Here is a 72,089-nt window from a genome sequence, read left to right on the forward strand (position 1 = left end):
ATGGCTAGATATATCCTACCTTTAGCAACTCATTCAATTACATTCGTAATTTAGCCAACTCCAAAGGTGTCATTCGATAAGGTGCGTAAGTTAGAGGTCTGGCCCTAGGCTCCAACTGTATATTATGGTTAATGTTCTGTCGTGGAGGAAACACCTTAGGTAATTATGGTGGCATGACATCCTTGAATTTGTCTAGTACTTCTAATATACAATCAGGGACTTCAAACGACATGGTCAAGCTTAATTTCCACCAATGTTGCTAGCATGACTTCCTCCATGTGTTTAAGACCTGTTCGCACCTATACATAGATTGTAACATTAGTTTTTTTTTGTAGCTTGTTTACCACAATCAGCCTAGACTAAAGATGGGTGCTTCTCATCTATGACAAACAGTCCCTGTAAGTGTGGTACAACAACAACCCATGCTTTAACAAAAAACTCAAGCCAAGGATTAGATCAAAATCATCTAGTGTTACCACCATGAAGTTGCATTCATCCTCTCATTCCCTCATTTTAAGCCGTGATGTGGTGGTGCCTTGGATTGGTTGCGCCTCAAAGTTTACAGCCTTGATTCAGCTTGAGAATATTGAAACTGTCAGCCCAAGCCCTCCTATAACCCCTATGCCATGACATTTGCCAAGCTGTCAGCTGGGTTGCTCCAAAAGCGGGATCAACAATTAACCTTACAGAGAAAGTTCATTCTTTGATATATAGCATCACTTCCAGGGCGGCCTTTGGCAACAAATTCGAAGATCAAGAATTGTTCATATCAATTGTAGATGAAGTTACGAAAGTTGCAGCAGGACTTACTGTCCCAGATTTGTATCCTTCCATTGAGTTTCTCCAATCGGTCACAGGAATAAGACGTCATATAGAGAAGTTGCATCGTGAAACTGACAGAATAATGGAAAGAATTATCAATGAACACAAGAAGAACAAGGAAAGTTTAAACATGGGCAAGCATGAAGAAGAAGTTGAGGATCTGGTTGATTTTCTTTTGAGAGTTCAAGAGTAGGGTGAACTTGAATTTCCCTTGACTACTGACAGTATCAAAGCAATCATCTTGGTTAGTACTTTTACATGTTTTGACAAGTTCTCTGCAAACTAGCAAGGGAAATTCATCAATTTAATAGTATATATAATGAAAGTTTAATTCTGGAAAACTTGAATGTTGGTATGTTGAGTAGAAAAATTTAAATGAAAATAAATGTAATACCCCAGATAAAATCTATAAATAGGGGATACATAAGTTGAGACATTCCCATTCTGTACATCGATTATCACTTCCAGCTCTAATGGAGCTCCAAAAACCCCATTTTCTGATCCCACTTGCCATTTTCTTCTTCACCTTCATTGCATTAAATAATTCTGCAACCAAGAAATCAAGATTACCACCGGGGCCATGGAAGCTGCTGATTATCGGAAGCATGCACCACTTCATTGACTATGAACAAGCCAAAGGATCTGGCAAAGAAACATGGTCCTCTCATGCACTTACAGCTCGGCCAAATTCCAACTCTGTTTTTTTTTTTTTTTAATGTTGTCGACAATTTTTTCAACCATTAGCCATTAGCCTGAATTAGATTTTTTGAATTCTAATCGAATTCAAATAAACTCTTATTCAAGTTTGATTATGCTCCACTCCACAACACAACAGTCATATAAAAGAAACTATTTTGCAATGATCATTATTATTTTTATAATAATAGATGTTAAAAAATATTGTCCAGCCATTCTCATGTCAAAAACAGGAAGGAAATAAGTAACAGAAAATTTTAATTTGATTTATCTTCTCTGTTTTCTAGTATGGCGTGCCGCCGTTTGATGAAAATCAAAATGCACAGGTGATGCAAGTGTTTGACAATAATGTTATCTTGGATTTCTAAACAACAATCAAGCGAAAGAGTGTAAATTCCAAATTTGCTGAACGCATACATAATCAAATTCTTGATACACCTAGAGTAATTATTGAGCTGGTCACTAGATATTATCATCCGTAATCCAAAATTTAATTTCATATCTCATTAATAAAACGATATTAGATGGACGAGGAGCGACTATATTTGTTAGTGGGTTGCCAACTGTAGTCACTTGTGTACAAGACGTAACAGTAGATGCTTGATGCTTCCACCTATTTCTTGACTCGAAAATAGCATAAAATTGTCAAGAATTCTCACAGGCCAATCCTCACTAGTACCGCATTGTCTTCCCATGGAGCTCCCGTTGCGTTTCTTCTCAATCCTCTTGACTTTCCTTCTCTTTCTCTACATGGTGATGAAGATTCTGAAGAGAACCAAAACCAGTGATACAACTTTTCATCTCCCTCCAGGGCCATGGAAATTACCTCTCATCGGAAACTTGCACCAGCTGCTGGTAGGCTCTCCACAACATCACATACTCAGAGACTTGGCCAAGAAATATGGACCCCTTATACATCTTCAGCTCGGGGAAGTTTCAACTGTCGTTGTTTCTTCGCCTGAATTCGCCAAAGAAATAATGAAAACTCATGACCTTGTCTTTGCATCAAGGCCTCGGACTCTTGTATCAGAAATCATGTCTCATGGTTGCACTGGTGCTGTCTTTACACCATACGGGGATTATTGGAGACAAGTCAGGAAAATTTGTACTTTGGAGGCTTTCAGCACGAAGAGAGTCATGTCTTTCCGATCCATCAGAGAGGAAGAAGTGGGTTGCTTCAAAAGCGGGATCAACAATTAACCTTACAGAGAAAGTTCATTCTTTGATATATGGCATCGCTTCCAGGGCGGCCTTTGGCAACAAATTCGAAGATCAAGAATTGTTCATATCAATTATAGATGAAGTTACGAAAGTTGCAGCAGGGCTTACTGTCGCAGATTTGTATCCTTCCATTGAGTTTCTCCAATCGGTCACAGGAATCAGACGTCAAATAGAGAAGTTGCATCGTAAAACTGATAGAATAATGGAAAGAATTATCAATGAACACAAGAAGAACAAGGAAAGTTTAAACATGGGCAAGAATGAAGAAGAAGCTGAGGATCTGGTTGATGCTCTTTTGAGAGTTCAAGGGCAGGGTGAACTTGAATTTCCCTTGACTACTGACAATATCAAAGCAATTATCTTGGTAAGTACATTTACCATGTTTTGCCAAGTTCAAGGTCCTATTGGGTCTCTCTTATCCAAAAACAAGTTTGAGTTTTTTACTTGCACTTGTGTACCCATACCCAGCTTAATTTTTAATTGACGTAGGATACTCAACGATTCTCGACTTATAATTTAGGCCAAAAGACTATTTTCCACCTAAGGTTTAATATAAATCTAACTTTTCATATGTTAATTATCAAAAATTCAAAAATTCATTTATCTTTTAAATTTTACAGTTATTATCAAGGATAAAATCATTATTTAAAAATTTTATGTAATCTCATATTTTGAATAACCCTCAAATTAAAATTTTTTTTTCTGCCCCTTATTCTCATATTTTTCAGATTTAAAAACTAACTTTTTTCTCCTAAATCTATAGTTGCAAAACTCTCATTTTTTGCAAAAAACAACTACCCCCAGAGTTTTAAAAAATCTCAGTTTAACTCCTATTCAACTTCGATTTCTAGATCTTCATATTTGATGACCAACCACCTTCAATAGTCGTCTGCTCTCTCCCTCTCGTCTTCTTGGTTGATTGGTCTTTCCTCTCCAACCGTCTTCATCTCAAACGAAGACAACCAATCTTCGTTTGATGAAGACTTTGACAACGAGTTTTTGTCTCAGATGAAGATGATCAGAGAGGAAAGATCAGTTAACAGGAAAGATGAGAGAGAAAAAGTCGATTGTCAGTGATGGCGGTTGGTTGCTGGAGATGAAGATTTAGAAATCAAAGTTGAATAAGGGTTAAACTAAGATTTTTTAAAACTCTGGGGTGGCGACAATTTGTTGAAAAAAATGAGGGTTTTGCAACCCTAAATTTGGGAGGAAAAAGTTAGTTTTTATACTTGAAAAATATGAGGGTAGAGAATAGAAATAAAAATTTCAAAACTTAAGGGTTATTCAAAATATAAGTTTAAACAAAATTTCTAGATAACAATTTTATCCGTAACAATAACAGTAAAATTTAACAGATAGATAGATATTTGAATTTTTTATAGTTAATGAGTGGAAAATTAGGATTTTATCAAATCTTGGGTGGAAAATAGTTATTTGGCCTATAATTTATTCACTGTCGCTCTAACACCACTTAAAAAAAACCTAACAACCTCCTCTCAATAAAATCAACCAAAGAGTAAAGAGAGATGAAAACCTCCCTCAAACCAACCGGGGATGGTATTGTACCAATAAAGAAGATGAAAACCTTTCCTCATCTGAGTCAAGTGAGGATTGAATTTTACCAAAATTAAAGTTAGAATCACACCCACTGATATCTTGATAGATTTTAGACGGAATTGTTCTTAAATCTTAAGTTTTGTTATCACTTAATGGGCCTTGATCTATTGAGCCTTCCCACCTCAAAAGTCAGTTTAAACAGTGAAGCTTTTTCTCACCGCGTCCAACTTGGTTCCCAATTACTCAACAATGGCTGAACTAAAATCAGTTCTAATCACTATTTAAAATCTTCACTTGCATGCTTGTTTTTTTATTTACTTCGTTTAATACTTGGTCCTTACATTCCTTAATCTACTGTTTTAACAAAGATATGTACAAAAATCCACTGTTCAGGACATTTTTGGTGCTGGTGGCGAGACAGCTGCAACAACTATAGATTGGACGATGAGCGAACTGATGAAAAATCCAAGACTGCTAGAGAAGGCACAGGCTGAAGTGAGGCAAGTTTTCAACTCTAAAAGCAAGGTCGATGAAACAAGCATCGATGAAATGAAGTTCCTGAAGCTAGTCATAAAAGAGATCTTGAGACTACACCCTCCTGCTCCATTGTTAGTTCCAAGAGAATGTAGAGAAAAATGTGTCATCAATGGATTCGAATTACCCATGAAAACAAGAATAATTGTGAACGCATGGGCGATCGGGAGGGATCCTGAGTACTGGAATGAGCCTGAGATATTCAATCCAGAGAGGTTTCTGGATCGGCCTGTCGACTATAAGGGAACTAATTTTGAATTTGTCCCATTTGGATCTGGCAGGAGAATATTGTTAGGGATTATGTTTATATGAAGAAAAGAAGAAACACAAGTGGCAATGCTAGGAGGATAACACGTAGTAGTCAACTAGCAAGTCAACTTGTACTAAAACATACTCAACCTGCAGGGGAACATGCAGCACAGCAGAAGCCTCCAGATTAGGATACGCAATCAGAATGTGGGACCACCAAGATATCCCAAGATCAAGTGGCAATGCTAGATTGGGAATGCAGGAAAAAGGAGGTGGAGCAGAAGAGAAAATGGGGGAAAAATTTGAGTAGAGTGAGCAGGAGAGAGTCAGCCTCTTGAAAGCTAAACAAGGGAGCCTTTGGCTATGGTTTTTGGAGTTGTTTTGTGAATACTTTTGGAACTCAGTTCAGTGTTACTGAGTTGTGCCTTGCTGGAAATCTGTATTTGTTCTGTAAATTTGTGTTAATCAATTGTAACAGCTGAGAGATAGTCATTGTATTGGTAGAAAACTGCTGTAATCAAGTTTATAACTCCATCAATACAACACATATTTTTCTGCACTATTTACATTTGCGTGTTCTGTCTTGGCTGGAATTTACGCAGTTCAGCAGTTGCTTTAGTTGGGTGATTAAGCTTTGGGTGAGATATCTTCAGAAGTGCAGTGGCAGTGAAGGGTTACCCAGGTTCCTATCAATTGGTATCAGAGCACTGATTCTAGGGATGGAGAAAGTCGACTTCATCGAAGATAATAGGCGTTGGTGGATGGTTCGACGACTAACTCAATGGGAACTTCGAGAATCGATGACGAACAGAATTTGTCCTCGCTGTGACAACAAGGAAGAGTCTAAGCATGACTGTAAGCGCAAATCATGGGCCATTCTTGTGGTAGAAGAAGACGATCGGGATGATGAAGGTGTCCTAATCGTATTTGACAGTGAAAAAAGGAGGAAAGAAGCTGAGATTGAGAATTTTGGCGAGAAAATAGTCGATTTGGGTGATTGGGAGAAGAAATCGACAATATACAGTGAAAAAGTGAACGATGCCAACGAGATCCAGCTGTCGGAGTTCACTCTCTCACTTGGTTGCAGCGTTCCTGAGAGGAAGATGCTGAATTCTGGAGAAGGAGGCGCCCATGAAGAAAGAAGAGGAGGAGGAAGAAGGGTTTATAACCCTACCCGGCCCAATAAACCATTTACCCAGCCCAAACCCAACTCATTAAACCAAAATCCATCACTATTAAACCTAGCCCAATACCCAACCCAATTTTTCATTAACCCTTCCACTAATCCAACCAAAATATATGACCCAGGCCCAAATAACCCTTTAACATTTACCCACCCCATTTCCAATCACTCATCAACAAGGCCAACACCTATTTCATATTTAAAAAACCACATTCCAGCCCAAAATCTTATTTTACAAAAACTCAAATTCAAAAACCCAAAACCCAGAAAATATTCCACTCAACACCACCCAGTTGGGTTAACTCCATTGCCAAAAAGCTTTGGCAGCACTAATACAACATATTCCCCAAACCCAATTCAATTCACAATTCCTAATAACCTTTTTCCCGATCTAAACTCTAGCCACTTCTTATTTGTAGGCTATGGAGGTGAACAAGCTACTGAAGATTCACTTGAAGCAGATGATCTAAGGAAGCATTGTGAGGTTAACTGTATTCGCAACCTTGACTATATTTTGACAGTCTCATCACATGCTTCTTCTAGTGCATCTCTGGATATTTTAGCTAACCTTGAGAAGCTGTTAGACCTGAGGTCATCAGAACCTTGGTGTTATCGTCGGCTCCCAACACCAACTACTACTTTTCCTGTCGTCATCAACAGTGAAGAGAAGGGTAGTGAGGATGAGGTTATGAGGACTCGTAAAAACAATATGAAAAAATCCACTATCAAGAAGGAAGGAAACACAAAATTAGAATCCTTTTTGCAACCCAAAGACGATCTCAATCAAGGCATAAGCAAGGAAATTCGAGCTTTACAGAAAAAGCTGCAGCAGATTGAGATTCTTGAAATGAAGCAGGATAAAGGGTGTCCTCTTGATGACCAGCAAATTGCAAAGCTTTTAACAAAGTCAGCTCTTGAGAATTCTCTAGCTCTGCTTGGTGTTCCAGTTGAGTTACCACAGTCAATAGCATCATCTGCAGCCTTGTCAGATGGGAAAGGGTTTTCGGATTGCCAGTGGACTTGGGAATCATGCAACAACCTTCAATATCTTTTTCCCCAATCACACCTTGAGGACAAAGTGCCTCTCCATGGGAGGGGTAATGTTAGGGATTATGTTTATATGAAGAAAAGAAGAAACACAAGTGGCAATGCTAGGAGGATAACACGTAGCAGTCAACTAGCAAGTCAACTTGTACTAAAACATACTCAACCTGCAGGGGAACATGCAGCACAGCAGAAGCCTCCAGATCAGGATACACAATCAGAATATGGGACCACCAAGATATCCCAAGATCAAGTGGCAATGCTAGATTGGGAATGCAGGAAAAAGGAGAGATAAAAAAGAGACCTGGAGCAGAAGAGAAAAGGGGGGAAAAATTTGAGTAGAGTGAGCAGGAGAGAGTTAGCCTCTCGAAAGCTGAACAAGGGAGCCTTTGGCTATGGTTTTTGGAGTTGTTTTGTGAATACTTTTGGAACTCAGTTCAGTGTTACTGAGTTGTGCCTTGCTGGAAATCTGTATTTGTTCTGTAAATTTGTGTTAATCAATTGTAACAGCTGAGAGATAGTCATTTTATTGGTAGAAAACTGTTGTAATCAAGTTTATAACTCTATCAATACAACACATATTTTTCTGCACTATTTACATTTGCGTGTTCTGTCTTGGCTGGAATTTACGCAGTTCAGCAGTTGCTTTAGTTGGGTGATTAAGCTTTGGGTGAGATATCTTCAGAAGTGCAGTGGCAGTGAGGGGTTACCCAGGTTCCTATCAAATATGCCTGGAATGTCATTTGGACTGATGAATGTTGAGCTTGCACTGGCAATGTTGCTGTACCATTTTGATTGGAAGCTTCCCCGTGGAATGAAGATTGAAGATTTGGACATGACCGAGGTCGTTGGTATTACAGTAAGAAGAAAAGATGATCTGCAGCTTATTGCTACTCCTTATCATCCTTCTACTGCTGCATAAGCCCGAAAGGAACAATTAGCTGTTTTCTTTAAATGGGATTTTAATGATGAATATTGAATAAATAAGTCTATATGTATTAGACAATATTACGGGGAAGTCTTGTGCTTCTCGCGGTGCAGCTTGGTGATTGTTGACTTGAGTTTAAGCTCGAGTAGCTCAAATATTTACTCTGGAGTCAAGTTTGAGTAGGTTGATATTGGATTTGATGAGCCCACTAAGCTTGAGAAAAATGAATTGACCTATAATTCATTTTACTCATTTTATGCAATCCTGGCCAAATTCATTGAGCTTGTGCCAAACTTAAACTTGACTTTATTTGATGGCCTTTCCAGAGTTAAGCTCAAATTAACAATTCTTATTTTGAGCATGTGACTCTTGAACTCATTAAGTTAGAGTTTATCAATTTTGAACACAACAATACTTGGTTCAACTTGATTGTGGCCTTAATCTCACAACGTCACCTCATTAGTGAAATTAAAAGAAATTAAAAACATTTACAATAGTTATTTGTGTTGCCTTGCCATTTTGGGAATGCCTCAACATATTTCATAGAGATTATTAAAGCAATATATTTATTATTTATCATGAAAAAACAAGTCTAATCTCTAACCATATTAAAAATTAATGTCTTGAATTTTTTTTTGGTTTTTTTAATTAATAATGATTGAGATAATTTTTTACTGACGTAAATAATTTTTAGATGACTGAACTTTATTATTTTATTGAAAAGATTGAATTTTTTAAAACCAAACTTTTTTTATCACATAAAAACAGGTCTAACATATAAATGTGTGTTATATCTTTTCTACAACTTATCTATTAAGTATTCCATATAATTAAAATTATTTTAATCACGGTGATGTATACTGATGTAGTGTATTTTGTTCACTTATACAAAATAATATTATCTTGAAATCTAAATAAATTATTTTTTTACCTCTTTTTAAGAGTGTTTTTATTGACATAAAATTATAAAAGGAACCTCAAACTCTTTTTAAGAGTTTCTTTTATATAAAAACTAATATAATAAATTAATCATTGTCTATGTTTACAAAAATGAAAAATCATATTGGTAATATAGGTGATAGAACGGTTGTAATGGTGGTAGTGTGATAATGGTGTTGTCGGTAGGTGATGGATTGGGTAGCTTGTAATATTAATTGAATACAAAAATATATTTATCCTAAAAAAATATGAGTACCTTGAAATAGTTACAATAGGGGATTGGGTTGACTTGTCATTTTCATTAAATACAAAGCCATATATATTAAAAATTATAATTAAATAAAAATAAAAATATAATAAAATTAAGATTAATATTTTTAATATCGATCATGATAATTAATTTATTTTCTTTAATAATTAACTTTCAACATTATCTATGGTATATTTATATAAATATTTTATTACGTGACTAATCCACAGTCAGTGATTAGTTCGACTACTGATTATGAGGATACATCGGTAAATCCAAATGAATGGGTAATTCCAAAACTCTCACCTAAAGAGGTGATTGGAAAAAGTTCACGATGGATATTTCAGGCTCAAGGCTTGGAAGATGTACACGAAAAGCCCATTGGAGTCGCATTAACCCAATCAAATGAAGGGGAAATCATTTTATCAAATGATGAATGGTTGTTAAAACTACGTGAACTTGTGAAACAGGCAAATAACAAGTATCACTATGTACAACTAGGAGCTGTACAAGTAAGAGTACAGGGTTTATTCTGTGGTGGTATGAATGTTCCTATCCCGGTTGTATTACTAGATAAGAGATGGACTGCTTTTACTAAAGCTTTGGTAGGAGGATTTCATGCCAACCTAGCTTTAGGAGACTTTTATGGAACGATTCGACCAGGATATATGGTCAGTCTTAAAGACCCAAACCTTAAGAGGATTATGGTTTTAAGAATTCATACCTCTAGATTGGAAGACTTACTACAATCCAGTAACGACATAGCAATTCAATATAAGATGATTTACTGATTGGTAAATTTTGTCAATCCTATGTCAATGCACTCTCATTCAAATACTGAAGTGCATGGTCCCGGTCCTACCTCTATTATTCCTATAAATCCCACCATAGTCAATCCTCGACAATTGACATGGCCCCAAAATTGGGTTATAACCTTTACATCGCAGCCCAGCGTGGTGGACATGGAAATAAACCTAGGAATAAAAATAGAGGAGATTGGTGACAAGGTCGATATTACCCTTCTTATTCCAAGGAACTTAGTTTCAAGGAATACCATATTTTCACCAAGAAATTCAATTTCTGAGAGAAGAGAAGATGTTGGCCTAAGTGCACCAAGGATCAATATGCTAGAAAAGGACAAGATAGACAACTCAGATGTCGAAAGCCATATTTCAAGAAATTCTTCTACAAGAAGAATAGTTGGCTATAAATATGTTCAGATTCCAGTATATGAAGAAGAAGATACTTCATCAATGCGAATGATAATGAATCATAAAATTCATTGTCATGCATTAGTATAAGGAACAATCGATACTTGTATTACAACAAAACTTTGTTTTCCAGAATATGAGCCTTATACCCTCGAAATTCTGGTAGACATAGAAGCAACAAAATGTATAACGTGAAGGTTTTGCTTTCCGCCCGAAATATGGAAAGAACTTGAAAAGCCTATCATGAACACTGTAGCAAATGGAGGACAAAATATGATCACGGAATTTGTCCAGGACGTGACCATATTTTTAAACAAGAAAAAATTCGTTCTAAGGGAAATTCTTTTGTTAGATTACTTAGAAGTGGATTTTATTCTTGGAAACTCATTTATGCGTGGACAAGCAGAGGTGAGGCCCTTCATCCAAGATAATAATTATATTATTCTTGGAGGACACACAATTCCTATATTAGCACGACTAGATCTCTCTAAAGTTTGAAATGGCTTTAGGCCCAAGAGACTGCAACTTGAAAAAGAGCACATTATATTCTCTGTTAAAACAAAAGAGAAATGGTGGATAAATGCTTTTGAAACAAATAGGAATGAAATGACATGTCAAATAAAGTCTGATACTCTAGATCGAGTATATCAGATCACTAGAGGAAAAATACAAAAAATTCAAACCTCAATGATATACCCTGAAAAGAGTAATAAGATTTTAAAAAATGACAATCATGAAAATACTTGGATTCTTGAAAAGATTATAGAATTCAAAGAGGAACTTTCTCCATGTTTTGATGATTTACCATTAAAATTATGGGAAACGAATAAAGTATTTGCTGAAATAAAATTATGAGATCCAAATGAGAGAGTAAAATCAGAATCTTGTAGATACTCCCCTGACATAGAGGAGGAATTCACTAAGCAAATCCCGAAATTATTATCAAAGGGATTGATTCGAGAAAGTCATAGCCCTCACTTTTCGTTGGCTTTCATGGTAATGAATAGGGCTGATCAAATGAGAGGAAAAGCTAGAATGGTAATCGACTATAGGCAACTAAATAGTAAAACTATAGACTATGCATACAAAATGCCTAACAAATCAACTTTATTAAATAAGGCTAAATTTGGAAAAATATTTTCACGCTTTGATATAAAGTCAGGATTTTGGCAAATCAAGATGGCGGAACAAAGCATTCCTTTAACAACATTTATATGCCCAAAAGGATTGTTTGAATGGCTAGTGTTACCATTTGGGTTAAAACAGGAACCTGTTATATTTCAAAGGAAAATGGATAAGGTTTTTTTCGACTTATCTGATTTCTGTGTTGTCTATGTAGATGATGTGTTAGTCTTTAGTAAAACTAAAGAAGAACATAAAAATCATCTAGAACAGGTAATCAGAAAATTCCTTGAACATGGAATGGTCTTATTCGAAAGGAAAATAAACTAGTTCCAAACTAAGATTAAATTCTTAGTAGTTGAATTTGGAGAAGGAGGAATCTAACTCCAAGATCATATAGCAAAGAAACTGCTGGAATTCCCAGATATGCTTGAAGATAAGCATATGCTACAACAATTTCTTGGACTTACTAATCAAATAAGGGAATATGTCCCAAATTTGGCCAAGGTAATAAACGGATTAACGAAAAAAGTTAGTTCTAAGGTACAATGGACATGGTCCTTAAACGATACTAACTGTGTTATCCAAACTAAAAACTTGACTAAGAACCTTCAAACATTAACTCTCCCATTAGATTCTAACTCTCTAATCATCGAGAGTGATGCATCCAACTATTATTGGGGAGGAGATCTAAAAACTAAGGGTACTAATAATATCGAAAAAATAGTTCGATATGCATCAGGAAAATTCTCACCTACTGAAATAAACTATCTTGTATATGAAAAGGAAGTTTTAGCAACCAAAGAATGTATTGACAGATTTCGATTATTCGTTATCAGTCAGGAATTTACTTTAAGAACTGATTCCAAACATTTAACATCATTTATGAAATTAGTCTTAAAGGATGATAAAACTAGACTAATAAGATGGCAAATCTGGTTTGCGGAATATCACTGCAAGATTGAATTTATATCTAGAAAGTCTAATGTTATCACTGACTTTTTTTCTAAGCCATTGTAGGAAAATGGACAAAAAGGAACAAATGTCGGTCAACAACCCATCTGAGGCGGAACTGTCCTCCCAGGAAAACTCAAGCCCTCGAATGAACAAAGATAAACAATCGATCGCAAAGCCGATCAACTTAAAAAGGCCAGACGATACTCTTATTGAAGACGTAAATACTGTGTTTAAACAAGTTCTTACAACATTACAAAATACTACTGTGCATCAATCACAAGAATCTCTCGATAGTGCACCTAGCTTGATACGTTCCAGATCTCAACAATCTTTGGACACAGACACTTCTGATCATCAAAATCTAAAATATCAAAAGGGCACTGCAACCAGCATGGTGACACCGAAGAAAACTTTTGAAATTGGAAGTTCTAGCAAAACAAAAGGAAATTCTGAATATTCCAACAAAAAGAATTTTCAAATAAAAGGAGAAACTATTACAAAACAGGAAACTACTAAAAAACAAGAAAAAGGGATGAAAAATCTACAAGAGAAATCAAGCTATGTAGAAAGATTCGACATTCCTAAAAACTTAAAGCTTACTGAAGCCAGTAGAGCAATATTAGAATACCTAAACGTTCAATGTCGTATAGCTCGAGCTATGGGACAAGGTGAAGTAGAACTTGGATAGATATTGCTAAAACTAGCCAACAGACTAGTATGGCTTGAAGCAAATATGATTTATTACGAAGAGGAAGAACTCTCAAGAGGATTTGTTCTTCGGAAATAACTACTTTTAAAGTCTAGACTACTTAGAGATATAACAGACTTCGAAATGTCTTATCTCGAAGGATTAATAACATTCTTAAAGGAAAAAGACAAAAAAGATCTTCAAGAAGGACTTTTTGTGTTTTCGGATGGATTTATAGAATTACATGTTCCATGGAAGCTTTTTCGGAAAGGATTTCACAGATCATTTCTAAAGAAAGGATGGATAGATGTAATTGAAATTGATGAAGAAGTGATGGTGAACCCTGAAATACCAGATGCTGTTAAACAAACACTCTGCGTTTTTGACAGAAGAATTCATACATTCACTTATGTGATAACTTCATCAGTTCAAGAAGATGATAACATACAAACTATACAGATATGGGAATTTGTTGTAGGAGAACCATGGTATAATGTAATGGTTCGTGAAGACGGTTTAATTGGATAAATGACACTACAACAACTTCAAGAACTTAACAAAGTAGAAGGATACTGGACGAGACTACATATAGTAAAATTACTAATGGTTCAATCCAGGTTAGAAGAGCTCTCCAGCAAGAATGAGATAGTTCACATTGACAAGGGAATAATAGTTATCTTGTCGAAGAAATACGCAAGAGTTCCAGATACTTTGTTTAAGGAAAATCGAGCCCAAATTCAAGATATGGTTGAAGGTTTTAAACCTCATAATATATCTAATCAGACTCTGGTTGAAAATACAAAGGATATACTTCGACGCATCATCACTCATAAGGTTGAAGCTCAGGCCCAAATTGTAAAAGCTCAACTAGAGGAAGAAGGAACCTTTGGAGACTTCATGGACTCATTAGATCAGCCCATAGAATGAGCCCAAGGAGAAGGAGATCTGCTCAACCCAAAAGCAAAAGAGTAGCACGTGTAAACGCAACGTGTATCAAATATATGGAAAACAAGTGGAAAGTAAAATCAGAAGATTAACGGAGGAAACTTTGCCGACACTCTGAATATTAAAGACTGAAGCAACACCATTTGGATTTTAACTTTATAAAGTATGTAAAACGTGACTGACATATGAGAGACTTAGACCCCGGTGTTTGGAACACGTGGTTGTCGTTTTGCGTCGGTAGGAGACAACTTATAATTAATAAGTTATTGTTTACTGTTTACTTTTACTATATTATCGATGGATTCAAAATTGTTTGAAATTCGGAAGCTTTTTCTCTTCTATAAATAGGAGAGACTAGTCTAAATATTTGTAAGAGTAAAATAATGAGTGAATATAGATATCTTTAAAGCTTGCTCAAGATTTCAAAAGCAAGGTACTTTAAGATTCAATTTCTACTCTTCCTACTTATATTATGTTTATGCATTTAATAATATAAGTAGCTTGTTTTATGTTTAGTGAATGCATATAATTAATATAACTTGACTAATATGTTGTAATTGAGACTTGTTATTTGAAATTACAACATATGAAAAATAGTGAAATCGGTGAAGGGATCATTATGGTATATTTATTTTCTTCTGTCAAACTTGCATGATGATTTTCTTTGGGCTCTTGGAATTTGTTAACATATAGTCAAAATTTGGTATATTTATCATTTGAATTTTCTTCTCCACAAGTTCAATCATTTCTATCACAATTTGACCAGAAATAATACATCCCAAGGAATAAAGCATTCCTTATACAAGACAAAAATTTCACTATAACAAGTAAATAAATATCCTAAATCTTAAATGGTTCGAATATCTAAGTTTTCCACAAACTGTCACCAGCTCCAACATTTGTCAACCTAATCATATTCGATACCCAATAAGTGTTAAATAGTAATGATTTGAATTCTTAAATGAATTGTTTGAATTTAAAATAGTGTAGATTCGAAATATATTTTTGTTAAAAGATTTATGATAACGATATAATCTCGTAGTGTGACACCAATTTTGTATAGATCACATGACTAAACGAAGAGAGCCAACTGCAAAACAAAGAGAGCAAAATTAATATTTCCGTTATAAAATTTATATAACTAAAGAGAGAATTGGAAAAAAAATAAAAAGGAAAGATGAAAGGCGGGAGACAAATTAATAATCAATGTATGCATAGCACTTACAAATGAAGAGAGGAGGTGATACTTATACTGGTTTTCCTCCAGTACATGAGATAAAGCAATTTTCTAAGGCCATTTAATGCAGGTCACCCAAAGTCAATATTGCCTATCCAAATGGCTCATGTCTTTGCTAGGTGGGAAAATTATATTCACGTATGGGAAGCCAACAAATTGTTTAATGCATTTCCACATCAAGCATGACTATGTGGTGGAAAATCTATTGTATATTTAACACTTTTTTTATTTTATTTTTATCACTTATAAATAATTATATTAACCTTGCTAAAAAAAACCCAATAAGATAAAAACCAAAGCAAAGAAACGTAATTATTTAATGCCCTGTAAAGTGAGGTTAGATGTACTTAAAACTGTTTCATTAACAACCTTACTAGAAAAATCTAATGGGACAAAATCTAGTAAAGAAAAAAGGAGTACAGTGCACATTTTATCTAATATATGATAAACTTTAAAAATTTTATTTCCTTGATGAATGTTCAACCTCTTTGTAATGGGCTTAATTCGGTGACCTATTGAGTTATCGTATACCGATATTATACACTAACTTTTCAAATATTGATGTTGGTAATATTTTAGTGAACAAATTTACAAGGTTGTCACTAGATCGTATTTTGTTGACATCAATTTTTTTTGCCTCTATTGGAGCTTATGAGTGTAAAAGAACTTTGGTAAGATATGTTTAATTCTGTCTCTTTTAATGTATCCACTTCTAATTTGGGCAATAGATGTTGTATTATCTTCATTTAATACAAAATGAGTATCTATTGTAGAAGGAAGACTACATGTATTCCAAATATGATGAATGACAGACCGTAACCATATGCATTCTTAATTGGCCTCATGGAAAGTTATAATCTCTGAATGATTTGAAGAAGTTACAATCAAAGTCTGTTTGGTGGAACGCCAAAATATCATTGTGTCATTATAAGTAAAAATATATCTCATCTACGAGTAGACCTTATGAGGGTAAGAAAGATGACCAACACCTGCATATCTAACCAAACTAGAATCTTTAGGGAATTTGAAAGAATAGAATAATCTCAAATCTTTAGTCCCATATAGATAACAAAGTATATGTTTGATTTCATTTCAATGGAAACGGGTTGGTGTAGGGCTAAATCAAGCCAATAAATTGATTGAAAAGGATATATTCGGTCTAGTACATTAGGCTAGACATAATAGAGTTTTAAAGACATTAAAATACGATACTTTAGGATCGAGTATTTTTCATCTTTTTCTTTTTTAGGATGAAGCAGGTCTTTTTTTGGATCAAGAGACCGAACAACTATTGGGGTGATCAAATGATAAGTTTTATCTATATTAAAACGTTTTAATAATTTTTTAATATATGTGGATTGATGGATAAATATTTCATTTGAATTATGCTCGATCTGCATTCTAAGACAATATTTTGTTTTTTGCAAATCCTTCATCTCAAATTATTTTTTCAGATATTTAGTAGTGTTTGAGAGCTCTTTAGGAGTTTTTAATTAAATTCATATCATCAACATAAACTATTATAATGGTAAATCTTGATTTTGACATTTTAATAAAGACACATGCGCATATAGGGTCATTCATATAACTTTTTTTTTTAAATATTCATTGAGGTGAGTGTACCGCATTTTTCAAATTGTTTTAATTCGTAAAATGATCTTTGTAATTTAATCGAGTACATGCCTTTTGAATTGACCTTTTTCACTTTAGACAATTTATATCATTCAGGGAGTTTCATATAAATTTTAGTATCTAAGTTTTCATACAAATAAACAGTAACTACGTCTATTAGACGTATATCTAGTCTTTTAGAGACTATTAAATTGATTAAATATCTGAATGTGATTATATCCATCACATGTGCATATGTTTCATCAAACTCTATATTTGGCCTTTAGGAAAAGCCTTGGGTTACAAACTTGACTTTATAGCTAGCAATCTCATTTTTCTCATTTCTTTTTCTCACAAATACTCATTTATATCCAATGGGTTGTGTAATAACCTTAGGTATGTTCCAGGGGTATTTATGTCTTTTGATCTTGTTTTGAGATATTTCCAATTTTAAATATATATATATATATATTTATTCACATGGATGTGTGTTTTGTTTTTTGTTTATATATATATATATAATATGGACAGAAAATAAAATAAAAATAAGTTGTATATACATATAAATGGATATATATCCATATCTAAAGAGAGAAAAAGTCGAAAAAAGACAACTTCTACCTTTTTCTATCACCTTCTCTGTCCCTTCCAGAAAAGGCAGCCTTCTTCATGCTTTTTCTTTGTTTTTTTGAAGAAAAAGGAATGATTTGAAGAAGTTTTGGAAGACAAGTAAGGAAAGAAAAGAAAAGGAAACATTTTGGAAGCTTTGGTAACCAAAAGATCTCTTCCTTTTCCCTTTACCTATGTTTATATATGTATTGGATGCATGTTATATGAATATGTTAGTATGTTTTGGTGTTGATTTAAGGTGATTTTGGTGATAAAGGAAGCAAGACAAGGAAAAGGAAGCCAACTTGCAAAAAATTGGCTTGAAATAAGGTAAGGGGTATCATTCTTGATATGTTGCATGTTTTAGGCTTTTGGTTCCTTGGATCTATATTATAAATGATGATTTTGAAGTTGAGAAATGTTGTTTTGCCATTTGGGGTGTCTATGTGTGTGATTTTGTTGATGGCAGAGAGTTGGATAATATTTACAGTTTTACCACTGAGTTTATCCCATGTTTTGACTGCCTTATCTAAGGAATTATGAGTGCTATTATAGCTTGTTGGAAAGTTCTTTGAATTCTCTTTTCAATGATATATATCTTGTATGAATTAGAAATCATGTTGATGGATAAATATTATATGTACCATAGGGACTGCTTTACCAAATAAACAGAGGAGACAGTTTTTGCCACTGATTTCATCTGACGTTTGGACTGTCTTATCTAATGAGTTATGAGTGTTATTATATCTTGTTGGAAAGCTCTTTGAATACTCTTTTTAGGGATATGTATCTTGTGTGAATTGGGGATCATTTGGACTGTTAAATATTGTATGAACCACAAGGACTGCTTTAACAAATAAACATAGGAGACAGTTTTTACCACTGATTTCATCTCACATTTTGACTGCCTTATTTAATGAATTATGAGTGCTATTATAACTTGTTGGAAAGCTCTTTGAATCCTCTTTTCAACGATATATATATTGTATGAATTAGAAATGTTTGGACTATGAAATTGTATGAAAAAGAAGGCTGCCCTGTCAAATGAACAGGTTTGTAAACAGTATTTCACAGTTTTGGAAAGGAAAAGAAAGAAAAGAAAGGAAAGAAAAAGAAAAGAAAGAAAAACAAGAAAAGGAATTTAGGGCTCAAGATTCAGGGGTCATCCCAAGAGTATGGTCTAGTGAGTTATGAATAGATTTAGATGGAAGCAAGATTAGTAAGATATAAGGCACACATGCATGCTATGAACGATAAGGGGGCACTTTATACTACACCGCCCACAGTAGGGCACGTCCGTTGTAGGACACGTTCGTAGTAGGACATAGACCCACAGTAGGGTTCGCTCGCAGTAGAGCTCAATTTAAATTCAGAAATGGTGTAGTGAGAGAAATGAAGAGAGCTTGAGCTTAAAAAAGTGTCAAATCCTTATAGTCAACTTTCAGAAAGTATCAAATAGATACCATATGGGACAAAGTATGACCCAAATAGTAAAGAATGAACTAGATTATCTCCTCGCTTGATTATAGAGGTTATGATGTGAGATTGAGTCCCGATAATGAGTTAGAACAAGAAAGGAGATAGTTTACTTAATTCTTTCCCCATACTGAGTGTTTTTATCTCTCACTTCCTTTTCTTTCATGATTACAGGTACAGGTGATCGAGGCAGCTGCGAGACAGGGTCAGGTCAGCGTAGGTAGATCTGGGTGGAGCAGGTTATCTCTGGTTTATATTACATGCATACAGTGGCATGTTCTTGTCGACTTTTGACCTTTTTGAGATGATGGTATAGTTGTCTATGATTACTCCACGTATTCAAATGCTTTTAGATGAATTTTCATATGAGTATATGCATCTTTTGTTCGCTTCCAGATTTTCAGTTTTCTTAGAATAATTTCTAAACACTTTTAGTGATGCGTTCATGTTAAAGTATTTTAAAAAAAAAAATACTTTGTCTGGATATTAATTCGTAACATTTCTCCTTCGGTGGGTAGTACTTCTAAGGAGGGGTGTTACAGGTTGTACGTCCTCAGGTGTTGGAGCTACAGACCCAAACTTTTGATGTTTTGTTAGAAATGCTAATTCTCCTTGAATTGCTTCTTCCCATTTAGACCAATCATATCTTTGTCTAGACTTAACCATAGTACGTGGTTCAAAGTCATCATCATTCATAATTTCAGTAGCTATTACAAATAAGAATATATCATCAATGTTAACCGTTTCATGATTCCATATCTTTCGTGTTTAAACATAATTTAAAAACATTTCAGTATTCTCATTTTTCTGTTCTTCAGGATTTTTGTACCACTTCAGGGGTTTGTATCATTTCAAGGGCTTAAGTCTCTTTAGGGATCATAACCTTTTTTAGGGAAATATTAGAAAATGGGGATCATTATGATTGATATCTATTTAATTATTTGCTTTTCTTTTTCGAGGAACAATGTCCTTCGATCCAACAAGTCTACCATTCTTCTAGTTGTAGTAGATTGATCAGTCAAAGCTTGAATATACTATTCAATAGTCACATTAATTCTTGTTGGTGCATTGGTAGCTAGTACATGTGATCTTGTCACTTTTGTCGTATATATAAATACATCAAACATTTAATTGACAATAATTTATAAACGCATTATCCTTTACACTTTAGTTTCACTTTGAAATGTGTGAGGATCTAGATAAGACATGGTAGTTACGTACCAAGTAAGTTTATGTCTATCTTCAAAAGACATTTTCTTTTCCCCTAAAGGTGGGAATGTTGTCTCATCAAAGTGATAACCTATAAATCGTGTAATAAAAGGATCACTTGTTAATGGTTTTAGATACTTGACAATGGATGGTGAATTATATCTAATATAAATTCTCAAACGACATTGGAGTCTTATTTTTATGCATTGAAAGGATGCAATAGGGACATATACAACATAACCAAATATCCTCAAATGAGATATATTAGGTTGGTGACAAAAAATTAATTGTAGGGGATAATATTAATGATAAGAGGAAGGTTGCAAGTGAATTAATGTTGCAGCATGTAATATAACATATCTCCACATAGAAGTTGGTAATAAAGTTCTTAGTAATAAGGAACGTGCAATTACTTGAAGTTGTTTGATAAGAGACTCAGCTAATTCATTCTAAGTGTGGACATATGAGACTGAATGTTCAATATCAATCCCTATAAACATGGAATAATCATCAAATATTTTAGATGTAAATTCACCAGTATTATCTAGTTGTATCAATTGTGAAATATGTCTTTAATTTGATAATTTGTGTTAATAGTTTAGCAAAGGTAATATTTCGAGTTGAACAAAAAACAACCATGGGACCATCGTGCAAATACATCAATTAAGATCATAAATAACAAAATGGCCCACTTGGTGGATGAATGAGTCCACATATGTCCTTTTGAATTCTTTGTAGGAATAATGAGGATTCAACTCTAATTTTAGAGAAAGATGGTCTGATTACTAATTTGCCTTGTATACAGGTGGTGCAGAATTTTTCACTAGACAATAAAATTTTATGATTCTTTAATGTATATCCATATGAATTTGCAATAATTTTACGCATCATTGTAGATTCTAGGTGACCTAGATGGTCATGTTAAAGTATAACAACTTTTAGATCAGAGAACTTTTGGTTTTGATACTGCATAAATTTCAATTGTCTTTATGGTTGCATAATACAATCTAGATGATAAAGTGGACAATTTTTCCAGTATAAACCTTCTTCCAAAGATATTACTAGTTATACAGATTAATTTTACACCATTTTTACTCGTAGTTCAATGTGATAACTATTATTTTTTATATCTTTAAAACTAAGTAAATTTCTTCTAGATTTACTTGAATATAATGCATCATTGATACTTAATTTGGTCTTTTTTTAAATAAAATTGTGGCTCTTCTAGAGTCTTTAATCAAATTTATTGATTATGATATAATATTTATTTTAGCTTCAATCGACGCTAAAGTTAAGAAAAATTTCTTTTCCTTGAAAATTATGTGTGTTGTTACACTATCCACCAAACACATGTCTTCATCATCAGTTTTTAAAGTCAACATTTTAATTTTGAAGTCCATATCTTTTCATTTAAAAATTATGTTAGTCATAACGTACATAAAATAGTGAAAGGAAGGAGAACATGATAATAAAATACAAAATAATATTTATTACTCCAAAATAATTATATATGATGGATTTTAATTATAAAAATCTTGGATATTCACGTCACTAGTCAAGTGACCCATATTTTATTCTTTTCTTGAAAGAAGTTTTGAAATATCAAGATTTATTAGATCAATAAGATCCAAATCATCAATAAATTTAATTTTTATGGATGCTTAATATAGATCTACCCAATGTTTGTGTGCACTACAGGTACATAATCAATGACATTTATAACCACGTCTATTGTTTTGTGATTTACATTGTATTATTCTTTATTTCATTCCAATCTTAGTCCACTTTTAGTGGTATGACTGAGATTTTCTATTATAATTATCTACAAATCGAAAATTATTTCATTCATGATCTTATTCACACCTATGATAATTATTTATGGTAGTTGCGTTCACTTTAGAGAACAATGCAATATTTGTGAGGTGAGTTTGATGGTTTTCATTAACAAGAAAATATTAATTTAGAATTTTTTTTTCGATATTGCTATTACAAGAGCATATTATTATAAAAAAATAAAATATAAAAAATATTTTTTCTTCCACATTATCTTAATTAGAGAAAAATTCTGAACATTGTAAAGTTGTACTAAATTATAGAGTTATTGAGAGTATTATTAAATATGATGTTTAAATTTATCTTTCAAATTTTTTCATAAATTTGGTGGATTTATCAGTATATCCACATATTCGACTTGCAATTCTTCAGGGATGTGATATCGGACAAATAGTAACCCTATATTTGTCTTTCTGAGACATTTTATTGAATCAATTTTTCAATGCTTATATATTCTAGGTGGAAAATTGTATAAAATATTATCCATCCAATTTTAGAAACTTCATATTCAAATATTGTCATATTCACAAAACTTTTGGTTTTGTAGACAATATATAAAAATTAATCTTTAAAACTTTAAGTTCATATATTATTCTACATTTACAAAACAATTGTTTTGTAAAAGAAATATTGTGATTAATTTTTAAAATTTCAGATTTATATACTATCTCATATTTACAAAACTTCTGGTTTTATAATTAGTATTCAGAATATTATGACATGTAAACTTTAATTCTGATTATATTTCAGACTTTAAGTTCATATTTTTCACAATTTATACAAACTTCAGGTTAGAAATGTGATATAGTGATTATAAAATAAATACTTTGATGAAATTTGAGACTTTAGATCCATATATATATGTGTATGTATGTATGTATGTATATATATATATATTTTCATTTTCACAATTTTGTAAATGTTAGGTTATAAATTAGATACAATTACTATAATATAAATATATATTCAAACAATATTTAGGATTTTTTTATTCAGATTCATGATTTTGTAAACTTTGGGTTATAAACGATATTCATGACTTTAAGTCCAAGTTTATGATTTTGTAAATTTTAGGTTACAAATAGTATTAACGACTTTATTTATAATTTTACAAACTCTAAATCGTAAATATGATATAATTACAAATAAAAAATTAAAGAGAAGAATAGGAGAAATTAGAAGATCTATAATTTATATTTTATAAATAGAATAATATTATAATTGAGATATTTATATTTATAATATATAAATAAAATAATAATATAATTAAAAAATAATTAATATTAAAATATATGTGGGTTAATTATACAGATAATATATTATAAAATTTATATAACTAAAAAGAGAATTGAAAGAAAAATGAAAGAAAGATGAAAGGTTGGCGACAAATTAATGCAGAGCGCTCACAAATGAAGAGAGGAGGGGATATTTATAAAACAACTTTTCAACTCCATTTAATATAGGCCACCCAAAGTTAATATTGCCTGCCCAATTGGCTCACGTTTTTGTTGGGTAGGAAAATTATGTTCACATGTGGGAAGTATGTGGTGGAAAATCCATCGTATATTTAACCATTTCTTTATTTTGTAACAGTGTGCTCTCGATAATACTGTTGCTTGTCTTCCTCATCAATTATCATGGAGCTTCTATTTTCCTCTTTCACCCCGATATGTTTTTTCATCCTTTTCTTGTTCATGGCTGTCAAAACAATAAAGAAACCAAAAGCCTGGAATTCAAGCTCAAAGATGCCTCCAGGGCCCTGGAAATTACCTCTAATCGGAAACTTACACCAGCTGGGTGGCTCACCACCGCATCGCCGCCTCAGAGACCTGTCCATGAAGCATGGACCGCTGATGCACCTCCAGCTAGGTGAAGTTTCCACCATTGTTGTTTCTTCTCCGGAGATCGCCCAACAAGTTATGAAGACCCATGACATCAACTTTGCAGACAGACCCTTTCTGGTTTCCATCAAACTCTTAACTTATGGCTACACTGATATTGCTCTTTCACCCTATGGAAATTACTGGAGACAGCTGCGAAAAATAGCAACCTTGGAGCTGTTAAGTGCGAAGCGGGTCCAATCATTTCGCTCAATCAGGGAAGAGGAGGTCTCAAATCTCATCAGAGCCGTACATTCTGGTGAAGGATCAGTGATCAATCTCAGTGATAAGATTTTCAGATTGACATACAGCATAATTGGCAGGACAGCTTTTGGAAACAAATGCAAGGACGAAGAGGGTTTCAAATCATACATAGTGGAAGCCGTTGAGGCAGCTGCAGGTTTCTCCATGGCTGATTTGTTCCCTTCGGTTAAAGCACTTGAGGTGATGAGTGGAATGAGAATGAAGCTTGAAAAGCTGCATCGGAAGATTGATAGAATACTTGAAGAAATTCTGAATGAGCATAAAGAGACAACAAAAAGTGACCAAGGAGAAGAAAAGGAAGATTTGGTTGATGTTCTTCTGAGAATCCAGCGTGATGGTGAACTTGCCTTGAGTGACAGCAATATCAAAGCAGTTATATTGGTAAGTCTATGTTCTATATCAAAGCAGTGACAACAATATTAAAGCACAGACGATTTGAGTCGCTCATGTGTTTACAATTCGGTTCAATTATTGTTGAGCAGAGCTTAACCTTGTTATTGTTTGAGTCGGTGAACTTAGATTTGGGTATGGTATCAATCAACCTTTAAGAGACTGTTTGGTGAAGGGGGTAATAAAAATTATTTTAATTATCTATCTTTTATTATTTATGTTATTTTATTTAGTTTAAAAGTGATAAAAAATTTTAGTAATATTTTATTACCAATGATAATGTGATAAGTAATATAAGAGAGAATTTAGTTACTATTTCTTCTAAAAGTTTAAAATCTTTCAATTAAACTTTTAAAATCTTACTTTTGTTATTAAATATATAAAACAATAGATAAATATATAAATTATAAGATTTGGTTATAATTTTTTGATTCGAGCTTAAGTTAGTCATTATTATCTCAAACTTGAGTTTGCAACTTTCCAGCTTGTCAAATGTTGCCTAAATACAATTTAGCCAAGTTTTAGCTAAACAATACTTAACTCAATTGCTACATGAGTAGCACTATATATATATATATATATACTAAAAATGGGTAAAAACATGAGTTGATGTTTATGTGTCATTATATAATTACATAATAATATGTCAGTATTTATAATCTATATTTTTACTCTTACTTCCTGAAGTATGCATCATTGATGTGTATACATGTTCAAGACGTGTGTATGAATAAGTACTTCATAGATTATTCTATCTAAATTAGTGATTATTAATTGCTTTCAGGATATATTTAGTGCTGGCAGTGAAACATCAACCACAGCAGTAGAATGGGCAATGGCAGAAATGCTAAGAAACCCAAGAATACTGAAAGAGGCACAAGCTGAGGTAAGACGAGTTTTTGACAGAAAAGGAAACGTCGATGAAGCTGGAATCCATCAACTCAACTACTTGAAATTAGTAATAAAAGAAACCCTGAGGCTGCACCCTTCTGCACCTCTTCTCCTTCCAAGAGAAACCAGAGAGAGCTGTAAGATTAACGGATACGAGATACCATTGAAAACCAGAGTCCTTGTTAATGCATGGGCAATTGGAAGAGATCCCAGATACTGGAGTGACCCTGAAACGTTTTATCCTGACAGATTTCTGAACAAGTCGATTGATTTCAGAGGGTCGGATTTTGAATACATCCCATTTGGTGCTGGAAGGAGAATATGCCCAGGCATAACGTTTGCACTGCCAAATATTGAGTTGCCACTGGCGCAACTGCTGTATCATTTTGATTGGAAGCTCCCAAATGAGATGAAGCCTGAAGATATGGACATGACTGAGGCCTTCGGTGTGACGGTAGCCATGAAAAAAGACTTGATGTTGATTCCAATTCCTTATCGTTGTTCCTGATAATAATTTTGCATATATAAGAACATGAAAAATGGCAGAAGTCACCTAAGGAGACCGCTATATTTACATATGGTGTTTCTGGATTTCTAACCAAGTCATGTTCCTACATTTCAATTTTTGCTGCACTCCTAGCAAGGGATACAAATGATTAAGTAGAACTCAAGTTTGTTGTTGTTTGGTTTGAGAAGTTTTGTATTCTTATGACTTAACTCAAGTATAATATTAATAAATCTTTAAAAATTTTAAATTTTTCCCTACAATAATAACATTTCTATTGGATTGCATTGTGAACAATATTGCAAAAATATAAATATTATTTCATAAAATTTTTTTACAAGCAAATAAAAATATAATTATAGCTATAATAAGTGAAAATATAACATTTATATCCCTAATTTATTATATTTTGTTTAATTTTTCAAAATGAATTTGTTATTTTTTTAAATAATCAAATGATATATTAAAATTTTAAAAATTTTGATAACATCTCAAGTTTAAAAAACCCCTAAGAGGTGGTTTGGTTCTAGTTTTTTAAGATTACCTTAGTAATCTATCTTTTGTTCTCTTATTTGGTTTGTCAGTAATAAAAGATTACAATAATCTTCTATTACCAATACTGACATGACAAGTAATATAGGTGATAATCTGATTACCATCTTCACCTTAGGTATTTAAAGATTACCAAGGTAATCTTGATTTTATTATAATTATATTATTATTTATTAATTTTTGAGACAAAAATAAATTTATTTTTAATTAATATGATAAATAATATAAAAAATATAAGAAAATTATATTCAAGGGCATTTAAGTAAAATAATTTATTAGTAATTTTTTACTACCTTTAATTAAGCACAATAATTATTTATACCTACCAAATTTTATCAATTATAGTAATTATTTATACTCAGTAATCTTCTAAATAATCTATCTTCAAGGTAATCTTTCTATTTTGGTAATAAAACATTACCTAAACCAAATCCCCCCTAAAATTTTTTATTATCACCTCTAAAATTTTTAAATTCAATTCATTTCAAATATATAATTATACAATATTTACACCTTTATTTATATTTATACTAATGATAAGTAATTTCTGGGGGATGAAGGTAAGATTTTGTTAATAAATTTGTAGCATAGGTGAAAAATTAACCCTTTTTTATTTAATATAAAAGGTGGGAATCTCTTTTCATCAGACCGTGGATGCAAAATAGTCAATGTGGCCCTCTTAGAAAATTAAAGAATTGCATGAAGGCAACAAAATTATCGTCTGTCTCAAGTCTAAATACCTAGTCCTACCCCCTGCCCTCTAAAAGGACATCAAGTCTCTCGCACTCCGCTTCCTCATTTTCATTGCTGTTCTGGGTCAGCTTTCAGTGGATCCAACCAACTGTGAACCAAATCATAGAGCATACTGTCGCATACTTTCTTAATTTTGCCAAGCTGGCTTTAATCCTCCGCTTCAGCAGCAAGATCTGATGTGAAACTCTCTCTTCACGGCTTTGAAGGTTAGTTTTTCTTTCCACATAAAAGCGAATTGTTCTTGTTAGAGTAAGACCCAACTGGGTTTATTTATAGATGTATAACAATCATTTTATCAAACATTTGGTAAAGCATTATTGCGTTTTATAGTAACTATATACCCATCAAGTCATGGAGATTCCATTGGTTTGTGACTGATCCTCTTGATTTTGGAATCAGGGTCAGTTTGGATTGAAGATGAAAGATATAACTTCCCAATTGGGAGGAATGTGTGCGCGAAGAATTGAGCTAGGATTTCGAGTAGCTATGGAAGGAACGGTTCGATCTGCATGGAAAGGACCACGTATTATTGATTTAGCAACAGAACTTGGGGAAAATAAAACTAAAATTATTGAAATGGTTACGAAGGATGAAGAAACTCATCATTGGTGTAATAATTTATTTATTGGTATGGGAGGAGTTGGCAAGTGTAACACCCGGATTCAGGTTGCTAGGAAAAAGAAAAGGAGGATAAGCTTAAATCACCTAATTAGCAAAGAAAATGTAAGAATTTCATATTTTACATACTTGAAGTAATTTGAGTTAGGTTATTTAAATAACCTTTACTTATATAAGTGTATAAGGTATTAGAATTAAAGTGATTTATGCTTAAAAGGATAAAGAAATTCATTAGGATTCATGATGTAATTTTTGGCCATAAAAGTATTTTAGACATTTCATATTCCTAGGGTTAGCTTAATGGATTTTGTGTGTTGAATATATGAAAAATGATGAATTAATGAAAGAATTTGCATTAAGGGTAAGTATGTAATTTTATCCATAAGGCAAAAGTGTCATTGAATGTGATGTAAGTTAATTTTTGCTTAATTATGTGTATGATATGTAGAATAGCCCTTATATTGAGCCTATATTGTATATTTGAAATTAATTTAATGCATGAGATATATATAAATGCATGAGAAAATAATATGATGTTTCATAAGGAGTGAAAAAATAAGGGAAAATAATGAATGGGCATATTTCATATTATGGTTATATATGCATACATGAGGAATCATAGCATATGCATGATTTCAGAAAAAATAAAGAAAGAGGAAAAACATTTTCTAAGTTATGCATGTTTTCAGAAAATGGAAAACAAGTATTTTTGGTTTTATAATGACTCATATGATACAGGAAAGCAGAAAGTATGCTTAAAATCCTTACACATGAGCTGTACTGTATGGACAACAAAGAAAAATATTAGTTGTACTGTGTGGACAATAAAGAAAAAAATAGAGAAATATGCGTGTAAGAGAGGATTGTATCTTGTATGGTGACTGCGAGTACTGTCTTATATAGTCTAGACTGGTTAATGAAAATATTTGAAAAAAAAAAAAAGAAAGAATTAGCAAATATTTTATGAAAGTCATTTGTATTAGAATCATACATGTAAGCCTATGTGGCTAATAAAGAGTTGAGAAAGATGTATGATCAAAAAATAGAAAAGTCATGACACTCATACATGCATAAATCATAACAAGTGAATTATATTTGTATAGTAAGGAAATGAATAAATGGGTGAAATAAGAGAATTATGATATATGTTTAAAGCGTGCTCTGTGTCAATTATTTTGTCTGTGAATAGCCCAGACACGCTGAGTATGGAAGAAATTAGTACTGGTATGAAATGCTTTGAGTATTGAGTATGATTTTCTTACTGAGCCATGGTCGCTCACTTTGTTTAATTTAATATTTTACAGGTAAAGAGTTGCAGCAAAGGTTTCCGATGAGCACTAGTGAGACATGAGGTTAAAGGAGAAAAACACCATGTTTTTGTTGATTTTTATGCCTTGATGTAAATGTGAATATATGCATAAATATTGGTAGATATATCTATATATGTTATTTCCTAAATGTATATATGTGACTGTGTATATATATATCTATATATGTGTATATCTATGGCTAGTTATGAAAATTGGTTATAAAGTTTCTGTGGGTGCTAATCTTTATGATGGGTACTAATAAGTATTTATTTTATTTATTATGATTATGTGATGAAAATCCAGTCGATTGGTAAGACTGGTTTGTGTGAATTATTAATTAGGAGTGTTACAGGGCATAATTAAAAAGAGAAAAAAATTCCCCGGGCCCTCTAAAATAGGGAAACTTTTGCCATTTTTTTGTAACACACTTATTGGTTAGGAGAGGTTACATTTTTGGTATCAGAGCACGATTTTGGGCACTTAAAGGAAGATATAATAGAATATGTGGTAATATAATATAATATAATACAATATATCTATAGTTTTGCATTCTAATATTGCACAGGTGCCCTTCATGTCTCATAGATCAGCTCCCGAGAATCAAATGCAGTAAGTTGTTTTCTTTGCCTGTATTCAAATAATAGAATGATAAAATCCTTATGTAGTTACACTTATGCAGTTTTTAGATGAGGAGTACCACACGACGAGGACAGGGTCATGGAAAGAGTATTCAGAGACAGATGGGAGAACCTTCTAACCCTACCCCGTTAGGTGGTTTAAGATTTGGGCTAGCAGAAATCAGAGATATAGTCTATTAGGTGTTGACCGAGAGTCAAGATAGACCCACACCTGAAAATATAGCCAGAGATGCCATCCGAGATGAGATTAGAAGTGAGATTCTTAAGGAGGTCATAGAAGACATTAGAAATGAAATAAGGAATGAAGGGAGAGGAGAAGTTGGAGCTCAAAGGCGACTTGAGCCCATTTATTCCTTACCTAGTCAGCATACCCCTCTTGAATTTAAAGGTACTAAAGATCCTTTGGTGGCTGATAAGTGGATCAAATAGGTGGAAAGTACCATGGATTTATTTCCTATGACCGATAGAGAAAAAGTTCGGTATGCCAGTTTCTTGATGAGGGGAGAGGCCCGCGTATGGTGGGACCTAGTTAAAGAAACCAGAAATATGGATCTGATGACCTGGCAGGACTTTAAAAGAGCATTTGAGGCCCAATACAGAACAATTGATGTGGTAGCAGTCAAAGTTCAAGAGTTTATTTCTTTGTATCAAGGGGTAGTTCAATTGGCTCCAGTTTCATAAACAACAAGGGAAAAAGAAAATTTCAGTCAAAAGCAAGTAGAAAAGGTAGGAAGAGTGACAAGAAGCCTAAAAAAGAAAATATTCCCTAGTGTCAGATTTGTAGGAGACGTCATAGTGGGGAATGTTGGTACCGACAGAAACAGGTGATTTGTTATAGATGTCGACAGTCTGGGTATATAGCAAAGGACTGCCAAAGTACCGAGGTACTAGTCCCGATACAGCCATAACAAATCCTGATTCCACCAGTGCAACTAGAGAGAAGTATTAATGCACGAGTCTATACAACTATCCATAGTCAAGCGGAGGCTAGCCCATCTGCTGTTACTGGTCAGCTCTTATTCCACTTTGTTTCCTTATATGCATTGATTGATTCAGAAGCTGCACACTATTTTATTGCACCAGGGGTTATTGAAAGGGTAGGTTTAGTACCTGTTAGATATACCCATTCCATTAGAATTAAAATGCCAGATGGTGGGAGTGTGATTACAGATAAGATGTTAAAAGACCAGAGGGTAATGATACATGGGAGAGAGTTAAAGGTGGACTTGATTGTCTTTGATATGCCCAATTTTGATGTTATCCTGGGCATGGATTTCTTAGAAAGATATGGAGTTGAGATTGACTGTAGAAAGAAAAAGGCTTGATTCCAACTTGACAATAGGGATCACTTCAATTTCAGAGAGGGTCATCAACCTAGTATGATGATCAACAGTGTAAAGGTGCAAAAATTTTTGAAAAAGAGGTGTACAAGATATTTAGCTCATATGGTACATGAATATGATATTCAAAGATTGGGTGTTCAGGATGTCCCAATAGTACGAGATTTTTCAGATGTTTTCCCTGATGAGCTACCAGGTTTACCTCCAGAGAGAGAGTTGGAGTTTAGTATCGAGTTAGAACCTGGCTCAACCCCAATTTCAAAGGCCCTATATTGGATAACTCCAGCTGAATTACAAGAATTAAAGAAACAATTGCAAGAACTTTTAGATAAGGGTTTTATTAGACCCAGTCACTCTTCTTGGGGAGCGCCTATACTATTTGTCAAAAAGAAAGATGGGTTGCTTCGTATGTGCATAGATTATAGGGAGTTGAATAAACTGACAGTGAAGAATAAATACCCGTTGCCTCAAATTGATGATTTATTTGATCAATTGAAGGGAGCTTCTATGTTCTCCAAAATTGACTTGAGGTCGGGTTATCACCAGATGAGGATTGTAGAGCAAGATATTCCAAAGACAGCTTTTCGGACCCGCTATGGGCACGACGAGTTTGTGGTGATGCCTTTTGGATTGGCCAATACCCCAACAATCTTTATGGATTTAATAAATTGAGTATTTCATGATTGCCTTGACAAATTCCTGGTGGTATTTATTGATGATATCTTGATATACTCCAGATCAGAAGAAGAACATGTCAAACATTTGAGATTTGTGCTACAAAGATTGAGAGAAAATAAATTGTATGCTAAATTCTCTAAGTATGAATTCTGGTTTGATCGAGTAGTATTTTTGGGACATGTGGTTACTAAGGAAGGTATAGTTGTAGACCCTAGTAAAGTGGAAACATTACTTGAATGGGCGAGGCTGAAGACGGTGAAAAAAATCAGAAGCTTTTTAGGGCTAGTTGGTTAATACAAGAGATTTGTACAAGGTTTTGCCTGGTTGGCCAAGCCACTTACAACTCTTACTAGACAAGGAACTCCTTTTCTATGGACTGAAGCTTGTGAAAAGAGTTTCCAAGAGCTAAAAAGGCGGTTGACTATAACTCCTATTTCAGTATTACCAGAGGAGGGTGTAAACTATGATATTTATTGTGATGCCTCACATAATGACTTAAGAGCCGTGCTGATGCAAAGGGCTAAAGTGATAGCGTATGCCTCTCGGCAGTTAAAAGATTATGAAACACGCTACCCTACCCATGATTTAGAGTTAGCAGCAGTGGTTTTTGCTTTAAAAATTTAGAGGCATTATTTATATGGTGTTAAATGTAATACCTACACCGACCATAAAAGTCTAAAATATTTTTTTACTCAGAAAGACTTGAATATGAGACAAAGAAGATGGTTGGAGCTAGTCAAAGATTATGAATGTGATATTAAATATCAACAAAGTAAAACAAATGTGGTAGCCAATGCCTTGAGTAGAAAGATTGCCATAGCTTATCTCACCACTCAGATAAAGTTACAGGAAGAGTTTCAGAGGGAACAGATTGAGGTGATAGGGAGTCAGGTGGCCAGATTAGAAATTCAACCTAATCTCCTTAATGAAATAAAAGAGAAGCAAGTAGAAGATTTGTGGTGCCAGCAAATAAGTCAACATATATGTGAAGAGAAAACAACTGAGTTTCAAATGATTAATGGCGTACCCAAGTTCAGAAACAGGGTATGTATTCCCCAAGATTTGGAATTGAGAAAGAAAATCATGAGTGAAGCACATGATACACTTTACACTGCCCACCTTGGGGGAGTAAAGATGTATCAAGATTTAAAGAAAACTTATTAGTGGATAGGTATGAAAAAAGATATTGGTGACTATATAGCCAAGTGCTTGGTAGGCCGAGCATCAAAGACCTTCGGGTTTACTTCACCCACTTAGTATTCCTGAATGGAAGTGGGAAGATATTTCAATGGATTTCATCATTAGCCTACCTCGAGTACAAAAAGGCTATAATGCACTATGGGTAATTGTAGATAGATTAACTAAATCGACACATTTTATTCTAGTGAAAAATAGTTTTACTTCAAATCAATTGGCCCAGATTTATGTACAGAAGATTATGAGTTACATGGCGTACCCAAAACTATTGTGTCAGATAGAGACCCCAGATTTGTTTCAACTTTTTGGGGTAGTTTACAGAGAGCATTGGGTACCAAGTTGACATTTAGTACAACATATCATCCTCAACCAAATGACCAGACAAAGAGGGTGAATCAAATACTAGAGGATATGTTGAGGGCCTGTTATTTAGATTATAAAATGACTTGGCATGAAATGGGTTCATTGTTAGAATTTGCAGACAATAATAGTTACCAGTCCACCATTAAAATGGCACCATATGAGGCTTTTTATGGAAGAAAGTGTAAATCTCCATTACATTAGGATGACATAGGAGAATGAGATGATTTGAGTCAAGTTCTTGGGCCTGAGTTAACCCAAAGGATGGTGGAAGATATAAAGACTATCGAGACTAGATTGAAGCAAGCTCAGGACAGACAAAAGAGCTACACAGATTTGAAAAGGAAAGAAGTAGAGTTTCAACCGGGTGACAAAGTTTTTGTGAAAGTAGCCCCTTACAAGCATATGATGAGATTTGAAAGAAAATGGAAGCTTGCTCCAAGATTTATTAGCCTATTTGAAATTTTAGAAAGAGTGGGCAAAGTGGCTTATAGACTTGCACTTCCACTTAGTATGGATCAAATTCATAATGTATTTCATATTTCTTTATTGAGAAAGTATATTAGTGATTCTTCATATGTATTGAAATCAGATGATGTAGAATTAAAGAAAGATTTAGCTTATGAGGAGCAACCGATGCAGATACTAGACAGAAAAATAAAAGAGCTCTGAAATAAGACAATTCCATTAGTGAAAGTATTATGGAAGAATCATAAGGTGGAAGAAGCCACATAAGAGGTTGAACAATAAATGAGAGAGAGATTTCCCACCCTATTTGTTTAAATTTCGAGGACGAAATTCTTTTAAGGAAGGAAGAAATGTAACACCTAGATTCAGGTTGCTAGGAAGAAGAAAAGGAGGATAAGCTTAAATCACCTAATTAGCAAAGAAAATATAAGAATTTCATACTTTACATACTTGAAGTAATTTGAGTTAGGTTATTTAAATAACCTTTACTTATATAAGTGTGTAAGGTATTAGAATTAAAGTGATTTATGCTTAAAAGGATAAATAAATTCATTATGATTCATGATGTAATTTTTGGCCATAAAGGTATTTTAGACAGTTTATATTCCTAAGGTTAGCTTAATGGATTTTGTGTGTTGAATATATGAAAAATGATGAGTTGATGAAAGAATTTGCATTAAGGGTAAGTATGTAATTTTATCCATAAGGGCAAAAGTGTCATTGAATGTGATGTAAGTTAATTTTTGCTTAATTATGTGCATGATATGTGGAATAGCCCATATATTGAGCCTATATTGTATATTTGAAATTAATTTAATGCATGAGATATATATAAATGCATGAGAAAATAATATGATGTTTCATAAGGAGTGAAAAAATAAGGGAAAATAATGAATGGGTATATTTCATATTATGGTTATACATGCATACATGAGGAATCATAGCATATGCATGATTTCAGAAAAAATAAAGAAAGAGGAAAAACATTTTCTAAGTTATGCATGTTTTCAGAAAATGAAAAATAAGTATTTTTGGTTTTATAATGACTCATATGATACAGGAAAGCAAAAAGCATGTTTAAAATCCTTACACATGAGTTATACTGTATGGATAACAAAGAAAGATATTGGTTGTACTGTGTGAACAACTAGCTGTACTATGTGGACAACAAAGAAAAATATTAGTTGTACTGTGTGGACAACAAAGAAAAAAATAGAGAAATATGCATGTAAGAGAGGATTGTATCTTATATGGTGACTGCGAGTACTGTCTTATGTAGTATAGACCGGTCAATGAAAATATTTGAAAAAAAAAAAAGAGAAAGAATTAGCAAATATTTTATGAAAGTCATCTGCATTAGAATCATACATGCCAGCCTATGTGGCTAATAAAAAGTTGAGAAAGATGTATGATCAGAAAATAGAAAAGTCATGACACTCATACATGCATAAATCATAACAAGTGAATCATATTTGTATAGTAAGGAAATGAATAAATGGGTGAAATAAGAGAATTATGATATATGTTTAAAGCGTGCTCTGTGTCAATTATTTTGTCTGTGAATAGCCCAGACACGCTGAGTATGGAAGAAATTAGTACTGGTATGAAATGCTTTGAGTATTGAGTATGATTTTCTTACTGAGCCATGGTCGCTCACTTTGTTTAATTTAATATTTTACAGGTAAAGAGTTGCAGCAAAGGTTTCCGATGAGCACTAGTGAGACATGAGGTTAAAGGAGAAAAGCACCATGTTTTTGTTGATTTTTATGCCTTGATTTATATGTGAATATATGCATAAATATTGGTAGATATATCTATATATGTTATTTTCTATATGTATATATGTGTATATCTATGGCTAGTCATGAAAATTGGTTATAAAATTTCTGTGGGTGCTAATTTTTATGATGGTTACTAATAAGTATTTATTTTATTTATTATGATTATGTGATGAAAATCCAGTCGATTAGTAGGACTAGTTTGTGTGAATTGTTGATTGAGAGTGTTACAAGGCTTAATTAAAAAGAGAAAAAAATTTCCCGGGCCCTCTAAAATAGGGGAACTCTTACCGTTTTTCTATAACACACCTATTGGTTAGGAGAGGTTACAGCAAGATTATATGCCTTCTTTTAGGATGTTAAGTTCTAGGAGATTGCAAACCAAAATTATGGGTATATGTCTCCGAAGATATTAGACTGACGTTTGAAGTTTCTCTAAGACTACGATAGGTTGGGTTAGGTCTATTGTACCCTATGCATGTAGAAGGTTTTTTACTATATTTAGTTTAGAGTTTTGATAGATCACTAATCACCAAGTGTATACCAATGAGTAAAGAAAAGAAAGTTGTGGTCCAAAGGTAAGAGGGCAGAATAAAAAAAAAAAAAAAAAGAAGAAAAAAGGCAGAGAAGAATTGTGAAGAGTACTTCTTCATGTGTTCAATAGCTTTCCTTAAGTTGTCCTAGGCCTTTTCAAACATCTTTTATTTATTCTTTGCAAAATGATAGGTTGCAAGACATTTGCCACTCACCGCTTGTCTGGCTATGTCTAAAGGGGTCACAAGTTAATGGCCCCAACACTAACTTGAAAGTACTATTCTCAATAGTTGAAGATTTATGTAAGTTGCAGTAACATTGTGCACTATCCAGTAACTTTAGCCAATTTCTTTGACTAGTTGACATATAGTGTCTCAAATACTTTTTCAATAAGTGGTTTACTTTCTCGGTTTTCCCATCAATTTGAAGGTGATTGGCAATCAAGAATTTTACATCAATACCCATCATGTTGAAAAGTGTAATCCAAAGTTGTCTAGTGAATCTAATATCCCAATCACTGATAATGTCCATAGGCATATCAAATGTTTCATCACATGTTTATAGAACAATTCAATAGCAATATCCGAAGGGGATGATGTGAGTGCTATAATGAAAATAACATTTTTTGAAGAGTCATCCATTACATTACCTTTGGGAACCTATTGATGAAGTCCATCAAAATAGATGTCCAAGGGCTAGTAATGATGGGTAGTGATTGTGACAAGCTTTCTTTCTTTTTTCTTTCAGTCTTTTCTTATTGGTACATAAGAGAAATCTTAACATAGGCTTCAACATTGTCTTCTATCTTAGGCTAATAGTATACTCGAGATAGTAAAACTAGCATTCTCTCAAACCAAGGTGTCCCGCCCATTATGGATCATGAGTTTACTTGAGAAAAACCTTCTTTACTCTGCCAATTGAAAGTACGCACAATTGTCCCCTTTTTATTTTCAACAGAACATCATCCACCCAATACCACCTCACAAAACCATCATTGCCCAATTGTAAGATCCGCCATATGTAGTATATTTTGATATTGCCTCACAAATTTGGTCAAGAGGCGTTGACTCCACCCAAGACACTATATACAACATCACCATTATTTCCTTATAGCTCAAAGCATTAACCACTTGATTATGACACCTAGGCTTATCTTTCCACACAAAGTCATATTTTACCAAGAATTTTTACCATCTTGTCTGCTTAGGAGACAATTTATTCTTTGTTTTGAAGAAAGTGTTAACAATATTATTAGTTTGAATAATAAACCTAGTCCTCAGCACGTACACTTACCATAGTTGAAAATAATGTACAATAATAACCATTTCCTTTTGATAAGCAGAATAGTATTATATGACAGGATTAAGTTTTTGGCTTTCAAAGGTCATCAGGTGATTGTCTTGCACTAGCATTTCTCTAATGGCTTTATCTGAGGTATTTGTGTACACTTCATCGGTGCTTCAAAGTCTGGAAGTCTCTACAAAGGTTTGAAATCAATAGTATTTTTTAATTCATGAAATGTCACTTCATATTTAGCGGTCTAGTCCTATTACTCAACCTTCTTTAATAAGTTTGTTAAAGGCATTATCTTTTATGAATATCCCTCAATGAACCGATGATAATAGTTAGCCAACCCAAAAAATGATCTCAATTTGGTTACCTTTGTAGAGGCAAACCACTCCACAATAGCCTGGATTTTCTTCGAGTCCATCCACACATTATTGTTCTCGATGATGAGGCTAAGGAATTTCACTTCTTGTTGTACAAATTCATACTTCTTTCTTCTCACATAAAGTTAATATTCTTTTAACTTTCTCAAGTGTATGATATATTCCTCCAAGGAATTGTTATACACTTTTATGTCATCTAGGTACAAGACAACAAACTCATCCAAAAAGTCATATAGCACATTATTAATCAAATTACAAAAAGTGGCAAAGGTATTTGTCAAGCCAAATGACATGACAAGGAATTCGCAAGCGTCGTACCTTGTAACAAAAGTAGTCTTTGCCTCATCCCCCTCAACAATCCGTACCCATTCCTTAGGTTAAGCTTCAAGAACTAACAAGTGTTGCACCAAAGGTATAAGATATTTATTTTTCACCATTATTTTGTTCAAAGACTGGTAGTTTATACACATTTGTAACGTGCCATTGGCCTTCTTTTGGAATAACATTGAAACACTATAAGAAGCCTTAGAGGGTTGAATATAACCAGCCTCAAACAACTCACTCAATTACTTAGTCAATTCACCCAACTCAAGTGGCAAGATTTTGTAAAGTATGCAGGCAAGTGGAGTTAATCCTTGTATCAACTTAATTTTATAATCAATGACCCACCTTGATGGTAGAGTTTTGGGTAGTTTTGGTGGCATTACATTAACAAACTTATCGAGCAACATATTTACTATCTTAAACACCTTTAAGGTATTGTCATCAAATGTTTTGACCATAACTACCAAGTAAGTCTCACATCTATGCCTCAAGACTTTCTTTATCACCATTATAGATAATTGAATAACCTCTTTATCTCGATTATATTTCCCTATGCTAGGATAACAAGGGATGAAAGAGGAGTATTTCTCCTACATGATCATTATGCCATCCAAGTGTGGCATAGGCATTAGCTTAGCCTTCTGACAAGAGTCAACACCCAAGATGAGGTCAAAATCTTCCAAGTGTACCACTAACAGATTGGTCTTCATATACCAACTCTTTACAGTAATTTTGACATTACAAGCCATTCCCACCATAAATTGTGCCTTAACATTCATAATTTTTAACATGTTTAGGCACTTGCTCACCTATAAATCGATTCTTATCACAACATGAGATACTATGAAAGTGTGGGTAACACTTGTGTCAACCATAGCCATAATCTCAACATTGTTAATTTTAATAAGAATATGCATTAACATAGAATAGACAACAGATGAATCTGTCATTGTGCTAACATAAACCATATGATTGATAAGTTGTAAAAGGTTTACTAGTATAGCTACCTTGGGAGAGGAATGGGTAGAAGACTCCTCAAGAAGTAAGGCATTAAGTTTCTCCTTCTAAAGGTAGCCTCAGGCACAAAGCGACCCATTGCATATGTAACACCCCTATGTACTATTTGATAACTCTTCAATCTTAGGAGCAACTTTTCATTTAGCCATTGGTTTGCCCTTTCCTTTATTGCCCCCTTGTGCCTTATTTTTTTAACCTTTTTTCCAACCGTTCTTATTATCTTTGCATTGCCTTTATTTTTCCCAACCAAAGCATCATGTCTTGCTTTAAAATCTAGCAGCCCATCTGCTGCTGCTATTGTGGTTTGCAAATCCCACACATTTTGTTAACACAACTCCAATTGCACCCATCCTTATAATCAAGACATGAAATTGAAAACTTTTTCCTTTTTAGACATTTTGTAGACATCTAGCATGAAGGAGCTAAAGTTCTTGACATAGTCTCGCAAAGTATTCATATATTTTAATAGTTTTAATGCTTCTTGCACATCTAGGAAACGTTACAAGATATGAACTACTTCTTGAGTTCCTTCTTTAGCATGTCCCAAACTTAATCTTTAGCCTACTAACCAATTCATCTTCACAGTAGTACGTTCACCACTACAACTTTGCGTCCTTGGATAGGTATATACTTGTTATAGACACCTTTTTAGTGTTGGGAATATGGATAACAATAAAGTACTGCTTTATATCCCAGATGAAGTTTTCTAGTTCCTTGGCATTCTAGATGCCATTGAAAGGTTTTGGGCTCTAGTACCTTGACATATGAATTTCCTTATCTTGGCACCCTTCAATACCATTGATTGTCTTCCCCAAGACATTTATCTTAAGATGAAAGTCATAGTTTTCTCATTGCAAGACATTCACTTCTTCAAGTAATGAACGCCTAATCTCACCCATCTCAAGTTCTAATTAGGCAAGGCATTCAAAGATATTTGGGCTCTCACCCTCCTCTAAGGATTGAGAGGAAGTCCATAACAAGGGCTTAAATTTTGACATATGTTCACTAAAGGTGTTACTTGTAACATCCCTCCCTAAAAGTACTACCCATCGAAGGAGAAATGTTACGAATTAATATTCGTAGCGTCTATTTTTTTTTCTTTTTAAAAATACTTTAAAATAAACACATCATTAAAAGTGTTTAGGAAGTATTCCAAGAAAACTGAAAATCTAGAAGCGAACAAAAGATGTATATACTCATATGAAAACTCATCTGAAAGCATCTGAAAATAGAGAGTAATCATATGCAACCGTACTATAATCTCAAAAAGTCAAAAGTTGATAAGAACATGCCACTGTATGCATGTAATATAAATCAGAGATAACTTGCTCTAGTCGGATCTACCTACGCTGACCTAACCCTGCCTCGCAGCTACCTCGATCACCTGTACCTGCAATCAGGAAAGAAAAGGGAGTGAGTGATAAGAACACTCAGTAAGGGGAAAGAATCAAGTAAGCTATTTTTTTTTCTTGTTCTAACTCACTTTTGGGACTCAACCTCACATCCTAACCTCTATAAGAGATTGAGGGGGTAATTTAGTTCACTCTTTACTATTTGGGTCATACTTTGTCTTATCTGGTGTTTATTTAATACTTTCTGAAAGCTAACTATAGGGATTTGGCACTTTTCTAAGCTCAAACTTTTTTCTTTCACTACACTATTTCTGAATCTGAATTGAGCTCTACTGCGAGCGGACCCTACTGGGGTCTATGTCCTACTACAGACGTGTCTTACTACGGGCGTGCCCTACTGCGGGCGGTGTAGTGTAAAGTGCCCCCTCATAGTTTATAGCATGCATGCGGATCTTATATCTTACTAATTTTGCTTCCATTTAAATTTATTCATAACTCAACAGATATTACCCTTGGGATGACCCCTAAATCTTGAGCCCCAAATTCCTTTTCTTGCTTTTCTTTCTTTTTTCTTTTCTTCTTTTCTTCTTTTCTTTTATCTTTTTTTTCCTTCCTTTCCTTTCCTTTCTTTTCTTTCCTTTCTTTTCTTTCTTCTTCCTTTCTTTCTTTCTTTCCTGCCCAAAACTACAAAGTACTGTTCATAGAACAATCATTTAACAGAGCAGCCTTCTTTTTCATACAATTTAATAGCCCAAACGGTTTCTAATTCATACAAGCTATATATTGTTGAAAAGAGGATTCAAAGATCTTTCCAACAAGCTATAATAGCACTCATAATTCAATATATAAGGCAGTCAAAATGTGAGATAAAATCAGTGGCAAAAACTGCCTCTCCTGTTTATTTGGTAAAACAGTCCTGGTGGTTCATGCAATATTTAACAATCCAAATGATCCCCAATTCATACAAGCTATATATCACTGAAAAGAGAATTCAAAGAGCTTTCAAACAAGATATAATATCACTCATAATTCTATAGATAAGGTAGTCAAAACATGAGATAAACTCAGTGACAAAACTGCCTCTTCTGTTTATTTAGTAAAACAGTCCTTTTAGTTCATACAAGCTATTTATCGTTGGAAAGAGGATTCAAAGCGCTTTCCAACAAGATATAATAACACTCATAATTCATCAAATAAGGCAGCCAAAACATGGGATGAACTCAATGGCAAAAACTGTAAATATTATGCAACTTTCTGCCATGAATAAAATCACATACATAGACATCCCACATGGCAAAACAATATTCCTCAACATCAAAATCATCATTTATAACATAGATCCAAGGAACCAAAAGCCTAAAACATGTCATATATCAAGGATGATATCCCTTACCTTGTTTCAAGCCAAATCTTTGCAAGTTGGCTTCCTCCTCTTTGTTTTGCTTCCTTTATCACCAAGATCACTTTAAATCAATACCAAAACACACTAACATATTCACATAACATGCATATAAACATAGATAAAAGGAGAAGGAAGGAGATCTTTGGTTACCAAAGCTTCCAAGGTGTTTCTCTTTTTTTTCTTTTTTTTTAATCTTTCAATATCTCTTCAATTTCTTCCTTTGGCTTCAAGAAACAAAAGAAAAGAACATGAAGGAGGTTGGCTGCTGGAGCTTTACGAGAGAAGAAGATGATAGAAAAACTTGAAGCTTCCTTTTGTCTTTTCTCTTTTTTATAAACATTTTTATCTCTTTTTTCTTTTTCTCTTTTTTTTGACTTTTTTGTATTTATATATATATATATATAAATAACTATATATATATATATATAAACACACGCATAGATAAATATATTTAAAATGGAAAAAATCTCAAAACAAGGTCAAAAGACATAAATACCCCTGGAACATACCTGAGGGTATTACAACTCTTCCCCCCTCACAAGAATTTTGTCCTCGGAATTCATAAAAAACAACTCTGGATACTTATCCTTTATGGTTTGCTCCATTTCCTAGGTAGCCTCCTCTAACTTCTGGCTTCTCCACAAGACTTTTACTAGAGGAATCTATCGGTTCCTTAGTTGCTTAATTCTTTTGTCAAGTATCTGAATCGGTTTTTCTTCATCACTAAGGTCTTCTGATAACTTAATATCTTCGGTATTCACAACCTGGGAATGATCACTAAGACATTTTCTTAACGATGAGACATGAAATACATCATGAATCTAGTCCATACTCGCTGGTAAGGCTAATCTGTAAGCCACTTTACCAACTCTCTCAAGTATCTCATATGAACCAATAAATCTGGGAGCTAGCTTTCCCTTCTTTTCGAATCTCATCAAATGCTTGAATGGAGCAACCTTTACAAATACAAATTCACCTACATTGAATTCCAAGTCTCGGTATCGATGATCTGCATAGCTTTTCTGTCGATCTTGAGCCTGTTTTATTCTCTGCCTGATCAGTTGGACTTCATCAATCATTTTCTGGGTCAATTCGGGCCCAAGGGATCTGGATAACACATCTCTCTCTCCTATCTCATCCCAGTGAAGAGGAGAACGACACCTCCTACCATATAATGCCTCATAAGGTGCCATATGAATAGTCGTCTGGTAGCTATTATTGTAAGCAAACTCCACCAAAGGTAACATTTCTACCCACGTGGCTTTATGATCTAGGCAACAAGCTCTCAACATGTCTTCCAAAATCTGATTAACCCTCTATGTCTGACCATCTATCTGAGGATGATAAGCTATATTAAATGCCAAATTAGTACCCAAAGATCTTTGAAGACTCTTTCAAAAAGCTGATACAAATCTTGTATCACAATCAGATACTATGGTCTTGGGTACCCTATGCAATCTAATAATCTCCCTAACATATAATCTTCCTAACTGATCTGTGGTAGTAGTATCTTTGATAGACAGGAAATGAGCTGACTTAGTCAATCTATCAATAATTACCCAAATAACATTACATCCATTTTGAGCTCTAGGGAGTCTACCAATGAAGTCCATGGAGATATACTCCCATTTCCATTCTAGAATAGGTAGAGGCTGAAGTAACCCTGCAGGTCTCTGGTGTTCGACCTTAATTTGTTGACGGGTGAGACATCTAGTAACAAACTCACCTATATCCTTTTTCATGCCTGACCACCAAAAATGTCTTTTTAAGTCCTGATACATCTTTACACCCCTAGGGTAGGCAGTGTAAAGAGAACTATGAGCTTCTGTAAGAATTCTTTGTCTCAATTCAGTCATCTGGGGAACATATACACGATCTCTGAATTTGAGAATTCCATTTGATACCTGAAAATTTTCCTCAAGACCCTCTTGAACCTTCTGAATTTTTTGTTGACACCATTCATCTTATGTTTGAGCCTCTCGAATTTCATCTATGAGAGTAGGCTGAATCTCTAATCTGGCGAAGGCTCCAATCACGAGCTCAATCTGCTCTCGGTCTATCTCTCTCTGAATTTCTCTCTAGATCGTCAATTGTGATATCATCACGTTTCTCCTGAGGGTATCTGTAACCACATTAGCCTTCCTGGATGGTATTTAATATCACAGTCATAGTCTTTACTAGCTCGAGCCATCGCCTCTGCCTCATATTTAATTCCTTCTGAGTGAAAAAATATCTGAGGCTCTTATGATTAGTATAAATATTACATTTTACCCCATACAAATAGTGTCTCTAAATTTTCAAAGCAAAAACCACCACTGCTAACTCCAAATCATGAGTGGGGTATCGAGTTTCAAATTCTTTCAATTGTCTTGAGGCATATGCTATCACCTTGCCACGCTGCATCAACACTGCTCCTAAACCACCGTGTGAGGCATGGGTGTATAAATCATACTCAACTCCCTCATTTGGAAGTGCTAACACCGGAGCAGTAGTCAATCTTCTTTTCAATTCTTGGAAGCTTGCCTCACAGGCTTCTGACCACTGAAATGACATTGTTTTCTTTGTGAGAGTTGTAAGAGGTTTAACTAATCTGGCAAATCCTTCCACAAACCTTCGATAATACTTTGCCAAACCTAGGAAACTACGAATCTCTTTAACTGTCTTTGGTCTCTGCCATTCAACTATTGCCTCAATCTTACTAGGATCCACGGATATACTCTTTGCTGAAATCACATGCCCCAAAAAGGTAACTCTATCTAGCCAAAATTCACATTTTGAGAATTTGGCATACAGTTGTTTCTCTTTCAATCTTTGGAGGGTAAACCTCAAGTGTTGTTCATGCTTCTCTCGACTGCAAGAATATACTAAGATATCATCAATGAATACCATAATAAATTTATCCAGGCAGTCGTGAAATACCCTGTTCATCAAATCCATAAATACTGCAGGGGCATTTGTCAATCCGAATGGCATCACTACAAATTCAAAATGGCCATACCTCGTTCGGAAAGCTGTCTTAGGTATATCCTTCTCTGTCACTCTCACCTGGTGATAACCAGATCTCAAATCTATCTTGGAGAAGACCATGGATCCCTTCAACTGATCAAATAAATCATCAATCCTGGGTAACAGGTACTTGTTCTTAACTGTGGCTTTATTTAGCTCTCTATAATCAATGCACATTCTCATAGACCCGTTTTTCTTTTTCACAAATAGGATGGGAGCTCCCCAAGGTGAATGGCTCGGTCTGATAAAACCATGATCTAATAACTCTTGAAGCTACTTTTTCAATTCTTATAACTCGGTAGGGGTCATTCGATAGGGTGCTCTTGAAATAGGTGTTGTGTCAGGTGCCAACTCTATACTAAACGCAATCTCTCTCTCGGGAGCTAATCCCGATAACTCACTTGGAAACACATCTAGAAACTCACGTACCACTGGTGTTTCCTCAATAGTTAGGCTTAACTCAACCTTGCTCACTATATGAGCCAAATATCCTGTACACCCATTTTTCAATATTTTACTAGCTTTTAACATACTGATCATCAAACTCCGGATATAACCCTCACCAAACTTGAATTGATCTCTAGAGTCTAGGTTAAATCTCACTTTCTTCTTTTTACAATCAATTTCAACTCCGTATCTCCCTAAAAAGTCCATCCCCAAAATCATGTCAAAATCTAGCATTTCGAACACAATCAGGTCCACTAGTAACTATCGACCCTGAATCATAATACTCTATCCTAATAGCATCATATCATTAATGACTGACCCCCCCATCAGACAACTCAATCATAATCCTCTAGGCTATTCTAACAGGTTGCAACTTTAACCTCTCAAGCAAACTTTTGGCTATAAAACAATGAGTAGCCTCACAATCAATTAAAACATAAATAGGAGTATCAAGATAGAGAATTTGACCCGTGACTGCTAATGGGTTAGCCTCTGCTGGGCCTTGGGTGATCATATAAACTCTAGTTGTGGCCCCTCCTATAGGCTACTGCTGATGTACTCTCACTGAGGCAGCTGTACAGAAACAAGCAATATGTCCAGGCTGACAACATCTGAAACAAACTGCCTGACCTGTCAAACACTCTCCTTTATAGTACTTCCCACATTTCTGGTAAGCTAGTATCTCAGGTCCTCTTTGTTTCTTTCCACTCTTCCAGTTCTTTTTCATGCCTCTGAACTGGAGAGGTCATTTACTTTTCCTGTCTCGCTCTAGAGGAGGGCCTCTTTGTACTGAAGTGAACCATTACTCACCGGGGGAGCTGGCATGGTAGAAGGAGGTGTAACCTTTTGCCCTGTGGTCTGACCAAACCTCCTCCTAACAAAAACCTATGCCCTCAAAGCTTTATCAAGGGCCTCTGCATAAGTTCTAGGTGGTTGTGCCCCGGTCATAACATCTCAAGCTATCTCTGGATCCAGCCCGTACACAAACTTCTGCATATGCCTCATTTCTGTGCTAGCTATCTCGGGGGCATACTGGGATAATTGATTAAACTTTGTGAAATATTCTTTTACAGAGTCTATCCTTTGCACTAGATTGATAAACTCCTGGGCCCTGATACAAGTAATATCGGTGCCCTTATACTCTACCTCAAATCGGCGCCTAAACTCTGACCATGTCATTTCTGAGACATGACTGTCTCCCTGACTAAGTTTCACCATATTCTTGCCCCTGACTTGAAAAGATAAGTGGCATATCTCACTCTTTCTTAGTCAGTCATATCAAACAAGGCCATGACACTCTCTACTGATTCCAACCACTCTTCAGCTGCTATTGGGTCCCTTGCACTATCAAATTTTTGAGGTTGGTGTATACTAGGGAGGTTGAAAATATGATGCAACTGAGTCCTCACTGGGGCTGCTGTAGATGCTGAAGTAACCTCCCTCATATCATGTCCCTGGATTGGCGGCGTATGAGTCGTCTCACTTCCCTGTGTAGGAGCACCTTTGTACTCTCTCATCATCTCTCTAAAAATCTCTCACACATAATGTGCACTAAGTACCCCCTGGGGTACCTGAGGGGCTGCTTCTTCACTCTGGCTCTTCTGAAAGGGATCTACTGGTGTTTGACTCATAGGTCCTGAAAATGAACATATTAGTTTCATAAAACTCAACGGGTAGAAGTGAAAACTTAACTTACAATGATCGGCTGCGAGGGTGGTCAGCGTGGCTGGAGGGTATTCCATCTCTGTGTTACTTTGATTACTCCATTTTGTTTTAGAAAACATCTTTTGGGTTCCAAAATCATGCTCTGATACCAACTTGTAACATCCCTCCCTAGAAGTACTACCCATCGAAGGAGAAATGTTACGAATTAATATTCGTAGCGTCTATTTTTTTTTCTTTTTAAAAATACTTTAAAATAAACACATCATTAAAAGTGTTTAGGAAGTATTCCAAGAAAACTGAAAATCTGGAAGCAAACAAAAGATGTATATACTCATATGAAAACTCATCTGAAAGCATCTGAAAATAGGGAGTAATCATATGCAACCGTACCATAATCTCAAAAAGTCAAAAGTCATAAGAATATGCCACTGTATGCATGTAATATAAACCAGAGATAACCTACTCCAGTCGGATCTACCTACGCTGACTTGACCCTGCCTCGTAGCTACCTCGATCACCTGTACCTGCAATCAGGAAAGAAAAGGGAGTGAGTGATAAGAACACTCAGTAAGGGGAAAGAATCAAGTAAACTATTTTTTTTTCTTGTTCTAACTCACTTTTGGGACTCAACCTCACATCTTAACCTCTATAAGAGATTGAGGGGGTAATTTAGTTCACTTTTTACTATTTGGGTCATACTTTGTCTCATCTGGTATTTATTTAATACTTTCTGAAAGCTAACTATAGGGATTTGGCACTTTTCTAAGCTCAAACTTTTTTTCTTGCACTACACTATTTCTGAATCTGAATTGAGCTCTACTACGAGCGGACCCTACTGGGGTCTATGTCTTACTACAGACGTGTCCTACTGCGGACGCGCCCTACTGTGGGTGGTGTAGTGTAAAGTGCCCCCTCATAGTTTATAGCATGCATGCGGGTCTTATATCCTACTAATTTTGCTTCCATTTAAATTTATTCATAACTCACCAGACATTACTCTTGGGACGACCTCTAAATCTTGAACCCCAAATTCCTTTTCTTGCTTTTCTTTCTTTTTTCTTTTCTTCTTTTCTTTCATCTTTTTTTTTTCCTTTCTTTCCTTTCCTTTCCTTTCCTTTCTTTTCTTTCCTTTCCTTTCTTTTCTTTCTTCTTCCTTTCTTTCTTTCTTTCTTTCTTTCCTGCCCAAAACTACGAAGTACTGTTCACAGAACAGTCATTTAACAGAGCAGCCTTCTTTTTCATACAATTTAACAGCCCAAACGGTTTCTAATTCATACAAGCTATATATTGTTGAAAAGAGGATTCAAAGATCTTTCCAACAAGCTATAATAGCACTCATAATTCAATAGATAAGACAGTCAAAACGTGAGATAAAATCAGTGGCAAAAACTGCCTCCCCTGTTTATTTGGTAAAACAGTCCTGGTGGTTCATGCAATATTTAACAATCCCAATGATCCCCAATTCATACAAGCTATATATCACTGAAAAGAGAATTCAAAGAGCTTTCAAACAAGATATAATATTACTCATAATTCCATAGATAAGGCAGTCAAAACATGAGATAAACTCAGTGACAAAACTGCCTCCTCTGTTTATTTAGTAAAACAGTCCTTTTGGTTCATACAATATTTAACAGTCCACATGATCTCTAATTTATACAAGCTATATATCGTTGGAAAGAGGATTCAAAGCGCTTTCCAACAAGATATAATAGCAGTCATAATTCATCAAATAAGGCAGCCAAAACATGGGATGAACTCAGTGGCAAAAACTGTAAATATTATGCAACTTTCTGCCATGAACAAAATCACATACATAGACATCCCAAATGGCAAAACAATATTCCTCAACATCAAAATCATCATTTATAACATAGATCCAAGGAACCAAAAGCCTTAAACATGTCACATATCAAGGATGATATCCCTTACCTTGTTTCAAGCCAAATCTTTGCAAGTTGGCTTCCTCCTCTTTGTTTTGCTTCCTTTATCACCAAGATCACTTTAAATCAATACCAAAACACACTAACATATTCACATAACATGCATATAAACATAGATAAGGAGAAGGAAGGAGATCTTTGGTTACCAAAGCTTCCAAGGTGCTTTTTTTTTTTTTCTTTTTATTTTATCTTCCAATATCTCTTCAATTTCTTCCTTTGGCTTCAAGAAACAAAAGAAAAGAACATGAAGGAGGCTGGCTGCTGGAGCTTTACAGGGGAAGAAGATGATAGAAAAACTTGAAGCTTCCTTTTGTCTTTTCTCTTTTTTATAAACATCGTTATCTCCTTTTTCTTTTTCTCTTTTTTTTTTTGACTTTTTTATATTTATATATATATATATATATATATTTATATATATATATATATTTATATATATATATATTTATATATATATATATATATTTATATATATAAACACACCTATAGATATATATATTTAAAATGGAAAAAATCTCAAAACAAGGTCAAAAGACATAAATACCCCTGAAACATACCTGAGGGTATTACATTACTGCCACCCACCATCACCATTCCTTAAGACCCCGCTACTCTTGCACTTTGATATCAGTTTCACAGGGTTGATTTTTCAACACACTAGGAAGACTGAAACCAAGCCCATGATGCAACCAAGTGTGCTTACACTTGGCTTAATAATACTCAAACTTTGCTTGTAGCAATTTAGCAAATAGGGATAATGATTAAGCAACAGTGATCGTGGTGCCTATATGTACTCAAAAGCATCAAGTAAATAAAGAGACAATGTTTAACTCTTAAATCATTAGCTATCCTCATGCAAGCCATGCAGCTAAGTTGTTTATGTCTAATTTGAGCAACCCACGTGCATTGCTTGTATCTTTTCATGTTAGCCCATGTGTTGGTCCAACTGGCCTTGCATGTGGTGTGTGAGTGCCCACTTAAGCACCCTGTCATGCCTTACTCCAAGGCATGTTGATGTCTTGGCATCCTTGGCCAATTTACGCGAATAATACTATATCGCCCCTACTTTATAGTGTTGTTAGTTTCAACCAAACCTATTCACATGTTTAGCCTCGCATTCAATCTTGATTATTAGGGGTGTAACAATAAGATGGATACTAATCATGAAAATTTGATTCTCAATTAATTTAGTTAAAAAAAAATGCAAAATATGATAATTAACATTTACCATGTACAAATTACAACCATCTTTAGGGCTTCCATATGATACAAAATAAAAAAATGAAAAAAAAAAATATAGGTTTTATATGATCTTAATCTCACTTTATAATCAAAATAAAAATATTGTTAAGGATCACAAGAATCCTTACATTAATAAGAACAATACCAAATGTTCATTGCTTGATTTGTTTTTTTTTTTTTTTTTTGCAAATACCTACAAATTGTATGTGTGTGCACATATATAAACAGATAAAAAATAATTAAAATAATTACTTTTTCTATTTTAACGTGCTTGTGAGTGTATGTAATTAATATATATATTTTAATTACATACACTTACACACACATTAAAATAGAAAAAGTAATTATTTTAATTATTTTTTATCTGTTTATATAATTTTTACAATCATTTCTTTTATTATAAATTTTAACCAAAAATCTAATTTAATACCTATTTTATCTTTATTCTCAACTTTAAGAATTTAAAGCAAATAGATCCACCTACTCTCTCATGAATTAAAGCAAATTTATCAAAATCTTGTATCAAACTTATTCTAATTCTAGTATAAATCTAAATATTATCATTTATTTTACATAAAAAATTACATAAGATAAAGTAGAATTTATGTTTTCGTGCTCAAATCATTGAAAAAATGAAATTGTAAAAATTTAAAAAATTTTCATGAGAGTGTGAAATTGGTATGCTAATTGGCCTAGGACCCAACCTACCATCTGGTTTACCCCCACATTTGTTTTTTTTATTTTCATTTTTTCCAACAATTAGAGTACAAAAATATAGATTCGACTTAATCTAATATATATATTTTTTATGTAAAATAACTAATACTTAATCTAAAATTATAATTAATGTTAGCCCATATTAGAAAATTTCTAACATTCTCCAACTTGGACAATATTAATTTTTTTTTTTTATTTTAAGAAAAAGAAAACAATTTTTTTTTTACTCTCAGGTAATTAACATTTTTAACTTTAAGTGGGCACTATTTTAAAAAACAAAATAGTCCAAAGATACAGTACACTTTAATAAACAATCCAGTTAATATGACCTTAAATAACAAACCAAGACATTACTTATGTCTTTTATCAACATAAGATTATCCTTAATCACAATTACTAATAATCAAATCAACACGGATCAACTCTGGGAGTGTGGTAGAAATAGTACCTAATAGTGTGATCATAAACATGTGCTATATCTATATCGGTCCTCTTTATGATTTCTCTTTAACCTTATGTTTCAAAAGAAACAAGAGAAATCTTTTTACTTCCAACGAAATCTGTATGTTTCAACCTTGCTCGAGACTCATGAAACATATACATACAACTATCATACTCAAGAGAAACTTTATCTTGAGACACATGTTGTACCTTAACCGTATGTATGCACATACATTCATAGACAAATAAATATGTCAATATGTTCATGATCAATGAATAAATAAATAAGTAACAAACCATATCAATAAAAACAATAATAATAAAAACTCCCACTGACCCTACGTGTCAAAAGACCTTAAACACTCTTATATTTCAACATAACTTTACGGGTTATAGGTCTTATTCCTTTGGTTAGGAGTTTAACCTTTATCAACTTTGCATTATATTTTAGTCTAATGTCTCATTTCTTTATGAGGTTTTGATTGTAATATATTTTATTTTATATGTCTCAATCTACTAGTGGTATTTTACCTAATTGCATTGCTATCATGGTAGATAAAATCTATCCCAATAGTTCAAGCAAATAATCCATCAACCACATGTTTGAGAAGCTATCCCATGGTAAGTTACAAATTCAATGTCTATTGTTGAGGGTACTGTTAACGACTATTTAGTTCTTTTCCAATTATGACCCAATCAACAAATATAAAAATATATCCTAAAATAGACTTTAGATCATTTTTATAACCACCAAAATTTGATCTTTTACAAGCATCTCATTACCTCTTAAATCATAACCCAATAATCAACCTTAGATTTGAGGGGTATAAATTGAGAACCTTGAATACAAAAGCGACTTGTGTATTCATCAAGCTTCAAGTAATATCATTATAAGAGACATTTCAAATAGAATTCCTTTCTACCCTATTCTTTATATAATGTTTTATGTCAAGTTTATCTCATTTCACAATAGGAATATTGCTTGCCTTATAATTTTTCATGTTGAGCATTTTAAGCGCACATTTCAAGTATGCATTTTAGATCAACCACTAAGTTCACGAGTCCTTTCATAGTGGATCTTCATTCCAAGAACAAATGATGTATTTTGAAGATTCTTCACATTATACGTCTTGGATAAGATTGACCTAATCTCATGGAACAAATCCATATTGTTACTATCAATATATTGAACTATACTATAAAATAAATTTGCTCCCACTGATCTTCATATTCCTATATTGATCAAATTCATTTCATATGAAGTTATGAGCAATTGCACTTTATTAAATCAAAGATACTATTGTCAATAAGTTTATTTCAACTGTAGATAGACTTCTCAAGATCACATATCAAATGCTTCATCCCTTATGCTTTTGATAAACCTTATTGTACCATATAAACTTTTATACAAGGACTTTATTCAAAATAACGAGTTCGACATCTATCTTGCATAGCTCTAATCCAAATGACCTTTCAATAACATAGTCTCCCTTACTAAGATACACATAAAATTATTAATAATAGCAAGTCGTCCTTTTATAATAGACAATCCTATCAGATTTTTCATACCTTCACAACTGTATTTGACTTATCTATTATAAGATTAGTTGTCAATTATTTAGGGAAACGTCTTTTAAGGTGATTTCAGATTCCATTAGACTTTGTAATCTTTATTAACTCCTATTGATTTTTTTGCCATGGCATTATCTAATCTTATAACATTTCAAGAATTGGATGTCAATCACTTTAGTACCTTAATTGGGGTAATAACTTTGACATACATATAAAGAAATCCATTAAGAAAATACTAAGTTATTTTGACAACTTTACCCCATAAACACTTACCCACGTTTACGTCTCATTGTAACTTTAAGCCTAAGATTAAATTTTATAGTAATACCATTTTGGAGTCCCAAGATCTTGAAAATTTTAATAAAATATCCATTATGACCATATTTCTAATCTTAATGTCCATACAATTTTCAAACCTAACGTGAACCCCCACTTACCTAGTCTTTATCAATTTCACATTTAAAACCTTAACCTTATTTAGGGAATCAAAACTAATATTTCTTATTATTGCTCTTCCTTTATAATTAAGGATCGCTTAAACAACCTAGTCGACCATTAAGACTCCTTCACTCTATGCGTTTCTTATTCGAGGACATTTATGAATCAGATTAATAGTACTTCATGTCTGATTCTAAACCATAACTAATCTTAATTTGATTGGAGTCAAAAGTGAGTCTTATGGTGCCTTTTGAAAACTAACACATACCTATCAATCTTTGACTCCTTCGGGACCATCATACTTTCTCAAAGTCTTACTAATTAAATGAGTATGTCCAATATTGTGAGACATTTTAGTAATCCTCAGGATAAACCACCAATGAGGTAATCAATAAAAGTTTTTTTTTTATGACAAGCAACCTTAACTTGATGGATTTCTCCCACTTAACATAGAAATTCTTTTATTCAATCGGACTTTCATCTTGAGCTTAAATGGTTCATTAACTCACTAGGCCAAAGATATATCCTTAATTAGCAGTGCAAAATCAACTTTATCTCTAACTCTTTAAAGTTAGAGTCCATCAGGACCTCAGTTGTGGATTTATTATTATTGTTCACAATAATGAAATCTATTAGTGATGGGATGCAATATGCAATATCATTAACAACAAATAGCTTGAAAACCTTATAAGCTATTATCTACGAGGGTTTCAGACGAATCATCATATAATCACCTTTGGGCAGAGAATATGACATGCAATTAGTACCCTCGAGCATAAGGTTATAATTAAGAAGAACAAATAACTTTTGGGAAGTTTATCACATTTGGGAAGATAAACCTCCTAGGTTATTGCTCCATTTCACACCAATAGGGAAAAAACATATGTCAATTAAAAAATTATAACCATCTTTGAGTGAATTGAATTTTTCACGATCAACACAGTTTCATAAACACCTTATGCGACCATCAATTTTAACACACAATAACCACCTTTAGGCAGGAAATTGTATGTGTCAATTGAAAAATGTCTCTTTCGTCGAATATAAAAATTTTACAAGCTTTAATGAATACATCATTTTAGCGATTAAATATTTTGACAACTTACAATAATTTCTACTAAGACTAATATTGCCAAAATTAAGATTTCATGAGATACAATACTAAATTACCTTTGCAATCTTAATTAAATATTGCAATAAATTCGTATTGAGCAATAATTAAAGTAGCTTTAAAACTGTATAAGCCAACCTCATAGGGATTCTTGGTGCATCATCATTAAATCACCTTTGGGCAGAAAAATGGCATGCTATTAGGATCCTAAATACAAGGTTAAACCATATGAAGACTTTCAGAACATGTAGTTTTCGAAAGAAACATTACCTTTAGACAGATAAAACTTTCTAGACCATTATTCCTCTTCTATTTAATAAGAAAATATATGTTAATTGAATAAGCCCAATCACCTTTGGGTGTATTGCGTTCTTTATGACCAATGCATTTCCAAAATTAACCTTATGCTTTAAAACACCAAAAAATGTATCATTACCGAAGGGAATATGTTTTAAGTCTCAGTAGTGTATCACTTTAGTAATTACTATCATGAAAACTCACAACATATTCCAATGATACTAAATATTATTACCCTAAATAAGATTTCATGAGATATAATATTTTATTGTCTCTGACAATCTTCCTTAAATTATTGTATCTATCCCACTGAACAATAATTTTTACTTTAAGGGAGTATTTTATGCCACAATAGTTAACTTAAAAATCAATTTATCTCAAATGGAGACTTATAAGGTATCTGATATATCTTTATGTGCCACCACAAACTATTCATATGCTACCATAAGTTCTTAATGCGCTTCATGGGTTAATGCTTGCTTTCCACTTGCTATTACACACGCATTGCCATATGCCCTCAACATGCTTAACACATTATCTTATATTCTTAATGCACTTTATAAAAAAAACTTTAATGTGCACTCGCGTGCCCCAAAAACTTTAAAATTTTATCACGTGTAATAATATGACAAGGAAGGAAAACTTTAAGACTTTATTACATGTTATCATAGGACTTTGACACACACAAAATCTGTCCAAATGATTCTTTATGAATGCACACACTTATTGGGAATAAATTGCACACAATTACATGCAACCACTCAATATAATTAATCATTTATATCATTGACATGCTTTTAGAATATCCTACATGTTAGTTTCACAAACTACAAGCTTGTACTTGCCTTTAGGGATTGTCAATGTGCCGAATGAATCATTTAACGCACTGCACACACCAAAGGAATGCCTCCATGTGTGACAAACACATCAATAATAATTACACACACTGACACGTGCCCTAGATGATATTCACGTGCCATCAAAATTAGTCACGCGCTCTCACGCGCCTGCAATTGAGTCCCACGCACCATTTTTCAAGTCACGCGCAATCACGCGCTTCGAGGTCTTCATGAAGTGCCTTCACGCATTGTATGCGCCTACCTCAAATACATTTTAGTGCACGCGCATTCCACGCACCATGCATTATCTATCACGCGTGCACTCATGCTCTAAGTCAAATTAGGTAGCTAAAATGGGTTGGGTATATAGGTCAAGTTATGCCCAAGTGAACTGTTGATCGAATATCTATGACCCGATTGACTTTGATCGGGTTGAACTTAATCCATTTGCTTGTGGGTCGAGGTTTCGGGTTTTCCCAACCCAGTTTTGACACGAACGTTTTTTTTTAGAAGAAACCCTAACCCTAATATTTGCAGCACTGACCACAGAATTCATCGATTTCATTCATCGTAGAGGTTTCATCTGAGAGAGTAATAAATAGCCAGCTTACAACGATGTATCTCCAGCGATTTCGTCGTCGAATTTGACAAAAAATTGGGATAAAATATCGCAGCAAGTCTCATCGTTGAGGTTCTTATATACAAAATCTCGTCGTGGACTAAGCTTTTCGATCGACGGAGAAGGGCATTAGCACATAGCTCATGTCGTCGACCGCTCAAAACCTTTTAATTTTGCTGCAAATCAGACAGAATTGGAAGTCACACACTGCGCGTTTGGACCCCTCTTTCTTTATTTTTATTTTATTTTAAATTTTAATTGAAAAACAATTTCAGCATCAAAAATTGAACAATCCAAACAAAATTTTAACATCCTAAAAACAAAATTAGAGATTATGCAAATCTAATTTCAAAGCTTAATGGTTCAATTTGAAACCTTTCAACATCAAATTAAACACTAAATTCCCCAATTTTGCAATGTTTGAATTGAAATTCCATAACCCTAATTTCAAACTTTTGTTCTTAATTCTAAGATTTGAATTTTTAATTAAAAACAAAACCCTAGTTTCTGAAATTTTGTTCCAATTCTAAAATTTTAAACCCTAATTTAGGAATTAAACCAAAACCTTAATTTCGATTCAAGAACCTTAATTTATAATTAGAATTGTTAAAAGCAAGAATTAAAAATTTTTTTAAAAACACTGGATTTAGGGTTTTCATGATATAATTTCAAAGTTTAATTCCCAAATTCAGATTTCAAAACCTAATGCGTATTGCTCTGATACCACATGTTAGATTTATTTCATAGAACAAAATAAAATAAATCATTCAATTATAATCTCAAGATCTACGTATAGATTATAAAATACTGAAAACTTTAGGGTTTTAGAAATACCTAGATCTTTATGCAATTTGAAATTGAAAAACCTATTGAAATCACCTAAAATTATTTGTCAAGATCACCTCTTGATGTGACTTACTCTTCTGCTCCAAAAACCTCCCTGAATGACAGCTTTGAATTGGTAAGCTATACTGCATTTATTTTGCATTAGGTTTTGGAGCAAAGACCTAGCCAATTTATAGTAGGTTAATTGACCCCCCGTCAAGGTCTAATAAACCTTAAGACCCACACTTGTGCTGTCCACCTAAATCATAACCTTTAAGTGTATTGGACTTATCCTTATTGATCACTTAAGCTCATCTATAAACTATCATTGGACTATTCAATTACCCGGTTTTATTAAATCAAAATCATAATTAATGTTAGCCCATATCAGAAAATTTCTAACACAGCAATGGCGATGAATTTTGAGTTGAATTTTGATTCGTTTTGCGTTGGATGTCGACTTCGTGATGGAACACATAATTAATACCCAGGTTTTTAGTTTGTTAGTGTTTAACTTAATCCCTGTAGTTTATTGTTTGGTTACATGAACAACTTAATCCTAATCAAGGGTAACAATGGAATTAATTTGAGTCAAGCAAGACTCACTTCGAGCACGGCTTGTTTGCAAAAATTGGGTTGAATCCTTTGAATCAAACTCAGGTTCAGCTTGATCCGAAAATTTTCAATCCAAGTTGTAAGTCAATCTCGAACAATTTAGATCAAATCGATAGGCAATTCTAGATGAATATGAAAATCTTTTAATAAATGATTAGAATTCTGAATCCCATAATCATCATTTAAAAACTTTACTTACAGTGGACTAGAACTTATGGACTGGGGATGAATTTTGGTTCAAAACATATATACCACAGCTATATTTTATTTTATTTGTAATTCAAGATAATATATAAAATAAAATTCTTCAAGAATATATGTAGGGTAAAGTAGGGAAGCAATAATATGGAGCTCCAATGAACTGTCTCACTTCACTACCAGTTAATTTTGAGCTATTCAACTACAAGCCCAAATTTAAATTCTTTAACCATTTATTATAATTAAGAAAATTTTAATAAATTAATTTGATTAATTTTAGATTAAAATCTTGTCCATACAACTTGATCAAAGCTATTATTCCAGTCCTTTAAAAAATCCTCAAGATAATATGCTTATCTTATTTAGGAGTCATATATTCAATATCTACGGATTTGAGTTCTCATAAGTATATATTCTCTCAATTAGAGACGCTATTGATAATATACTTATGGTCTCACTTTTTAGTTTAACAGAAGAAAACATACTATAAATAAGAGCCACTCTATTCACTTGAGATTTAGTTAGATATACCCTTGATTGTCCAAGTGTATATATTATGTTTAGTCACGGCATATATACCATACATAGTATGTTCAATACATTATAAATGTACACATATCTTTGCTCGAAAAATTGAGACTCATTGTTCTTATCTGAGACAAACAAAACAACAACCTACTCAAATAAAGACTCCATCTTTTATTTAAGGTTATGAACAAATTTTGGACTAGTAAAAATATTGTTTCCCATATATAGGAGTATCAATTGGGTTAAACAAGTTTGAGGTCCAATGTTTGGTCTGAAAAATTTAGTTTTGAGCTATATAAAATTCGAGTTTTAGACAAATTTGAACAAAAATTTTGTTTATTAAGTTGTTGGGTTCAAGCTTAAACAAAGATTTTTTTTTTTTTTTGATAATTAGGTTTGAATAGAAGTTGTTTAAGCTTTAGACTTAATAGAGTCCAAAAAATTTGTTGTGGGCAAGTATGCATTTGTCAATATTTCAAACATATAGATTCTTAAAGTTATAAAAACATGCTCGAAATATGCCCCAAAAAAGCTTGAAGCGCAAAAATTTTAATAATTAAGCCTGAACTAAATATTTGAGGCCCAAATGGGTAGACCCAAAACCTAGGCCCAAATTTTTTATAGGCATAAGTTTAAACAAGCTAACTCAATGCAATATGTTAGATTGACAAGCCTACTCATATACAACCCCTCAAACAAATAGTCTAAGTCCATAAGCCTTACCAATTATACTTGATACATTGTCAACTTTGTCATGAATGAAACTATTTTTTTCATCATTCTCATATATATCTTTTTAATTTAAAATCATCATGGTTTGTGTCATATTCGTAGTAGAGGGTTTTCACAAATCTTCTAACCAACAATATGATTCAAATCAAATGTACCAAATATAATGACTTCATGTCTTGTAGTTGCCTAAAACCAAAAAGTGGAAATGTTGATTTCTCTTTTGAGGTTTATCATTGAGTTGTAAGGTCAAGTTAGCTCAATTTCATGCCTCCACAACATGATAAGCGTTGTCAAGACTCATGAACCTCCATTTAAGTGGCATTCATTCTTCCAAATACCGAATTATCACATTCACCAATCTACGATCTGGTGCACATTTTTTGTATAAAACAACAAATCAAACTTTTTTTGTTTAGAAAGTATTTGTATAATTAAGCATTAGATGAAAATCTTGTGTAAGGAAAAATTCAATAATTTTCAAAATTTTTTTTTTTTTTTTGCTATGACCTTTTTCTTGTACAAAGAACAAATCTGTTGCTCAGAAAATTTTTGGTATAAGCAACATATCAAAAGCTTTGTTTAGAAAGTCATTATATTTTATCAATAAAAGTTATACAAGCCATTGTAGGATCGAATGGCCTAAGGGGGGGGGGGGTGAATTAGGTAATTTAAAACAATCTTTACCTAATTAGAGAATTAGAACAATTTATTCAAATCAATAAATATTGCCTATTTTTAATCCAATTTATGAGAATAACTAAAATATTTCAAATAACCAACACAATCAAAATAACATAACATAAAGTATGAGTTTAAGAGAAAAGAAAATCAAACACGCAATGTATAGTGGTTCAGCTCAACCCGGCGTATGTCCACTCCTCCAAGCTTTATCCCTTGGAGTATTCCATTAATCCTTAGTTGACCAAAACCTCAACCAAGCTTTTCTTCATAACCAAAATAGCTTCCAAGGTGCTATTAACCTTTACAAATGTTAAAGCTCAATTTCTCTTACTAGAAATTTTCTAATCTCTCCAAGAGTGAACCTCACTCTTTTATAGTGCGAATTTTAGTACGAAATTGAAATATGATCTCTCTCAAAGAGTGTATATGAAAGTTAAAGCTTAGTACAACCGAATGCAAATGAAATTACAAAGTGTATGAGCGAGGGTTTTGATTAGAGAAAAGAATTTGCAAGTAAATAGCTCAAAACTAATTTGCTCTCAAATATGTGAAAGTTCTTGGTGGCAAAAGTTGTTTTCGAACGAATTTGATTGGGTTTATATAGAGAAAAATAAGGAAAGTTACCGTTGTTCACAAAGAATAGCCGTTTTAATTTTCCAGAAAATACACAATTCGATTGACCAGATGTAATTTAGTCAACCGGATGTGATGTGGCACTCTCGTGGTGCCTACGTGGCACTAGCCGTTAAAAAATTCAAACCAAAATTCGGTCAACCAAATTTCTGAAAGCCAAAATGCATGGCTTCTGGACAATTCGGAAGCTACCATCGAAGAATTCGATCGGTCAAATTCGGTGTCAACCGAATTTCTGAAAGCCAAAATACATGGCTTCTGGACAATTCGAAAGTTACCATCGAAGAATTCTGTTAGTCAAATTCGGTCGACCAAATTTTGTTACATTTTACCCCCTAAATTTTCAAAAATTAAAATTTGACCCCTAATACTTTAAAAAGTGACAATTTAACCCATTTTTGAAAATTCTTTCAAAACCAACTTTAAGATATGAAAATGTAGTTCACAAAACTTCATCATTTTAAATGAATTAATAAACTTTAGTGAAAAAAATTGGCTTAACCCAATAAGTTTGAAAAACGACATTTTAACCCAAAATGTGAAAGATATGAAAATGAGTTTTCAAGTGAGCTATCCCATGCAAATAAATATTCTAATCAAAACAAATGCTCCAAATTACAAATATATCTATCTAAAACTTGAGTTTTTCTTCAAATCTTCAAGAATTCTTCAATTGAGTCTTCTCTTTCGTTTCTATCTTGAAACTCCTTCAAGTGCATTAGATAAATGCTTGCAATCTAAACTCACACTCAAGTAAAATCATTAGTTAATATGTTAAGAGACATATTAGTTTGTTATCATCAAAATAAGAGCATAATGACTCCTTGAGTCAACAGCCATGAATCAAAATTTACATTTCCAAATAATGAAAAATTAGAGTTGACAATTTTTAACATGACCTCTTAACTCGATACGACACGACATAAAAAATATCAGGTTAGAGTTGAGCTTTTTGACACAAAATTTATTTTGGGCCAATCTGACATGACACAAAATTAAACCAGATAGTATTAGAGTTTACATGAAAGTAACTCGATACGATCTGAATTGACTCAAATATTTTGAAGAAATGTTATTTTAATGGAATTTGTTAGAGATAAATTATAGAAATGTTAAAAGATAATACCAACAGCAGTTGAAATCTTTATAGATGATAGATAGTTGTATCTTTATATAATTATAATTACTTTTATTATTATTTATTTTTTAAAATATTTTTATTTTATTATTAATAGTAAGAATTTGATTTGATTAGTCAGATTATAGATGTTTTTTAAAGTTCTTACTCTTATGATTATATGTTGTATCTTTATAGTAAAAATTTGAAATATTTACAGATTGCATATGATTGTATCTTTGTATAATTAAAATTACTCATATTATTTTTATTTTTATTTAAATATTTTATTTTAATTCTAAGCATTAAGAATTTAATTTGGTTAATCAAATCATTGACGCATTTTAAAAGTCTTAGTATATAAATTTTTAGATCATTTATCAATAAGAGAAAATGTTATATTATGTATTTTAGTAATAGTATGTTAGGGTAATTTAGTGAAAAAATTAAAATGATAAAAACTCTTTGAAAAATGAAAACAATAGATAATTTTTGGTTAATTTGGGTCAGGTCAGGTCAACTCAAATATTAAAGGGTTGGGTTAGGGTTAAAATTTTTTGATATGATTTAAATTTGAATCGGGTTAGAGTTGAAAGTCGCTAATATGAAATCCAAACTGACACGATACGAATATACCCAGTTGACACGAAAGGTTAGGTCTATGAAAAATTTTGTATAAGCAATGGAAAGTTTATATTTAGAAATAATGAAATATTTTTTCGCGCAAGTAGCAAATCAGCAGCTTAGATTTAGAAATAATATAGTACTTTGTATGAGTTACGAATCTTTTTTTTTCAGCAGACTTTTTGGTATAAGCTACAAATCAAGGGCTTACTTTTAGATAATACGAAATATTTTGTACAAACAATGAATCAAAAGCTTCCATTTAGAAATACTGTAATATTTTTGTATAGGCAACAAATCGTTTTTTCCTTCCCAACTTCTTTTGCATAAGCAACAAATCAGAAGCTTACATTAGAAATAACAGAAAAATTGCAAAAAATATGGATTCCCCCACATGAAGAAAGGTAGACGGTGGGAAAAATTCTACAAATAGTCCCACTCCTCTTTCATTTGTGAAAATGCTAAGCTTTGTAAAGTTGAGAGAGAGTTTTCTCCTTCAAGCTCACTATATTTCAATCTTCTATATTTCTGCCATCCCATTTCTTTTGTTACATGTACGCCATAAAATCATAATAATAATGGTACCATTATTATTATCAAATATTCAATTTATTATATTTGTTTAATTTATACATGTTATTTTTCATAATCATTTTCCTTTTAGCAAATGCAAACTGTGGACATTTATATTTATGCTCTTATTAATACTATTTCCTTTTTTGCAAATGCAAATTGCCAACATTTGAGTAATACTATGCGTATATATTTTTTATATATAATTTGCATACATAGATTATGTCTCATCATGTGATTAGGTGTTATTTTATCTTTAATTCAAAATTATTAAATCAAATGATGACTCATCAACTGTGTACATAAATTATGTACCAAATGTATGCACACATAGTTTTTATTGTATAACTATTTCTCTTTTGCAAATGCAAATTACGGACATGTATAGTTATGTTCACTTTTTGTAACTATTTCCTTTTTGCAAATGGAAATTGTGGATATTTATACTTATACTCTTTAAATTATTGTTATAATTATACCCTTTTGTAAATACAAATTGTAAATACTTATGTGTATTATAATTATAATGGTATCTAATTTGTAACTTAAAATTTGCAAAATCATAAAAAAAATATGGACATGAAACCCTAAATGTCACTAGAACTATGGTTTTAAATATTATAATTAAAACACAAAGTTTTGGATATTAATAACAAACTAGATTGTTGTATATATGAAACAATATTTAAACCTAATGTTTCAAAAATTAATCCAAATACAAAATATGAAGTTATGACACAATAACTTTTTTCTTGAAGTAAACACTCTTTATCATGACAATTTTTATTTTTTTTACTTTTATCAACATATAATTTTTAAAAGAGTCGAATCTCATAAACTTTCAACACGTTGCTCTAAGATTGGATGAAGAAAACTATATTAAATGGTCTCTTGGCATTGTTCTTCACTTGAAATCTATGAGCCTTTGTGAAGTAATAAAGAAGGAAATAGAGTGTCCCAACAATACAAATACAAGGCCACAATTTTTCTTTAGCACCACATCCATGTAAGATTATGTTGACCCTCAAGGTGTTTTAATGTTAACAAAAACAAGAAAAATATACTAATTTATCCTAAGCATGACTTAAGTCATGACCAAAATAGACCTAAGTTGACAAATATAGAAAACATGTAGATAAACACTCATTCACAATTCACACATGCCTATTCATAGGCAAATGGGAACATGTGCATAGACTTGTAAGACCAGGGTTGGAGCTAGGTCCTTTAAGGGTAGACCTAGGCCTCCCCTTAAACTAGGAACATTTTTTAAAACAATTGTTATAAGCTTATTAGGTTCACCATTTTTATAGGCTTAAACAATTGTTTTAAGTTTGTCAGACCTATCCTTATAATAGACTTAAATAATTATTAAGGTCAAACCCACTTCTCATTTGAGTTATTTTAAGAAATTTTTTAAAAAGTTTCTTTAAGCCTTTAGCTATATGGATTTGGTGTAAATGTGAAATTTGCTTATTCAATTCTCAAACTTTAAGACATACGGATTTAATGTATTTGGAAGAAATGTGTTCATCTAGCTTTTGGGTTAAGATATGTAAATTAATTTAATTTTTTTTATTTATTCAATTTGTAAATTAAGTAGAAAAAATTAAAAACAATGAAACCTTCAAGAATTAATGCATATGTGTATGTCTATTATATGCCAATAATATACTTAATGAAATGACTATGTGTAACCATTTCTTCATTCACTCAAAACTAAAAACAAAAGTCATTACTATTTGATTTCAATGTTAAATTTATTCTGAGATGTTTTTGATGGTAGATGTAAAGTTTTCATTTTGAGAGTTTAAGATACATTTTAGCATAGAAAGAAAGAAAGATTATATTCTAGAAAGAAAATATATTATATTTTAAGAAGAAAAGAAAACGATTGAAACAATAGGGCCCGTAATGGGGTGTAGTGGGCAATAGTAATGCCCGAGTCATGATCCTACAATCCAATAGTGTGTGTAAGGAAAGGACTACATAACATTTGAACTCACCTAATCAAGTTGTCGAATCTCTGTCTCGTTCTAGTCTAATTTATATAAAGGTTATAGTTAAGTCATAAGCTTTCACCTTGAGAGAGTCATCCTAGTTTAAGATCCCAAGGGATTCCTAGATGACCATACAAACCTAAGAGTATCTCTAGGCATATTTAGGGGACTGTGGGAGATCCCAAATTAAGTGTATAAGTAATTAGATCTATGTTATCCAAGTATGGATTAGAAGGAGCATTCTCAATTACCAAGTTAGGTGGATCAAGCCAAGGGCAAAATAAAGATTAAGTAAATGTTTTAAGTATAGTCTTCTACTTATTAACTGATTATCACTCATTTCCCTACTTTTATGTCCTATAGATGACAAATAATCATGATAAGTACTATAATGTGAGAGGATCAACAGGCATGGGCAGTTATGAGAGCATTTTCGTCAATTTAGTGTTTAGATTTTTCTATGTATTTTGGACATTTAGTGTTTATGTATGGACCTTGCTACATTGTAGTTTTGATATGGATTATAGTTTATGATTATCATGACATCCTTCACTGATTTATTATGAATAAATGTTATGGATTGAGTTTCCATTAATATTAGAAATGAATGTGTATATGATTGATTATGTGTTAAGTTAATGCCTGCTCTGTTAGTTAAATAATATAACACTTCTCTTTAAAAGACAATACTTCTAGTGGGATGTTACAACTGCATCATGAATTGGTATATGCTTGATGAATTGATGTAGGAACTATTGGCATGGCATGATAAAAAATGATATATACTTTGAGACTTTTTGAGAGGGAGAGCAAATGTTGCCAAACGTGTGAGCAAAAGTCTGTGAAAGCACTGTACATTTTTGTTCCAAACTTTTTATATAAGCAACAAATTAATAGGCTTACAATAATTTAGAACTAACTTAATATTTTGTATAAATGACAAATTAAAAACTTACATTTGAAAATTGGTATATGTAATCCATAAATTCCATGTGATAAATAGCATTTACATCCCTCAAAATTTAACCAAATTATAAACAAATAATTTTAATTCAAAATAGATTAAGACTTTATAGAAGTTGAAGTCACGGATCCACTTTAGAGGAGTATGATAAATTTGGTTATTTCATAAAGGACATTAAATAATTTTGCAAAATATTTGCAGTGCATACTCTTCAAGCAGTTGATTTTAAACCATAGACTGAACCAAAATCTGAATATCAAAAGAATAATTTTGCAAGTTCTTTTTCCATCAAAATAGTACATTCATATGTATAATGAACAAAAATTGTTTTATGGACGCTAATCAATAGAGGTCGTTTGGTTCCAGTCAATAAAAATTATTTTGGTAATATATTTTTATTACCTTATTTGGTTTATCAATAATAAAATATTACAGTAATCTTCTATTACTAATAGTGACGTGACAGATAAATCTGATTATTACTTTTACCTAAAGTATTAAAATATTATCAAGAACCAAACACAATAATTATCAAATATAGTAATCATTTATACCCACTAGGATAATCTTTTAATTTCAGTAATAAAACATTACTCAAATATAATCATCTAAATAGTCAATAAAATTTTCACCATATAAATATAATTACTTAACCAAACAATAATTAACCATGACTGTATTAAAACATTTAAATTTAAATAGCTAGTATTTAGTGAAAGATTTCAATAGTCACAACAGATATACAAGATACCAAGATTTATCTTTTGGTGATAATGAAGTATATCCTAGCTTGTTATTCACATTAAAGATGATATCATTTATCATATATATATATATGATTCTTTTTTTTTTTAATTTCTCTTTTCTTAAAACTGATTTATAACAAATTTTATGAAAATTCATACTGAACATATATTGATTTATTTATTATTTTGATGGGAACTGAAAGTAATTATATATTCAATGCATATAGATTAAATTACTCCTATAACTGATAGGAATTTTGGCATTGTAAATGATGTAAATTTAATATCTCATTATTATTTATGGTAAGACAATTCAATTAGATAACCTGAAGATAAGAGATAGGATTGATTACGTGACTAATTCAAGAGACAAAAATTAAGTCTCACCGGATGCCCGGAATATAAAGATTCCAATCTGTAATTTTGCTTTGTTAGTTATGTAATTTCAGTAAATCTCAACAACTTCTCAAAACCTTCCTAAAAATTTGATTGAAGAGTGTTATGGATGGCGTTATCTGAATCTCCATAAATTGCTCAAAATAAGTTGCAAAAAGTGTTCACTTCAGTTTGCAAAATTATTTTGTTAACTGTGGCTCAGATATTCCGAGACTGATTCAAGACACCCGGATTAGGATCTTTATAAATTCAACTTTCAGGTTTTCTTTTTTCCTGTTTCATTTAACCATCACGGCTAATAGAAGGAAAAAAATTCTTCATTGGCGGAAGCAACCATGGTGTGTTTTTCTCTTCATATTTACTCTTCATCAACTCTAACCACTGTTTAAGACTAGTTTTTAACACTTTATTTTAAGAATCACTCAAGACATAATGGTCTTTTTTATCTTTGATTTTGTACTTCTTTTTTTTTTTTAAATCTTTTTCAAATTGATATATGTACAGCAGAAATATGATTTTCCTGTGGTGACGAAGATTCATAAATTGTTGGAATCACTCAACGGTTCTAAGTATGGATAGTGTAGATGATTTCCATTCTTGTTGGAATTTTGGATATTCTTTTTGATTAATGTTAGTATACTTCGTAGTAATATATGCAGAAAAATTCAGTATCCAAGACTTATAAAACTGAATATTTAATCCTTATTATAATTTATTTCTCGAATTATTCAAACCATTTTAAATATATATTACGGATAGTGTAGATTATATACATTCTATTGAAAGGTTTTAAATATTTTCGCTCAACAAATTATTTTCAGGCGAACAACGAGAATGCTGCAGCAGCTGAGACTAGACCTGATCCTGAGAAAGATTTAAATAGCTGGCTACCCATTACTGCATCCAGGAAAGCAAAGTGGTGGTATTCAGCTTTTCACAATGTGACTGCTATGGTGGGTGCTGGGGTACTTGGTCTACCCTTTGCGCTGTCTCAACTTGGATGGTAAATATAATTTTTCTAAATCTATGCATATTGTTTCTATCTATTTGACACCTTATTTGGATTCTAAGTAATTCCCTCTTTATAATAACTTTCAGGATTCCTGGGGTGCTAACAATAGTTGCATCATGGCTGATAACTTTATATTCACTGTGGCAAATGGTTGAAATGCATGAAATTGTTCCTGGAAAACGATTTGATCGATACTCAGAGTTGGGAGAGCATGTTTTTGGGCCAAAATTGGGCTACTGGATTGTGATGCCTCAGCAAATGATGGTTCAGGTGGCATCAGATATTGTGTATATGGTCACTGGAGGAAAATCACTCCACAAAGTTTTTGAGCTGATTGATCCCTCTGTATTCGAGGGCGCTAGACTAACATATTTCATCCTCATCTTCCTTGCTATTCATCTTGTCCTCTCCCAAATTCCCAATTTCAATTCTCTCAAAGGAGTCTCCTTCCTTGCTGCCATCATGTCTGCCAGGTTCAATAATTTTGTCTTTTAATATTTATAGGTGGCAACTTTGATTTTGATGATATTAAAGATCCCTTTTTGGCATCCCTTCTTTGTTTTCCTTGTTGCAGCTATTCAACGTTGGCGTGTTTGACATCAATAATAAAGGGTAACAAGCACCGGCCATCAAGTTATGGAGTTCGATCTCACACAACGGTGGGGCAGTTTTTCGACTCTCTGAATGGTCTTGGAACAATAGCATTTGCGTTTGCAGGGCACAGTGTAGCGTTGGAAATTCAAGCCACCATCCCATCAACTCCCGAGAAACCTTCGAAAAAACCAATGTGGTGGGGTGTTCTTGCTGCCTATGCTATTGTTGCTTGGTGTTATTTTTCCGTTGCCATTTCCGGCTACTGGGCCTTCGGCCAATTTGTAGAGGATGATATTCTCATTTCTCTGAGAAAACCCGCTTGGCTCATTGCCCTAGCTAATTTCATGGTGTTCATTCATGTTGTCGGAAGTTACCAGGTAAAATCACTATACAATTTATCGTTTTGCCTTCCAAATAGAATTATAATATAAGCTTTTATGGCTTCTTTTAGGTCTTCGCCATGCCTGTTTTCGACTTAATTGAATCAAACATGGTTAAACATCTACATTGTACTCCTGGGAGAACTCTTCGCATCTTTTCTCGCACTACATATGTTGGTAAGAATCAGTATTTTTGCAGATAGCTGTTCACTCTTTCATTAGGTTAATAATATTTTAGGTTACTATTAGATTATATTAATTTATTTTGTGAATATGTGCAGCTTTTACAGCCTTTGTTGGGATCTGTATTCCCTTTTTTGGAGGATTGCTAGGGTTCTTTGGGGGACTTGTATTTTCATCAACATCATATTTCGTAAGTTGTGAAAAAATGTGTTTGGTTTCTCTTTCTTTAAGCTAAATAAATAATGATTATTGGATGAAATGAATGCAGATTCCTTGCATCATGTGGCTTATTGTTAAGAAACCCAAGAGATGGAGCTTTCACTGGATTGCATCCTGGGTGAGTTTATTTCTGTTTCATAGCATATCAATGTTCATTAATATCACATGAGAAAATGCTATTTTTATGGGTAAATTTGATTTATCTTTATTTCTGTTATGTGTTTGTTTGCAGATTTCTATCATTGTTGGTGTGGTAATAGCTATTCTTGCACCAATTGGAGGAATGAGACAAATCATCTTATCATCAAAATCCTACAAAATGTTTTCATAGAATTTGGATTTTGGGGTTAAGATTGTGCCTTTTATTATGAGTCAGTTTTTTTTTTTTTTTTTAATCTTTACAGTTGTGGTATTGTTCATAAATAAATTGTTCAGTAAATTGTAACATTATATCTAAAGTAATCACCTACTTGAAATTTTCTTAGGTTGGCAAACTACTAATCTATTATTTACTAGAAAATGGAAATTTATGTGCTAGGACTTAGGATCACACCTTGACAACATTACCGTCAATAAAACTATGCGCATTTATATTCAGCTCATAATATTTTTGAACCTAAACAGCCTCCAACTCTTCTTCTCTTTCTTTAATCCTTCAAAGCTATCTTTGGCGTCACCGTCCAATGCTCGAATAACTCGTTAGCTAACTAAGCCCTTGGAAAGGAATAAGGCGATCTTACTGCCAAAACACTAGAATACTATTTGTGTAAGGAATCAGGAAATATACACCTTCCGTTTCAATATGACTCTTAATAATGCTCATTAATTGACTTTCCTTTTAGCAGGACTCTTAACATTTTTACCTTGGAATTTACCATTCAAAGAGAATCTCAATCCTGACTTATCACACAGAACTACCTACCATAAACTTGGTCCCCGGCCCCTTGAATATCACCCCAGTTGATCAGGTTTCTAGAGGTGGCAGTCGGCTCCCTTGGTTAGGGACCCAAGGGACAACACAGAAAGAAGACCCCTGAAGAAAAAGAAATGGAATACCCTGACAATCCCCACAACAATAACATTCAACATTTAATGTGACTCAGAGATTGAAAACTAAAGTCAAATATACTACTTTCCAATTAATGGATAATCAACTTCTTAAATTACAATCAACTTGCAAGGAAACAGCTCAATTTGCTATTCAGAAAGCCTGACATTATTTCGAAGATTTTTGTCATCAATTGGAACGAAAAAAGAGAGATTTGATTAAGGTATATACTACAATGTAAGAGAGACTAATTTTCACCGCCAAAGTATTTGTGGAGGTCCTGGAATGATACAGTGGCGGAACCCCTCCTTTTGGCCTTCTGTTGAGAATGATGCTCCCTCCACCCCGTCATGTAAATCACCTGCAAAATATTATTATTGATATAGTCAGTTCATACTTAATTTAGTTCTTAAATTAAAGAAATATATTATTATACTTTATAATTACGCAATTATCTATATTAAGTATTTAATCCTAACTATATTTTTAGGATTGAGTGCAATTTCCCTTTCAGGTTTCTTTTTTTTTTTAGAAAAAAAAGTCAGCATTCCATATTTCATTGTTTCATCAGAATTAGTATTAGAATTCTAATGTCATTATTTGATTATAAGATGTGACCTGGATTTTCTCTTGCTTTCTCCATCCTTTTTTTTTTTTTCTAGATTTTCCCTCTATTGTCGTTATTCTCCTGCCGTTGTAATAAGACTTTTTAAGAGCAGAAATGGGAGAAAGAAAATTGTTCAACAAGAACTACACAGAGATTTTGATCCATCTAAACCCCACCAGATCAATAAGCAAAGACCTAGAAAACTAACAGCCAGATGATCTAGCCATAAGCATCTGGTGCAACAATTGAGGCAATTACATTTACAAAGGCACCAAGTCTATTTTTTGAAAAGAAGATGTTACTGGCAAGGCATATCTTGGAATCTGAATATCTAGGTTTTACTTAGTACTCAGCCGAGTTGACAATGAAAACAGATCCCTGTGATTCAGATTATGTAGTGGAGTTGGGTCCAACTCATACTTACGAACCATGGCACGTAGAGGATAAGGAAACAGAAAAGGAGAGAAAGAGGAGAAATGCTGAAGAGGCTTTCTCCTGGAGGTGAGGAGAGAAAGAGGAGAAATTCAGATTATTAGTGGAGTTGGGTCCAACTGGGATGCAAGTTAACTTCGGAGAACAAAACATTGGATTCCAAAAGATGGACATCCAGGTTGGTTCTGGATGAAATGAAATCTATTAAGTCTAGAAGCACAACTGTAGATGCAATGTTTGAGGATTTGAATAGCACGGCTGCAGAAAAGGCAAAGAAGTTGAAAGAAGAGGATGAAACCCTTAACAGATCAATATTCCATGAACCAAAAGAAATTGTTTGAAGAATTTCCTATAAAGACCTAGATGATGATAGAGGTTTGTTTCCCTTGGCAAGTGGAAGTAGTGA

General features: G+C 33.1%; 4 protein-coding genes across 5 annotated transcripts in view; 3 read left to right on the forward strand and 1 right to left on the reverse strand.

Moving 5' to 3' along the window:
- The first annotated feature begins 2,117 nt into the window (after positions 1–2,117).
- LOC123229214 (premnaspirodiene oxygenase-like) lies at positions 2,118–8,319 on the forward strand. The gene is given in 4 exon segments (XM_044654868.1): positions 2,118–2,687; positions 2,689–3,103; positions 4,690–5,120; positions 8,021–8,319. Coding segments are annotated over 4 exon segments (1,530 nt in total). The 5' UTR covers positions 2,118–2,211; the 3' UTR covers positions 8,229–8,319.
- A 15,559-nt stretch (positions 8,320–23,878) lies between these two features.
- On the forward strand, positions 23,879–26,368 carry LOC123228926 (cytochrome P450 71D10-like). The gene is made up of 2 exons (XM_044654429.1): positions 23,879–24,846; positions 25,640–26,368. The coding sequence occupies exons 1-2, from the start codon at positions 23,959–23,961 to the stop codon at positions 26,252–26,254; spliced, it is 1,503 nt and encodes a 500-aa protein (XP_044510364.1). The 5' UTR covers positions 23,879–23,958; the 3' UTR covers positions 26,255–26,368.
- Positions 26,369–67,481: 41,113 nt separating this feature from the next.
- Positions 67,482–70,072, forward strand: LOC123228615 (lysine histidine transporter-like 5). The gene is made up of 8 exons (XM_044654045.1): positions 67,482–67,546; positions 68,030–68,211; positions 68,307–68,693; positions 68,795–69,191; positions 69,266–69,371; positions 69,476–69,567; positions 69,646–69,714; positions 69,829–70,072. Exons 1-8 carry the CDS (start codon positions 67,544–67,546, stop codon positions 69,925–69,927), a joined length of 1,335 nt encoding a protein of 444 aa, XP_044509980.1. The 5' UTR covers positions 67,482–67,543; the 3' UTR covers positions 69,928–70,072.
- A 630-nt stretch (positions 70,073–70,702) lies between these two features.
- Positions 70,703–72,089, reverse strand: part of LOC123228616 (putative methyltransferase At1g22800, mitochondrial) — a 6,162-nt gene continuing 4,775 nt past the window's right edge. For both annotated transcript variants that reach the window (XM_044654047.1, XM_044654046.1), the window contains exon 11: positions 70,703–71,005. In XM_044654047.1, coding sequence (XP_044509982.1) covers positions 70,892–71,005 — 114 coding nt within the window. In that variant the 3' untranslated portion in view covers positions 70,703–70,891. The remainder of the gene's footprint in view (positions 71,006–72,089) is intronic.

Source organism: Mangifera indica, chromosome 11, assembly GCF_011075055.1.
Source record: "Mangifera indica cultivar Alphonso chromosome 11, CATAS_Mindica_2.1, whole genome shotgun sequence".
NCBI classification, from domain to species: Eukaryota; Viridiplantae; Streptophyta; class Magnoliopsida; order Sapindales; family Anacardiaceae; genus Mangifera; species Mangifera indica.

What these genes read in the sequence shown, in the direction of transcription:
- LOC123228926 (XM_044654429.1), top strand. Translation starts at nt 23,959, where the DNA reads ATGGAGCTTCTATTTTCCTCTTTCACCCCGATATGTTTTTTCATCCTT. An exon ending in ATATCAAAGCAGTTATATTG is followed by an intron (nt 24,847 to 25,639) that starts GTAAGTCTATGT and finishes AATTGCTTTCAG; the next exon opens with GATATATTTAGTGCTGGCAG.
- LOC123228615 (XM_044654045.1), top strand. An exon ending in ATGTTGTCGGAAGTTACCAG is followed by an intron (nt 69,192 to 69,265) that starts GTAAAATCACTA and finishes GGCTTCTTTTAG; the next exon opens with GTCTTCGCCATGCCTGTTTT. An exon ending in TTCACTGGATTGCATCCTGG is followed by an intron (nt 69,715 to 69,828) that starts GTGAGTTTATTT and finishes GTTTGTTTGCAG; the next exon opens with ATTTCTATCATTGTTGGTGT.